Genomic DNA, 62,407 nt, shown 5'->3' on the forward strand with positions numbered 1-62,407 from the left:
AGGTATGTGGGTTTGTCACAGTCCGCATGCCATTCAGGGCCCCAAACCTCTCAAACGAGTTGTATCTGCACACTTTGGGTTCTGTCATGTGGCTGTACAGTGTTCAGTGACTCTGACAGTGTCATAGTGTCATTTCAGTGCCATGACAGCGTCTTATCGAATCATTCTGTTGCTCAGAAACATTTTCCTTTGTTCACATGATCAACCCTGTTGTCTCTTTTATTCTCCCAGAAACTGCAGATGTTTGCACTCTCTCCAGAGTGGTCGCTGCTTCCCATATGTGATGTAACTTTAACCACACTATGTATTCTGTCCCATTTCATAAAGGTCCTGCCTATTTGCTGGCATCTGAGTTTGGTTCCATGTTTCATTGATTAGATATAAACCTGGAGTAAATATCTGTGAACAGATTTCTGCTCACGTTCAGTTTTTAGTAATTAACTGAAACTGGTATAAACATTCACGTGCAGGTTTTTTCTGCGGACAAAATTTTGGGGATTTTTTAAATACTTTTGCATTTCTAAGTGAGCATCTATTTCTGAAAGAATCAGGAAAACTAGGCAGCAGCACCGCTTATAACCAAGTTGAGAATAATAAAGCCACAGGACTGAATTATTCTTCAAGCACCACATGGGGATTGATGAGGTCTCATAATATGTTCAGAGAGAAAATAAAATTGTTTTGATATATTTAAAATGAGAAGGAAAAAATTAGTATGATCCAGCCTAGAAATAAAATACCTCAGATGATGAAACAAGAAATTTCTGTTCACNCTGAAACTCTTTGTCAAGGAATGAGGTGCTCTGAGTGACTCTGAGGACAGAAGTGACAGGAGATCCTCACTCCCCGGTGGTGCCCCTGATGGACCCGGGCACAAGGAGTAAGCAGAGGAATAAGGAGCATCACAGGCTAAGCTGAGCAGGAACTGCTGGCATGTGTCCCCCCCTACAGATGAGTGAGTGGGTTTTTTCTTACTTCCCCTCAGGCCTGGAGGACTGTGTGAGCACTGAGATTGTCACCCACGATGCACAGTAATAATCCACCTCATCCTCAGCCTGGAGCCCAGTGATGGTCAGGGTGGCTGAGCTGCCAGACTTTGAGCCAGAAAATCGATCTGGGATCTCTGATGGTCGGTAGTTACTACTATAGATGACGGCTCTGGGGGCGGTTCCTGGGAGCTGTTGGAACCAGCTCACATAATTACCACCGATGTTGGAGCTGCTTCCAGTGAAGGAGATGGTGACCCTCTGGCCCAGGGACCCAGTCATGGAGGGTGGCTGAGTCAGCCCAGACTGGGCCCAGGAACCTGTAAGGGGGAGAAACATGGAGAGAGTGATGCTGGGGTGTGCAGAGAAGAGGAGGACACAGAACCCACATGTCCTCCCAGGGTCCCTTTACTTGTTTATGCATCCAGTCACCTGTGCAGTGAGCAAGGAGTGTGAGGAGGAGAGGGGACCAGGACATGGTGCAGGTCATTCCTGGTCCTGAATTCTGTGCCCCACAGCTGAGCAGAGCCTCCCCTCATCTCTCCCTTCCCCTCTTCATCCTCTGAGAGATGGAGGGCCTGTCTATGCAAATGAGACCCCAGATCTCTGACCCCTCCCTGGCCCTGGGTCAGGTCTCTCTGCCTGAGGATGTCAGGGGATTGGCAGGGGGGGCTGTGTGGGAGCAGGGGGTGGGTAGGTCACAGCTGTGAGCCCTGAGCAGAGGGCACAGGTTTCAGGTCCCAGCTCTGATCACCACTGACTCCTCAGAAATGGCCCCCCAGAACCCCCTAGTGGCAAGTACCAGACACAGCTTTGTGTGACATGGTGACCTGAGCCCATCAGAGATAGAGCCTACATCCTCACATCGCTGTCCACTGTTTTCTGCTTGAGAACAGTCAGCGCTCACCTTATGTGTCCTCCCATCACCTCAGTACAGACTTTATGCTCTACTCAGACTCCTCAGGTGAGTCTTTCCACAGCGATCTTGGCTGTTCAGGGGTCAGGACCGATGTGGCATCTCTACACAAACTCCTTTTAGATCAGAACCAAGTCCAGAGCAGTGATGGTTCTGCATGGACACATGGCCCTTCTGTGAAAGACACTGTGCAATTTCTTCTTATGTGACTCCCCCTTGGTTAGCAGATCTCCACTTGCTCTGAGGTTCCCACAGCTCTGAGGAGATGGGGAATGCTTCTCAGCAGGTTGTGGGTAGAAGCCCTCATGTGCCTTTCTAGAAGGAAACAAGCTGTAAATCTTGGTCATCTGTCACTCTTTCCACCTGCTTGAAACAGCAGTTCTCTGCACTCTGTGGGAAGTGATTCTATCCTAGTATCTATCCTCCCAGCGCAGACACAAGTCTGCAGGAGCCCTGGCACGTGGGGCTCTGTATGGCACTGAGCTCAGAGCACAAAGGGAATCCTGACAGACATTCGAGGAGAAAAGGAGTAACAACTGCAGATGCTCTAACCGGATCCAGTGACAGTGGTTATGTATTCGTCACCACTGAGCCCAATGTGCATTTAAAATGGATTTGTGTTATTTTATGCAAAGTCCTCCTCAATAAGGTTTATTGAAGCTAAAGGATAAAGTCCTGTGAAGATGCAGGTGGAATCACGAGTATCCTTTTCCCACATATGTAATTTCTGCAGAGGGAATAAGTGTAGTGATTGGTCTAAAAACATGGACACAACAACAATGGGGAACCGATGCTTTCTGTTCTTCGTTGAACAGAGAAGTCTGTAACTTTTTCCTAAAATCACTTTTTTTTAATCATAAATTTTGTAACCTTGGTCCGGAGCTACAGCTAGGAAGCCAGATATGCTGCCCAGTAAAACCCCATGAGGGGCTTGTTCCTCTGAAACCTCAGATCTGTCTCAGTGGTAATTCGCCCACAGCAACAGAGATTTCCTCCATGACTCCTGAGTTTCAGCCTCGTCCCAGGAGAGCACATGTTCAGGGCATGTCATGGCTCTCCTGCTGACAGGAACCTTATTACCCTCAGTATCACTAGTGGTACTTGCTGATAGGGATTCTGCCTCTTGGAGACTGTAATGCTGAGGATGGCTGGGTTAGTCCAGGTTGACCCTGACTTCAGAGGGAGAGAGAGACCTGGAAACTGTGGACTCAAGGACACTGTGATTCAGGAGAAAGGAGAGAGGGGTCACACACACACACACACACACACACACACACACACACACAGAATAAGAATATTCTCCATATACTATCACTATAGCTTTCCTTCAGAGACCAAGCAGCATGAGGGCAAGTGTCCCTCTATTCCTCTTATGTTTTTCCCACCCCTTGTGGCTTGATCTCCATGCTATCCCATCCCCAGAGCAGGCTCCCTGTAAGAACTTCCAGGGTCCTGGATCTTGGAGCTAAGGAAGGCCAGTGTCTGGAAGGTCACATCCCTCACAGGAGGAGTAATTCTACACAAGGAAGAGGAATTTGGTGGATGGACTCTGGTAACACATCCTCAGAGTGATATGGTTTGGTCTTGTGGAATGGAAGACATCTGTCCATTTCCCCCCTCGGACACAAATCTCACAGCTATGTGGTTTTCAGGTCATAGGAATCACAGGACAGGAGGTGAAAATGCAGCCTCCTTTTCCTGCCCCCTCACATGACATCCATTCCTCACTAGGCTCTGTGCTCCGCTGGTGTCACCTTAGGGCGCCCAGTGGAGAATATCTTGGAAAGGGCGAATGAATGGGACTTCATTGATGGAGGAAAAGTGTGTGGCTGAGTTAGTATCCTGACAATTTTAGAAACACATATTCTCAGCCACAAGAAAAACAGTTGGCATATGTTAAAGTATGAAGCCACTCTCTCCTTTGTCAACTACATCAACACTGACCTTCCGTGGGGCCTCAGTCGTCTGAGGATGAAAAATTATATATGCAAAGAGCTTCTATGTGCTAATCCTCAAAGAATGAATGAACATTCATACTTTGGAAATACAAAAATATTATTGACATATTACAGAGATCAACCTAGGCTGGTGGGAAGTGGGAATTACACTCTGGGTATGAGATCAGGAAGGAGATGATGAAGGAATTTCATGCAGGTGCAATTTCTGCTACTTGTCCTCCCTAGAGGAAGACCCTGGAGACTGGACTTGACAGCAAGAACATTGTGACTTTTCTCTGAAATCCCAATGTGGAGATTGTTCAGACCTGAAGAGCCAGAGAGAGACTGAAGACCTGGGGGTGGTGGGAATAGAGAACAGGGTGATTGTGGAGGGAAGATGATGTCAGTGTGTCTGAAGAAGTGGTTACCATTTGTAGCTGGTTCAGAGAAAGAGAAGATTGTGTCTGTGACCAGGGTGCCTGTTAACATATGGACTCTAAACATACAATTTAAGAACAGGACTGTGATAAGCAAAACATTCTCTGTGAGTAGTTAAGGAGACACAACAGGAGAGTCTGAGGGTATAATTTTCAAAGTGTTTATTCATTTTCATTATCCCAGAGCCTGGCACGTTTGCAGTTGTGTTCTATCCCCTCACCCAGGTGAGCTCCTGGGACACCTGTGCTGGCTCAGGCAACAGCATAGTCTGTGTGTCACTCCTCCCCCCCAAGGACAGGTCTCCCCACAGGGGACTCTCCCCTACAGGAGCCTGCACAGAAACTTCTCAATACAAGAGTCTCAGGCACAAGGTCTCTGGTTCCAGGACTTATTCCTTGTGATCTGAGACCCTGTGATGAACGGTAGCTGCTCCCACCGCCATGAGCTGTAGCACAGAAATAGTCAGCCTTGTCCTCAGCCTGCAGTCTGGAGATGAGCAGATGCCCTGCTTTGCCTGATGCATCTTTGGAACCACAGAAGCGCCTGGGGACCCCGGAGAACTGGTGCTGATCTGAGACTGAGTAGAAACTCTGCAGGAACTGGGGAGGGCTCCCTGGCTGCTGCTGGAACCAGTATATATCATAGCTGCCAACACAGAAACCAACGCTCAGGGTGCAAGTGAGTCTGGGGTATGATCCCAGAGATGCAGAGAGGGAGGTCGGCTGGGTCAGCATGGGCTGCGACACGGATCTGCAAACACAGACCCTCATGGGTGATGGACAGGAGCCAGAGTAACACTTTTCAATATCTGAGCCTGAGGGACTGATGGCGCCTGAGAACGGGAACCCACTACCCAAGTCCTGACCCTACACGGACCTTGATAGAGGAGAATAAGGGCAGGAGTCCTGGCCTCTTGACCCAGCCCCTGTTCCTCACAAATGGCTGGGTTGCCCCAGGCCTCCTTTTCTCCTCCACCCTCTGCCACTGGAGGGAATGTCCATGCAAATGGGCTCCCTCCAGTGACCTCCCAGCCCTTCCCTGAGTCCTGGTGCTGGACCTCAACTCACACCACACACAGAGGAGAATAGCAGTTGGCTTCAGCCCTGGGGGGAGCAGTGGAAGGAAGCACCTGCTGGGACCACACAGGACCCTGCTCAGGGGACTCTGCCAGGGCTGAGAGGACACAGCTGCTGAGTCCCCATCAGGGAGCACAGGGCCCAGCACACAGGCCCAGACTCTCTTGAGTGATGGCTCCTCACTGAGCAGCTGTGTAGGGACCAAAGGGCAGTCCCACAGCGCCCCCTGCTGGTCACAAAGCACCAATCTCAACATGGACCAAAGCCCTGAGAGCCCAGTGGCTTTCAGCAGCTCACCAGGTCCTTGTCTATTCTCACTAACATGTCTTATCTCTAGATACCATGGTTCGTATACACTATGTGACTACTCCAGATTCTCACTCTCTGAAGGGACCCCTCTCTATGGAAAGGGCAAAAATGTACACAAATAATTAGTGCTCACCCTCCTCAGAGAAGTTAGTGCAAACACTGACTGTGTCCTGTCAAACATCACTGATCAGAGGACCGTGGATTTGGTTTGAGGGTCTTGTGGGGGATCTTCACAGAATGGTAGAGACTTGACAATTTCCAGGAAGTCAGCTCAGTGACATATTCCCAAGACATCAATTCAGCATACATTTCAAAGGTCATGTGGTGCTGTTACAATTTGTTCGGGATCAGATATGACAGAGTGATTTCTGAAAAGCTATCAGCTTTGTCTAGCTGAACATTTACTGGTTAATATTAGACAGATTTCTTTATGTTTCGAGGTGAGATATATCTCCTAAATTCATTGGTTTCTGAGTATTTCTGCTTTCAAATTCTTGTCAGGATTCTGTCTTTGTTGCCTCACAAAATGTTTATATGGTAGCTAAATTTATTTTCTACCTGTAGTTTCATACCCATTGCTTTTCTTCTCTAAGAAGGTGAATGTGATGTTTTATTCTTGTTTCCACAGACGTAGGAAAGATGGAGCAGAAATCATGTTTTCATGGGGTCCCAAAACCAAATCAGCTCTATGTGCAAGTGGTCACCAAATCTCTAGACTCATGGGGACCTTAAGTAAAAGGTCTATGACAAGATCACCCACTTCCCTCAGAATCCCTTCTCCTCAAGGCACTCAGAGGGATCCTTCTGCTTCAGCTCAGGCAGGTCCCCCCATTGCTCCAACCCCTTCAGTGACACCTCCCTGCTGTTTGCTGAGCACCCAAGCCCCTCCCACCCCTAAGGGTCCTCCCTGCTCTGGCCTTCACCCTCCCCCACCCCCCTTGCAGCTCTGCCCCTTGTCCCTTGCCCCAGCCTCATCCCTCTTACTTGGACTCCGTGAACTCATTCCTTCCCGTGTTCTCCACACCAGGTTCTCTCAGAAGGAGATGGGTTTCCCCTGGAGATCATGGTAGATGCCCACATTTTGGCCACATTGAGCATCTGTGAAAGCAGGATAGACACAAAGTATAACACATTGTGATCTATAGTTCTCTATTGGTCTTCTCCTGATGTTGAATACTGTAGCTTTATAATAGGTCTTCAAGTTCAAGTGTCAGTCTTCTAACTTTGTCCTTCCCCTGCAATATTATATTGCTAATTTCAATCTTTCCCTCTCTGCAGAAATTTTGCAATCAGTTCCTCAGTATTTACAAAATATCTAGCTGGGATTTATGGGGTGCATTGAATTTGCATCCAATTGGGAAGAACTAGCACTGATATATATATATATATAATATATATATATATATATAATATATATATATTAATGTTATGTTATGTTAGTCACCATACATTACATCCTTAGTTTTTGATGTACTGTTCCATGATTCTTTGTTTGTGCATAACACCCAGTGCTCCCTGCAATATGTGCCGTCCTTAATACCTTTTACTGGGCTAACATCTTGAAAGTAATGACCTTTCTCACCAATGAACATAGAATATCTCCCAATTTATTTATTTTTCCTTTCATTTCATTCATCAGAATTGTGTTATTTTCCTTATATAGATCTTGCACATACTACGTTTGATTTATACCTAAGAATGTCCCCTTTTTCGGTGCTACAATAAATTGTGTACACTTCACACTCCACTCGCTCAGTGCTAGTTAATTTGTAAGCACGTGATTTTTTCTGTTTTAAGTGTGCATTCTGAAACTATGTTGTAATATGCTTATTAGATTTGATATTTTTCTTTTCATGTCAATTCTTTTATTTTCTACATAAATGATCATATCACCTTAGAATAATACAGTTTATTTCCTCTTCTTGATCTGTATGCCTCTAGAAGAATGGTTTCGGATGAATATAGGTTCATTTATTCTGATGATAATATCTTTAATTTCCCCTTTATGGTGAATTGCAATGACTGACTTTCAAATGTTTCAAAAACATTAAGCATCTATAATGACCACCTTTGATACAACAGACATTTTTAAAAGATTTATTTATTTATTTTGAGAGAGAGAGAGAGGGAAGAGGACAGAGGGAGAGAATCCTCAACCAGAATGTAGTGTGAAGCCCAACATGGGGCAGAATCTCATGATCCATGAGATCATGACTTGAGCCAAAACCAAGAATCAGACACTCATCCTACTGAGCCACCCAGATGCCCCTTTGATACTGTGTTAGATTGAATTTGCAAGTATTTTGTTATATTTGGTCTCTATGTCTATGACACGTATTGATTCTTACCTTTATTTTGAAAATTTTATCTAGTTCTAATAGAGAAAAAAATAGATGTATAACATATATTCAAGTTTCTTCTTACCTCCTCAGTATCTCTGTTGTATTTTCATCATTTCCTCCTGAAATGCTTGATAGAATTATCTAGTGAAGCCCTCTGGGCCTGAAGTTTTCTTTGTGGGAATGTGTCAACTAAAGTGATGAACAATTTCAATGTAAGTGCTGGAAAGCATGAGTTAAACAAAGTGCTGCCTCATTCCTTGAACAAAATCTACTGAGCATAAATTATGCTTGAGGCTGTGTTTTACTTGGCTGTGAATTTCCTATAAGATTAATATCATTGTGGATATAAAATAAACTGGTAATTTAATATTCAGAATAGTTTAGTAATTTTTAAAGCAGGTGGTCTATTTTGAAACAAAAATAGTAGAAACCACCCAAGAATAACGTCAAGAATTGCACAACCTCATTTAGTGGCAGCGGGACCAAACAGAATACATACTGTTATGCTATCCTGTGTCTCTCAATATTTCCCTGGGAACCCATTGTACCCAGGGACCGTAATGCTCAGATCATACAGTTTCAAGGCCAAATTACAAATCTACGTCCACTGGTCACATATTGTCCCTCACTCTGTCTCCCAGCATGCATTGGGCCACAGCGGGATGTTGTGACCACCAGTGGATTGAGATTTTGAATCTGTTTCTTAGCGTTCTTTGGTCTTCAGTGGGATTTGGGAAATGACTGAGTCAGAATATGTTATTCTCATGGCACTCTAAAGATATATTTTTAGAAATAATTTCATAATAATAACAGAGGAGATGCTCCTCAAACATCAGCATTCATACAAACCTCCTGGGGGAGTTGTTAAATGTAGATTTATGAAAACCAACACAGGTTACAGATTTAGAAGGTCTAGGATGGAGCATCGTATTTTTATCAAGCTTCCAACTAAAAAAAATATTAATTTGCCTCTCATTATCAAATTGATGAATACAGTTATAACCGCCAATGTTCTCTGGACAATAGTCCTTCTTGGTAGCAGCAGATTGAATCTCAGTATTAATCTATATATAATGGAACTAAGCCCAAAACTCAACACTTTAGGCAGGTGGAAGGGGAAGCACAGTCAGGGGGGTCACACTGGAGAGACGGACACACCCTGGCATACTCAAGATGGGGGACACTTGGCCATGAACCTAGAAAGAGGAACATGGGGCCAGGGGGCTTCCCTTCCGATGGTGCTGGTGACCATAACCCCCCTCCTTTCTCTCCCGCCTCTGAGGCTGAGCCATTCTGAGCACTTGAGGAGGTTCTGGCTGCACTTCCTCATGGATTTAAATCACTGTGTAAAGACCACCACCCACAGACAGCAAACAGCAATAGTCGGCCTCATCCTCACACTGGACCATCGTGATAGTGAAGATGGCTTTGTTCCCAGAGATGGATCCAGAGAAGTACTCAAGACACCAGAGGGGTGGCAGCTTGTGCTGTAGATGTGCATGCAGGGGGCCTGGCCTGGGGTCTGCTGGAAACAGCGACAGGTGTTACTTGTAGAGACTGAGAAAGATCTGAGGCCACAAGTGAGTGTGACTGTCCCTCCTGGAGACACTGACAGGGATGGCTCCTGGATCTCCACAGCCTGAGAATCTGCTCCTATAGCCAACAGGAGAGAAAGGTGTTGTAATGGGAGACAAGAAGCACTTGGGACCCTGCTTTTATGTGCCTCCCACAGACAGAGTCCTGACCTGAGTCATATGCAAGGAGCCCAAGAAGAAGCACCAACTAGGCCATGTTGGGGACCCTCACAGTATGTGGCCCTCACAGGATCTTGGCCTGGAGTCGGGTGTCCCCGGACCTTTTCATGTCTCTAGACCTATTAAGAGGAGAAGGCATTTCATGCAAATCAGCTTCTTCTCTCTCTCTGCCCCAGGGTTCCCCATAGGACCCCTGGGAGATCTTGAAAGGAACAGATGCTGTGACCTCACACACTCCAATGACTGCAGGGTGACATGGGACACTAAGTGTCAGGGGGACATCTTTCACCAAATCACATCCCCAATGACCTTGGTGACCTCTGTCCCAAGGTTCATTGTTGGGAAGCCTGAAAGCTGAATGAGGACATGGGTCTGTGCTCCACCTCCTGACCCTGCTTCTAGGTTAACACAAATCTAACCCTGGAACATTCTATTCTCTTCCCAGGGCTACTCCTTCTTGTCTCCTGGGAAGATCTTGGCAGTCAGTCCTCCAGAAATGAGGATACAGGGAACCTCAAAACCCATGGCTGAGGAATGATGGGATGGTGGTCTCCTCTGACTCGGTCATGGACCCTCTCTGCAGTTGCTAAGCGAGAGTCGAACAGGGATGGGGGCATCACACTGATCAGCACCGCTGGGCTGGGGAAAACATCCTCCTTTGTTCTAAGAAGCCATCAATTTTAAGAAGTAGCTTCAATGTACCTGCAAGTTTTCTGGGTAAAAGACAGAGGGTCAAAATGAAATTGTGAGACAGTTTGCCCCATCAGGTATAATAACATATGGACATGTATGTCTTTATAAGAAATGAAAAAGACACTGGAAGAACAAGTGGGTGTGACCGTCATGGAGGTTTTTGAACTCCAGTTCCGTTTGTGTTCTGCTGAGGATCAGAGGGACTGAGATGGCTGGGGAAGGGACTGGGTGGAAGGAGGAGTGGCAGGGGGGTAAAGTGTCTCCAGAAATAGGGAAGATGTGGCTGAGAGCTGATGGTCTTTTGAGATATAGAACTGATTGGTATTCAGTTTGGAATCACTACTAAATTGTTGGTTTGTTAAAACCTACATGATTATTTTCCCTTTCTCTTCGTGTGTTTGAGAGCGCCAACTCAAGTCAGAGAAAAAAAATTGTTCCTACTAAATGATGTTCCTATTACACTAATGCATCCGTGACACTTTAGAATACAATAGGTAATTTCATATCTATCAAATATTGATGTGAGGAGCAGTATTCACACTCAAAGTTGTTTGGAATAAATGAAAAAGATCAGAATGAAATAAAAACTGTGAAATGATGGCAGATGAAGGGCTCAGGCACCTATGACATATTTATTTCATCACGAGCACATGGAAGTCATAACTAGCAGCAAGGGTCCCTGAGGGTGCCCCCTGGACACATTTTCCCAGGCATTCCCCAGACACCAGGGTCCTATTCACTTTCCAATGGGGCAGGTCCAGGTGGGATCTGCAGCCAGAGCAGAATGGTGTGGTTGATAGGCTGGACATGGGAGAAACACCAGTATCCCAGGAGCCCCTCACATGCAGGAAGTAGATAGAGCAGCACCCCATCTGGGTCCTGTGTGGTCCTGCATGAGTCAGGGAGGAGCTTCCTCTGGGCAGGTTTCATATCTCTGATGGGATGCTGATGCAGGCTGACCAGGGCACTCTAGAGATGTGTGTGTCCCCTGCAGTGTGTCTAGTGACTCCACTGCTAGGTCAATTTTTCCTAAGATAAAATGGATTCTTTTTTTAAGATTTTATGTATTTGACAGAGAGAGAGAGCAAGAGCGCACAAGTGGTGGAGGGAGGTTCAGAGAGAGAGGGAGAAGTAAGTTCCCCACTGAGCAGCGATCCCCACCCTGATGCTCAAGGTCAATTTTTCCTAAGATAAAATGGATTCTTTTTTTAAGATTTTATGTATTTGACAGAGAGAGAGAGCAAGAGCGCACAAGTGGTGGAGGGAGGTTCAGAGAGAGAGGGAGAAGTAAGTTCCCCACTGAGCAGCGATCCCCATGCGGAGCTTGATCCCAGAACCCCAAGATCATGACTTGAGCCAAAGGCAGACACGTAATCGCCACCCAGGCTCCCCGATAACATGGATTCTAATAGCTCTTATTTTGAGTCATTTGTGCAACTATTAGCTATGTTCATAAATGATATCTTCCTCTAATTTTCACATCGGATGCTCTTCTTTTGGGTTGTGTTCCCTCCATTGATTTGCTAGAATGCAACCCACCCTCTATTTTAATATATAAATTATAAATCATGTTTTTTTCTACAAAGACTTAAACACTGTGGGGGGCAGAATGAGCCCCATCTGACCTAGCACCCTGCAACTCAGATCAGAAGGTTGCAGAAAAAATCGAAGACAAAGACCTGTACTCAGATGTCAGGAGCAAAAATCAGAACCAATGCCTTCGTTCCCCCTACCTGTTCGCTTTTTCCTGATCTAGGGATTAAGATTTCTCAAAAGAAGCCCGCATGTCTTCCAGGAGAATGGTATTAGAGAGCAGTATTTGGGACAATGCACCTCATGGTTACAGGGCATCTCTGCTTGTTCTCCCACTCAGCTGACAGACCGAGGACTTCTATATAACTCAACTAACCAGAGAACGTGCACATAGAGGTGACTGTTTCCACAGGCGATTGTCTGTCTCCATCAAATGACACACGATTCCAAGCTGCCAGCTCCAGCTCTAACCCGTGACCACACGCTTCACTCAAGCCTCCTTCCTTGGTTATGTCTGTGAACTTCCATTCCTAACGTGAGAAATCTGGCTCCACCACCGCCAATCCACTGACTTGATGTTTGATTCCAGGATGCAGTGCAGCCCCGTGAACATAATCTGCCTTTTCCCCAGAGGACACGAGCGGTTCTGTCGTGGCACAGAGCTTACGTGGAGTCTCTTGTGACTTTACACTGATGGACTCCACTCATTTTCACCATCACTCAGCTCAGCAGTATCCCCCGAACCCTGCGCTGAGCTGACCCTGCACTGAGCTGACCTCACATGTGTGTGCTGTAGGTACGTGGCTTTGTCACACTCCGCGTGCCATCCCGGGGCCCAAATCTCCCAAATGAGTTGTACCTGCACACTTCGGGTTCTGTCGTGTGGCTGTACAGTGTTCAGTGACTCTGACAGTTTCATAGTGTCATTTCAGTACCGTGACAGGGTCGTATAGAATTATTCTGTTGCTCAGAGACATTTTCCTTTGTTCACATGATCAACTCTGTTGTCTCTTTTATCCTCCCAGAAATTGCAGATGTTTGCACTCTCTCCAGAGTGTTCGCCGCTTCCCATATGTGATGTAAGTTTAAACATACTATGTATTCTTTCCTTTTTTATAAATCTGCTGCCTATTTGCTGGCATCTCCGATCAGTTCCATGATTGGGTGACTAGATATAAACCTGGGGTAAATCTCTGTGGACAGAATTCTGTTTGCTTTCATTTTTTAGTGATGAGCAATGAAACTGGTATAAACATTCACATGCACATTTTTTCTACTGAAAAAGTTTGGGGATTTTTTATACTTTTACAATTCTAAGTGAGCATCCGTTTCTCAAAGAATCAGAAAATAAGACAAAACTAGGCAGCAACACCATTTATAACCAAGTAGATAATAATTTCCGAAGCTACAGGACTGAGATATTCTTCAAACACCACATGGGGAGTGCTGAGGTCCCATGATATGTTCAGAGACAAAATAAAATGTTTTATATATTTGAAGAGCAGTAGGGAAAAAAATAATATTGTTCAGCCTAGAATAAAATACCCCAGCTGAGGAAACAAGAAATTTCTGTTCACATGGAGACTCTTCATTGAGGAATGGGCTGCCCTGAGTGACTCTGAGGACAGGAGAGACAGGAGAGCCTCACTCCCTGGTGGTGCACCTGATGGCCATGGGCCCAGGGCATCAGCAAAGGAATAAGGAGCATCACAGGCTAAGCTGAGCAGGAACTGCTGGCATGTTCCCCCCTCTACAGATGAGTGAGTGGGTTTTTGTCTCACTTCCCCTCATGACTGGAGCACTGTGTGAGCACTGAGACTACTGTCCCATAATGCACAGTAATAATCCGCCTCATCCTGACCTGGAGCCCAGTGATGGTCAGGGTGCCTGAGCAGCCAGACTTTGAGCTAGGGAATCGATCCGGAATCCCCAAAGGTCGTTTGCTATTATTATAGATGATGGTTCTTGGCGCAGTTCCTGGGAGCTGTTGGTGCCAGCTCACATAATATCCACCCCCAATGCTGGAGCTGCTTCCAGTGCAGGAGATGGTGAACTTCTGGCCCAGGGTCCCAGACAGGGAGGATGGCTGAGTCAGCACAGACTGGGCCCAGGACCCTGCAAGGGGGAGAGACACAGACAGAGTGATGCTGGGGTCTGAAAACAGGAGGAGGACCCGAGACCCACATGTCTTCCCAGGGACCCTTTACTTGTTCCCACATCCAGTCACCTGTGCAGTGAGCAAGGAGGGTGAGGAGGAGAGGGGACCAGGACATGGAGCAAGTCATCCCTGGTCTTGACTTCTGTGCCCCACAGCTGAGCAGAGCCTCCCCTCATCTCCCCCTTTCCCTCTTCATCCCCTGAGAGAAGGAGGGCCTGTTCATGCAAATGAGAGCCTAGCTGTCTGACCCCTCCCTGGCCCTGGGTCAGGTACCTCTGCCTGAGGATGTCAGGGAGATGGGCAGGGGAGGGGCTGTGTGGAGCAGGGGGTGGGGAAGTCAGAGCTGCAAGCCCTGAGCAGAGGACACAGGAGTCAGGTCCCAGCTCTGATCACCACTGACTCCTCAGAAATGGCCCCAGCAACCCCTGGTGGCCAGTACCAGACACATCTTTTTGTCACAAGGTAATGAGAGCCCATCAGAGACAGCGGTTACATCCTCACATCACTGTCCACTGTTCCCTGCATTAGGAACAGAGAGCTCTCCCCTAACATGTCCTCTCATCAACTCAGTGCAGAATTTATGCTCTACTCAAACTCCTCAGGTGAGTCTGTCCATGGAGATCTTGGTGGGTGAGGGGTCATGACTGAGGTGGCGTCTCTACACAAACTCCTTTTAGATCAGAACCAAGTCCAGAGAACTGATGGCTCCGCATGGACACATGCCCCTTCTGTGAAGGACACTGTGTAATTTCTTCTTATGTGACTCCCCCCTGGTTTACAGATCTGCCTTTGCTCTCAGGTTCCCACAGCTCTGAGGAGACAGGGAATGCTTCTCTGCAGGTTGTGGGTAGAAGCCCTTGTGGGCTTTCCCTAGAGGGAAACATGCTGTAAATCTTGGTCATCTGTCACTTTTTCCACCTGCTTGAAACCACAGTTCTCTGCACCCTGTGGGCAGAGATTCTCTCCGAGGAACTGTCCTCCCAGCACAGACGCATGTCTGCAGGAGCCCTGGCAGGTAAAGTTTGTGTGGCACTGACCTCAGAACACAAAGGGCAATATTCACAGAAATTCTAGGAGAAAAGGAATAACAACTGCAGATGCTCTGACTGGATCCAGTGACAGTGGTTATGTATTTGTCACCACTGAGCCCAATGTGCATTTAAAATGGATTTGTGTTATTTTATGCAAAGTCCTCCTCAATAAGATTTATTTAAGCTAAAAGATAAAGTCCTGTGAAAATGCAGGTGCAATCACGACTATCCTTTTCCAAATATGTACTTATTGCAGAGAGAATATGGGTAGTGATTTGCCCAAAACCATGGATGCAACAACAAGGGGGAAGGGATGATTTCTGTTCTTTGTTGAAAAGAGAATTCTGTAAATTTAAAAAAAAACACTATTTATCATAAATTTTGTGTCCTGGGTCTGGAGCTACAGCTAGGAAGCCAGATATGCTACACAGTGAAACGCCATAAGGAGCTTGTTCCTATGAACCACAGCCATCTCAGTGATGGAATCCCCACACACATTCAGAGCTTCCAGGACAGAGCGGTTTGACGTCAGACCACCCTCTGTTGTGTGCACAGCTCTTGACCCTGTACCTCGTGTCCAGCATATCCAGATAGAGCAAGTGATCCTTCCACCACCCATGAGCAGAGCAAGGATTTGTTATTCCCCAAGGCCACCTGGATCCAGAGGATTCTGTTAAAGGTCCCACAGGAGACTGCTGGAGACATGGAGATAAAGGGGCTTGTGTCCCTGATATCACATTCCTGTGGCCCTGGCCTGGGACAGACTTTCCAGCAGAAGTCCAGCCAACTGGAGGTGTCAGCAGGGTGACTGAGGGAGTGTCATCCAGGATCGAGAGCCTGGGAGGATGTGTCTCCTGTCGCCAAAACCAAGGCTAATTCCCCAGAATCAATGTACTGACCAGGCTCAGGCACACACTAGAGCCCAGAGACAGTCCAGAGCTGAGCTGCCCACAGCGACAGAGATTCCCTCCATTACTCCTGAGCACCAGCCTCCTCCCAGGAGAGCAGGTGTCCAGGACATGTCATGGCTCTCCTGCTCACAGGAGCCCTGTTACCGTCAGTATCTCTGGTGGTACTTGCTGATAGGGATTCTGCCTTTGGGGAATGTAATGCTGAGGGTGGCTGGGTGAGCCCAGGTTGACTCTGACTTCTGGAGGGAGAGAGGGGCCTGGAAACTGTGGACTCAAGGACACTGTGATTCAGGAGAAAGGAGAGAGGGGTCACACACACACACACACACACACACACACACAGAATGAGAATATTCTCCATGTACTATCACTATAGCTTTCCTTCAGAGACCAAGCAGCATGAAGGCAAGTGTCCCTCTTTCCAACTTATGTTTTCCCACCCCTGCGGTTTGATCACCATGCAAACCCATCCCCAGAGCAGGCTCCCTGAAAGAACTTCCAGGGTCCTGGACCTTGGAGCTAAAGAAGGCCAGGGTCTGTTTGGTCACATCCCTTGCACGAAGACAGATTCTACACAAGGAAGAGGAATTTGGTGAGATAGACTCTGGTAATACATCCTCAGAGTGAGAAGGTTGGGTTTGTGGAATGGAAGATATCTGTCCATTTCCAAACCTGAGGACACGATTCTCACACCTGTGCAGTCTCCAGATCATAGAAATCACAGGACAGGAGGTGACCATGCAGCCCAATTTTCCTGCCCCCTCACATGACACCCATTCCTCACTGTGCCCTGTGTTCTGCTGCTGTCTCCTTAGCGCACCTAGTGGAGCGCATCTTGGAAAAGGGGCTAATGAATGGGACTTCTTTGATGGAGGAAAAGTGTGTGACTGAGATAGTATCCTATCAATTTTAGAAGCACATATTATCAGCCACAAGAAAAACAGTTGGCATATGTTAAAGTATGAAGCCACTCTCTCCTTTGTCAACTAAGTCAACACTGACCTTCTGTGGGACCTCAGTCATTCTGAGGATGAAAAATTATATACGCCAGTAGCTTCTATATGCCAACCGTCAAAGACTGAATGAACATTCATATTTTGGAAATACAATAATATTATTGATATATTACAGAGATCGACCGAGCCTGGTGGGAAGTGAGAATTACACTCCGGGTATGAGAGCAGGAAGCAGATGATGAAAGAATTTCATGCTGGTGCAATTTCTGCTACTTGTCCTCCCTAGAAGAAGACCCTGGACACTAGAAGTGACAACAAGAACATTGTAATTTTCTTTGAAATCCCAATGTGGAGACTGTTCAGACCTGAAGAGCCAGAGAAAGACTGAAGACCTGGGGGAGGTGGAAACAGAGAAGAACAGGGTGATTGTGGAGGGCGGATGATGTCAGTGTGTGTGTAGATGTTGTGACTATTTGTAGCTGGTTCAGAGAAAGAGAAAATTGTGTCTGTGACCAGGGAGGTGTTAACATATGGACTCTAAACATACAATTTTAGACCAGGACTGTGATAAGCAGAACACTCTCTGTGAGTATAAAGGTGACATAATGGAAGGGAGAGACTGAGGTTAATCGCTTTCAAAGCATTTATTCTTTTTCATTTATCCCAGAGCCTAGGGCATGTGCAGTTGGGCTCTATCTCCTCACTTGGGTGAGTTCTTGGGAAACCTGTGCTGGCTCAGGCAACAGCATAGTCTGTGTGTCACTGCTCCCTCCTCAAGGACAGGTCTCCCTACAGGGGAGTCTCCCCTACAGTAGCCTGCACAGAAGCTTCTCAATACAAGAGGCTCAGAGACAAGGTCTCTGGTTCCAGGTCTCACTTCCCTGTGATCTGAGACATTGTGAGGAATGGTAGCTGCTCCCAACGTCATGAGCTGTAGCTCAGAAAAAGTCAGCCTCATCCTCAGCCTGCAGCACGGAGATGAGCAGAAGCCCTGCACTGGCCGAGGCATCTTTGGAGCCACAGAAGTGGCTGGGGACCCTGGAGCCCTGGTGCTTATCTGAGTCTGAGTAGAACCTCATCAGGCACTGGTGAGGGCTCCCTGCTGCTGCTGAAACCAGTATATGTAGTCGCTGCCCACATGGAAGCCACCGCTCAGGGTGCAGGTGAGTCTGGGGGATGATCCGAGAGTTTCAGAGAGGGAGGGCGGCTGGGTCAGCTCAGGCTGTGACAAGGACCTGCAAATACAGACCCTCATGGGTGATGGACAGGTGTCAGAGTAACACTTTTCAATATCTGAGCCTGAGGGACTGATGGAGCCTGAGAACGGGGACCCACTACCCAAGTCCTGACCCTATGTGTACCTTGATAGAGGAGCATAAGGACAGGAGTCCTGGCCTCTTGACCCAGCCCCTGCTCCTCACAAATGGCCTAGCTGCCCCAGTCCTCCTTTTCTCCTCCATCTGCCACTGGAGGGACAGTCCCTGCAATTGGGCTCCATCCAGTGACCTCCCAGTCTGTCCCTGAGCCCTGGTGCTGGAGCTCAGCTCACACCATGCACTGAGGAGGATGGGGGTTCGCTTCAGCCCTGGGGAAAGCCCTGGGAGGAAGCACCTGCTGAGACCACACAGGACCCTGCTCAGGGGACTCTGCCAGGGTTGAGAGGACACAGATGCTGAGTCCCACTCAGGGAGCACAGACTCCGGCAGACAGGCCCAGACTCTCTTGAGTAAGGGTCCTTTGAGCAGCCATGTATGGAGCACAGGGCAGTCCTAGAGTGCCCCCTTCTTTTCACAATGCACCAATCTCCACATGGATGAAAGCCCTGAGAGCTGAGTGGCTTTCAGCAGCTCACCAGTCCTTGTCTATTCTCACTAACTTGTCTTGTCTCTAGATACCATGGTTCCTGTACACTGTACGTGATTACTCTAGTTTCTCACTCTATGAGGGGACACCACTCTATAAGGGGACACCTCTTTATGGAAAATGTACACAAATAATCAATTAGTGTTCACCATCCTCAGAGAAATTCTCTGCAAAATTGACTGTATCCTGTCAAATATCACTGATCAGAGGATAGTGGAGATGCCTTGAGGGAACTGGGGGCCATGGAGGGCTCAGTGCAGGGGGGACACTGGCCTGACTGTGGGTGGCTCTGGGGTTTCTCTGCAGGTGGTGGAATGTAAATTTGATCTTGATGGTGGTTCCTCAACTCAGTAAATACCCTACAGACCACTGAATTGTACACCTGAAATCAGTGCATGACATGCAAATTATCTTAGTACATTTGTTTTGGTTCTATAAAAAAGCAGCAGGAGAGGAAGCTACTGTCACTAATCCTGTAATGTTGTTCTGTGCTCACACAGTCAGACCTTCAGACCCTCCAGGGCCCCCAGGGTACCCTGTGTGTTTTTCACACACAGTCATGGGAGTGGCCCTGGGGATTAGGGGCAGGTTGTGTCTCCGGTCCCCATGGGCCTGTAGCATGGTTTCTTTGTTGATGCTGTCATCCCATTTTGAAAGACAATACTCAGACTTGTCCTCAGGCTGAAGGACTGAGATGGTCAGAGAGGCCACATTCCCAGCGTCAGAGACAGAGACCCGAGCTGGTGCCCCTGAGGGCCTAGTGCTTCTGAGCATCAGCGTGTTGGGGGCATCATGAGGCATCTGTGGTTACCAGCCCACGTAACATGCTCCAGCATCATTGCTGTTTTCAGGGCAGGGGGGTGACCTTCTGCTTCCTGTTTCCAACAGACTGGGCCCAGGACCCAGTGCCAGAGCAGTGCAGACACTCACGGTTTAGTCTCTGGTGATTGTCCACAAGGAGTTCTCAAAAAGAGGCAAGAAATAGCCTGGGGCCACTGTGATCAGTCCCTCTCCTTCCCAGAGCCAGTCACCTGAGCAGAGAGTGAGGAGGGTGAGCAGGGGAGGGGTCCAGGCCATGGTGGAGATGCCCCAGGCTCTGATTTTGAGCCCACAGTTGAGAGGCCTGTACAAAGCCTCTCTTACCCTCTCCCCTCCTGGGAGAGCAGAGAGGAAGACTTCATGCAAATCACTCCCCACCCTGGGGTCTCTGGGCCTGAATCTGGGGAAAGTGGAGTGTGTGGGTGGGATGCTGGGGAGCCTCTCCTGGGCCCCAGTGAGCACAGAGCAGAGCATACAAGGCAGGGCTCCAGGCCTGGATGCCCAGCTGAGACCACTCCCCCCAACAGACCCACAGGGACAGGCCCACTGCGCCCCCTGCTGTCTCAGAGTCCAGACTCACTGCTGCCTGGGAGGGACATCCTGGAGCAGAGCAGAGAGAGAGACACTCTGGACTTCAGCCTGCCTGGCTCACCACCCAACCCCACACAGGGCAGGGGTTTCTCATTCCCCAGGGGTCCCAGCCTGTGCTGCAGGTGCCACACCTCAGTCATTACTTCAGAGAAATGGCCTCCTCAGCATGAATCACCCTGTGCTCCTCCCACCACTTACCTAGTTGTGTTGTTGGGGCCAAAGGTGAGTGACCCCTCAGGAAGGATGTATCCAGTATTCAGTGAGCAGAAGTGCAGAGGGCATGCTGCTCCTTCACAGGCTCTATGGGGGAGGCTGCAGGGGACAGCCCATCTCCCTCTCATGTCAGGACATTACCCACCACAGCAGACCAGTCCCCATAACCCACTGCTCTGCTCCTGATGTGACAGAGTTCATTAATGACAATGTGCAGGTAATTCTTCAAGGAGAGACCAGAAGTATAAAGAAGTGAAATGTGGTTCTTTTGTGTCTCCTCCCTGGGAAAAACCACAGGAGACTGTCAACAAAACAGCCTTCCCAGGATGGAGCCAGGAACCCCCAGCCCTGAGGGGAGACACATGCAGTGAACGGGTCTCCTGCAACAAACCAGGACTCAGCCAGATGGCTCTGTACATTTGGGGACATGCAGAGGGTGGTAGTTTCAAGGACATCACACCGTCTCATGATCCAGAAATTCCTGCTGCCCTACATACTCTGTGCTCAGTCTGAGATGTATTCTAATCCATCAACAGATCCCTCTCTAGCCCTTCCATATGCCGGACATGGTTGTACTTAGGCTGTAAAACTTAACACAATGATTTTCTCTAGTGATTTTATCTAATCCATTCCTGCACTGATTATGGATATATATATATATGTGTATGTCTATCCAACAAATCTCACTCAACATAGAATTATATGTCCTATTCCTACAAATGCTTAATGGTTCCCTTTGAATACTTCACATAAAATATTGATCACATGTCTTTCACAGTGAGTCAGATGAATACCCAGCATGTGTCCATGATCTACACAATTTTGTTTGCTCCTTGCAGCGCTAAGGACCTGGAGCTTGCTGAATATTAGCTGGTGCTCAGTAAATGCTTTTTAATTAAAACAAATAAATCAGCAAAGGAAAAAAATACAAATATCCACCTCTTTAAGGCATGGCTAAAATATGCATCTCCAGCTTCATTCGGACCATCGCCATCAACTCAAATTCTTAACCAAAGACATGGTGTCATCTTAGACTCATCCTTATACCTCACACACAATCCCCAAGTAATTCCTAAATCCAGTGTTTTCCACAAGAAAAATGACATTAAAATGTCCCTACACCCATAGCAATCTATACATTCAATGCATTTCCTATGAACATTCCAAGGACATTATTCTCAGAAAAAGAAAAAAAAAAACTCATGAATTTTGAATAGATCCAAAAAAGAACAACAAAACTGGAGACACCATCCTCCCTGCTTTCCAATTATATTACAACGCTATATTAATGAAAACAGTATCATATTGGCCTAGAGACAAAAAGGTCGATTCTGCAGAATAAATGTCCAGAAATACATACGAGTTCCACTTAACCAGCAGGGAGGAACTTGGCTGAAAAGAGGGCCTTTGAGAGGTAACTGGGGAACAGCTGACAAGGATTTTATAAGGGATTCAGATAGGAATATGCATGAATCATAGAGCAGATGCCCCAAATGAGATCCTTATATTCTCACTGATGCTTCCCAGCACACTTTGGGAGACAAAGCAGGGATTACTGGACACCCTGCAGTGGGCACATGGTCACCCTTGCCACGGTGGGCACAGTGCATCCACGTGGTCAATCTGGGGTAAGAAGCACAGTCTAGTGAATGCTCCTTCCTGGGTGAGGCCACACCAGCCAAGAGCCCCCCTGGATGCTGCCCTCTGCTGTCTGCTGCTTCCTGCACTGGCTTGGGCTCCTGGTGGCCTTGCTCTGCTGTCAAATCAGGTTACCCATCCCCCTACTGGGTGCACAGTTACTGCTGGGGATGATGAACAAGTTCTAGAAATAGATATTTGTGATGGATCCACCACACTGTGAGACTACTCAATATCTGAATTGCACATTAAAGAGTGATTGAAAGAGTACATTTTCTGTTCTGTGTATCATAATAATTATAAATTATTAGTTGAAAATCAAATTATATTTAAGAAGCTGTACTCATACAAACATTCTTACATCCTTATGTGTGTTACCCTATTTTAAATCATCCTCATAATTAAAATGTGCAGCAATTTTTAAACTTTTTCTTTCCTGCAGCCTCCACATATAAATGAGATAAAATAGCATTTGTATTTCCCTGTAGGCCTTATTTCACGTAGGGACATGTCCTGCATTTTCACCCGTGCTGTCACAAATGGCACGACATCGTCCTGAATAGACTCATTCGGTGGACCTCCTCTGTGCACAGGTGGGGGAGACCTTGTTCATGGTGCCCTATAGTCCCCCTGACTGTGCGGACCACTAAAAAGCCCCACTGTGTCAGGAAAGGAGAGGAGGACACAGTCCGTGTCTGAGGGCTCAGGAAATCTGCCATGGGGTGCCCGTTGCCCTGACGGCGTCAGCTTTGTGTCCCTCACATCCATGGATCTACTCACCCACCATCCCTACAGCAGGCTCAGTGTCTTACAGCAATGCTCTAGCCTCCTCCTGACGTGCACAGGCTCCACGGAGATCTTCGCTAAGTGACACTCAACGTTCACTTATATTGGGATGGGATGAATAAGTTTTGTACCTTGACTGTGTCGATGAGATCACAGGTGTCCCATATGCCCACACTCATCAAGACGTGTATGGTCAAGATGCACATGTTCAATGGGCAGCACGTGTGCATGCATTATGCTCCAACACAGCAAAAATTAAAACCAGTCAGAGAAAAGTCATCAATCTTCTATGTTTCTACTTTTTTCCCACATTTTTAATTCATGTTTTTACTTAAAAGTTTCATATTTTCTTCAATGTTCTTGCTGTCCTTCTTTAGGAAAACTTCTATTTGGACATAGTCATTGAAATTCCTACAAAAGTATTTTTCTATTTACGTAAAATATTTTCCCATTTAAATTGATGTCTTCAGATAGCATAATATGATTCATATATTAGTCAATCAGGGACTCACAATATGCAGATGTAATATTTAGTTCTTGAATTCCAGTCGTATAGTCATTTGAACCAATCTGGGCCTCGGATTCCCTATGCCGAGCACACTGTGAGGAAAATAAAACATTTTTTTGAGTTGACCACCAAGAATGATATATAAAAAATAAACATAACATGACACAAAGCATTACATCCAAACACTATAGTGGTGTCTAAGCAGAGTTTATATTTATTTTTCTTGCTAATTCCATGCAGCGACCTTTACAGATAACTCTTGTAAACACTTCATATAGGTATCATTTCAGGCTTGCCCTCATTATTAAATAACACATTCTTCATCAAATTCAGGGCATCTTTCCACAAAAGTGATTAAATGATATTATAATATTATTGTTCTACATTTACCAAGAAAACAGCAAGGGCATCTTTCGAAATCTGTAATAGACCTACCTCATTCATTTGAATAGATGCTCAGTATTGCAATTAATTTCAGACAACGAAATATATAGTAAGCACCCACCCAATGGAACCCGCCATGCTGCTTCCTCCCCTCAGTCCCCAGATGACTATAGCTGCAGGCGCACATGGCCATACCAACTGTTCCCCTGTGAATGTGCGAGACCCCCTTTAAGATGGCCCTAGTTCAGACACTCTGTGGACGTTCATCTCTCAGATCCCTTTCTGTAATCCTTTGTTATCACTCCCCTGTCTGCAGTACATAGTCAGACTTTTCTCAATTTCCTTGATGTTAGAAAGTATCTTCTTATCCAGACTCCACACTGGTAAACAGAATTTAGAAGATAAGTTACATGAGATAGCCTACTAGTTGTTGACATGTTTATAGTTTGTTTCCTTATTCAAGACAAAAATAAGATGTTCACTGTTTTTTTTTTCAATTGTGCTGCATATTCCTCAGGGAATTTTATAATTTCATCAATGTATATATTGTACACATCTGAGGATGTTTCCTCTTAGTGTAACATCACTCCCAGTGGTTTTAAGGGTGAACTTGTTTCAAGCTTATGCACTCCTTGTTTGCTGAGCTAAGTCCCTTGGTCTGTAGCAGAACTAACCTACTTTCCTTGGGCTTTGCAATCACTGGCCTTGAGGAGTGAAGGACTAGACTTTCCTGGAGGAGAAGGGCTGACCACATTTGAAATAGCTACCAATGATGCCAGCGAGTCTGTTCATGGTCATGCCCACAGAGGACCAGCTGCCTGTTCACTTGCCTTTTCTGCTCAGAGTCCCCACCATTTCCTGCACCTTCCTTTGTAAAATTCGAGGGCTACTCCTGAATGGGGAAGATGGTCTTTGAGACAGTAGTCCCCCATCTTCCCAGGTTGCTGGCTTCCTGAGTAAAGCAATCATTCCTTACCCACCCTCCCTTGTCTCAAGTGTTGACTATTTGGGGGAAAACAGCAGAACCTGAGCTCAGAAACCAGTTCTCTGTCCCATAACATCACCACTTTTACTTTGTTGGTAATATCATAAGAATCATTTTCAGTATTTTTAGCATGTGAAATTGTACCATTATTATTAAATTATTTTTGAAATAATTAACAGAAACTATATATTTCTGATGACATAACCAAATTATCCTATCAGTGTAATATTTTTCAATTAAATACCTGAGCCCCCTGCAAGCAGAAAGTTAGGGGAACCCAGGGGGAAAACAACAACAAAAAGATAAAGAGACCACTTTCCTCACCCTACAGCATTAATTTTAGGACCCCAGATATTTTTGTGGTCTCTGCCCTGAAGTTTCCACTTGCCCAGCACAGGTCTTGTGGAGTTTCCTAGGTGGGAAAGAACAAAGAAAAGCAGCAACCAAAGTAGTGAAGGATTTTAACAGAACAAAGGGAATGCAAAACCTAGGTGTCCCTACCTGGCCAGGACACAGTCTAACCACTTCAGAGACAGTAACTCAGTGGGAAAACTCTGAGAGCTTTAAGAAAAGCAAACATTCTCCTCAAGCAGGGCTGGGTCACCAGAGGCTAGGACAGGGAAACTGCAAACTGGAACAATATGGTTAATGGGACAAAGAACAGGGAGAAATTTCTGAAGCTTCTGACTTCAGGAAGAGTGTTTCGAGGGCTGCCCAGTTTCCCTGAAGCCTGTCCTTACCTGTGCACTGGGAGAGAAACATGAGGACAGGAGTCCAGGCCATGGTGACATAGACACTGGACCCCACTTGGACTGGGCTGACCCAGGCCTCCTTTTCCCCCCCCACCCTATGCCCCAGGCGGGGCTGTCCATGCAAATGAGTCCCATCAAGTGACTGCACAGCATCTCCTTGAACCCTGGTGCTGGAGCTCCGCTCACACCACACACTGAGGAGAATGGAGTTGGTTTCACCCTCTGGGGAGAGCCCTGGGAGGAAGCTCCCGCTGAGACCACACAGCTCCCTGCTCACGGGACCCTGTCAGGCCAGAGAGGACACAGCTGCTGAGTCCCCATCAAGGAGCACAGTGCCCAGTCCCCAGGTCATTTCACTTGACTGAATGTTCCTCCTGGAGTAGCCATGTAGTGACCACAGGGCAGTCTCACCACGCCCCCTGCTGGTCACAGGGCGCAGCAGTCACTATGTCCCAAGGCCCTGGGAGCCCAGCTGATTTCTGCAGCTCACCACATCCCTGGCTAGACAAACATCCGTCGTCCAATTCTTAGTACTTTCCCCTGCTCTCTGAAGGTACATCATCCCTAAGAGTCTTTAGTAAGCCACAATGGCATAAGGCAAAGAAGAAAACATTAATTTACATGCACAATTTTGTGCATGTTTCCCAACTCGAATAGTAAACCTTCCTAGGCTTCTCGAATACAGGACACATTTTGCTGTGAGACGTACAAAATAAATGGAGAGAAAGCACGTATGATAACATACACTGTTCACAGCTCTGGTGGACTGTTGCTGAGCGGCTGTGTGTAGTTCTCAGTGAAGGCGCTGGATGGCGCCCCACATGCTTTCTATGCTGTGCACTGTCTCTGTAGAGACTCCCTGGAAAATGAATGTTGCATGCTATTTTGGCTTTTTTGTTTCTTTTTAATAAAACTGAAAATCTCTTCATATTTCTTTTAACTGTAAAAGCAGGTAGCAATATAATTGTTTCATAAAAGCTAAGTCGCATCAAGACAACTTTCCAAAATTGTAGATACCTGTACTGTGATTCTAATGCTTGTGCTTGCTTCCTGTAAGTTCTCACTCCAGGAGTGGCCGCGCTCAGTGGGTGTGTAAATATGTGCATATACATTTAGTTAGAGGACTTTCTAGATAAAGCTGAATGACCCAGGTGTGCATCAGATCAGGTGTCACAGACCAGGATGGGGGTGGGGGACACCTGAGCTACTTTGAAGAAACTCTATTGGCTGTTTCTAGGAAAGACACAGACAGGGAATTTTGTAGGAATACACTCACTCAGTGTCATATTCCAAAGAGGATAATGCAGTATTCACTTCAAAACATTGCATTGAGAGAGTTGGTGGAGATTACATTTGACTTAATGATGGGTAAAAAAAAAAAATACAAGTAAGAGCTTTGGTCAGCTTCACATTTACCTATCCATATATAAATAATTACATATATGTCTATAAATTATAGGAATTGAGTTCATATTCCCACGTTTCTAGGTTCTACTTACCTGTGTCATACGTATTGGCAGGAGTTTGTCTGAGGTGTCATAAAGTTTCTTTATATTAAAAAAATCCCTAAGTATACTTTTTTACATGCTGTCTTAGTTTAGTAGAAGTTACGTGTGAGATGTCAGTGTTTCCCAGATGTGTTCAATGTCGGAGCAGTTGCTTCCATAAACGTTCCCTTCCTCAGTGCACCAAGAATCCATCTTGGCTTTCACTGTGCAAATGTTCTCCAAACATCTAGGTTCAAGGGCTTTTAGTATCCCTGAGATGAGGCTCAGCAGCTTCCCTCAGACACTCTGCTCTGAAGATTCACAGGGACCTTCCGCACTGAGCTCAGGCAGGCCCCCTTTAGAAACCTCCCCATGGCTCTTGGCAAAAACCCAAACTCCTCCCTCCCCAAAGTGGTCTCAGGCTCTGGCTCCACTCACCATGCAGCCCACCCCTTCCTTTCTGACCCCCAACTTCCCTCCTTTCCTGTGACTTCAAAACCCTGAATTTCATAGTCTTTGAGGAGATGGGTGTCAACTTATAATCATGGAGAAAACACATAGTTTGGTGACTCTGAGTGGCAACCAGTGACTCTTCATTACGGATATACTCACATCACCACAGATGGCAAAAGAGAACATATATAAATATAAATATATAAATATAAATATACTAATTCAAGAGAGAATAAACAAATATAAATATAAATACATATGTAGATATGTATTTTATATATTTGTTTATATTATTTATATGTATTTATTTATTTATATGTATTTATATGTATCCAAGTTAAACTATAGACAATAGTGCAAAGAACAGCTTGCACCTATATCCAATACAAGGTCACTGGTATAACTCATCTTGTTGACTATCCCACCCCTCTTTGTCCCTTGTCCCGCTCCTTTCCGGACAGGAAACAAATCCAAACACTCCATCCTCCATGTATGCTATATGACTCTCAGGAGATTTAGCCTGTTACCCACATGTTCAATGTTTCAAAAGTCTTGTGCAAAAAAACAGTGGGTTCCATCTATTCTCACATAAATGTATTTGTGTTGTCATTTCCCAAATCTCAGGAGAAAGAGAGAAACTGAGTATTTCTAAGGTTTCAGATCTCATGAAATTCTCAGTAAGCCCAGGATGGCAACAGGGGGCATGGAGGAGGTTGGGCAGAGGGCCAACTGGTTCTCCTGGGCCACACATCCTGACCCACAGCACTTCTCATTGTCATCCAGCAATTACGGGGGCCATTTTGCTTCTGGAAACAAAGTAATTCTACTGCATTGAGAGACCAATACGTATAAAAGCATATATTTTTTATTGAGCTCACAAACATCCACAAAATCTAGAGCATGAAGTCTTCTGATCTCAGAAGGACATGTAACAGTCGGAATCATATTCTGAGCTGTGTTTGATCCCAGACAGGAACATGGGAGTGATGAATAAGACTGGAACAGGGCTAGAGAGTATGTATTACATTTGCCCACGGACCGGGAGCTCTGTGTGACATTTGGTGGTATTCAGCGCTGTAACAATGATAATCAGCCTCCCATCAGAATGATGCCAAGTGATAGTAAAAGAGTTCCTGATGACAGTTGGATCTGGGAATGAGGCTGGAAAGGAGGATGGTCCTTTATGCGGCCACAAATACAAGTGTAGAGCTCAGTCTGAGCCTTGGTAACAATACCATGGGAACCCACAGTGCTTCATCTGTCCTGTGCAAGTGATGGTGGCCTCAAATCTGGAGTCATTGAGAGCTTCAGAGGGACAGTGACCCGTGCACATATGGGGAATTCATGCTTTGGACGTTTGCAGCCCGACCTCACAGAAGCCCTAATAAGATATGGGGGGTGAGGAGGAACAGACCGTGACTGTGGGCTCAGGAAAACCAATTTTGGTGAGTCCCCATGTGCCCTGAGTGCTGTCAGCTCCAGCAGAGCCTTATCCATGGACCCTGACACCCCAAATTCTCTGGAACATGCCCTCCCTTTTCCAGCAATGATCCAGCATCTCCCATACTCACCTGGTTTATAAGAGGGTTCCTGGCCTCATGCCCCAAGTTTTCCTTCTCCATGACTTCACAGCTGAGAGCTCAGACGCCTAGCAAGTATTCCAAGCCAACTCCTCCCAGGCTCATGTCCTCACTAAGCATCTCACATCCTAGAACCTCATCCATGGAGCAGAGGGAGACATGGCCTGTCCTGAGCACAGGAGCCTGGGAGGGCAGAGAGTGTCTCTGCTCTGACACCTGGAAGGGCAGAGTCCATGCAGTGAAAGACTGTCCAACTGCTGGGACGGTCCCTGGGCTCTGTGGAGGATAAAGGCAAAAAAAAAGGTTAGTTTTCCTTATTTCAAGAGAAAAAAGGAAAGGGCAGCTGCACAGAATCTGGTTTTATGCCAGTGAAATTATCAGGAAACACCGGTGTCATCATGACATTGAAATGTTTGCTGATATGGGTGGTAGGGCAATGAAGTTGGGAGTTTCTTGGTCCAGGGGTTGATATTGTCTGGGAGCTCACCCAAAGTCTGACTTGTCCCTACCTGAGCACAAAGGGAGGAAGAAATTGCAGAGAAAGGCCCAGGCCTGGGCTATGCTGACACAGCCCCTATTCTCCACAGTTGGGTTGGGTTGTTGTAGCCTCATCTTTTCCTCATACATTCCCCAGGGAAAGTAATTTGTTTATACAAATTTTCACCCCCTTCCAAAATCTCTCAGACACTGCGTGATCACTGATTCAAGACCTGAGGACAGAAGAAGCTGAGGACTTTTCCTGTTGTGAGTGGGACCCTGGAGTGGGTGGAGGGAGCAGCTGTGGGAGCACCCACAGAAACTTACCCAGGAGTCTCTGCCAGGCTCTGAGGGACCAGGCTGCTGGGTCTCATCAGGGAGCACAGGGGGCAGCTCAGTCCTGGTCCATCCCTGAGCCCAGGGGGCTCCCCCAGCTGTGAGGGTACCCCTGCAAGGCCAAATAGATGCACAGTGTCCCCTGCTGGTGACATGCCCACCTGCAGTGCCCTCAGGGTCCTGAGGTTAATATCCACACCTGTGTCACCAGCATTCAGCGGTGACCTGAATGACTGTGTGATGCACCGTGTTGCATCTGATTTATAGCACATGGATACATGTCTGTGATTTGAGAGGCTTATGACATGGAGGAAATGGTCATCTAGAAATAAACACTCCTGTGAGTCCAGGAATCTGTACAAACCATGAATCATATAAAATAATGAGATTATCCCACCCCTGGGACATGCAGGGATCACCTCACAGGAGGGCCTCACAATATGTCTCTGGAGAGGACTGACTGTGTTCTCCACATGGTCTCATAGAAGAAAAAATCAAAACAGGGTGTGGAGATGCTCAAACCATGAAGGGACATGGCAATTTCACACAGTGGGGGAAAGCACCTGGTGACAGCGTGCACAGGGGAACAGAAGGGTGGACACAACAGGACAAGACTGAAGAACCTATGTGGTTGGGGAGGAACAACTGAGGCAGGAAAATAGGAGGCAGGGATGCAGGTGGCTGTGCTTATAGGAGACGCTCCAGATTATGGAGCAGAAGGAGCTCAGGGTGTGAAGGAAGAAGAGGATACTGCAAACTCGGGGATTCTGCTTTGACTGACCCATCAGACGGTGCTCTGTTTACTGCTGTGGAGCATTACATAATGAGATGGTTCTCTGTTCATAAAACTGTTGAAGATCGAAGAAACAAGTAGAAACACTGAATTCCAAGCCCAGAAATCATGGACCCTGACTTTGAGTGGCAACAAGCAGTGACCAGGTCCTGTGGCTGATGTCCAGGCGTGGTGAGCAGTCCCTAGTGCGTGTGTGGTCATGTAGGAGGGACTGGATTCTGGGACGCAACCCTAGGCACCATCCCTGTGTCCAGAATGGGTGTGGCAGGTCCTGGAAGCAGAGGCCCTCAGTCCAAGCCAGCTCCCGTGTTCAGTCCCTTCATCATTCCTGCCGCGTGTGTGTTACTGACGTCCTATCTGCTGCTCAGGACACTGAGCGGTGAGCTGGGTGTCAGGTTAGGTGAGACTAGCCCCTCTGTGCCTTTCCCGTGTAAATGTTCCAGGGAGGGCTGAGCACAGTGAAGATGTGTTTGGCGGTGATGTTTGCAGACCTCCGCACCCAGGGGGAGCTCAGCAGGGGTCACGAGGATACATGAGTATGGAGCATCCGAGGTCAGGCCGAAGGGACTGGGACAGTGCACATCAGGAAGAAAGGGGGGACGGAGAGGACCCCAAATTTCTAGCCCCACCTGCACATGCCCAGCACCTCCAGCACAGGGAGGTGAGGCCACAGGCTCTGTCTCATCCCCTCAGCCTCTGGGAAGGGAGTACTGCATTCTGTCCCTGCTCTGCACCTCCATTTCCTCTATTTGGTATCTGTCATGGGGAGGGGGCGAGGAGGGCCCGCCTGAGCACTGAGGTCCCGGATACAAACTCAGATACTGTGCCCAGCTTCAGGCGGGGGCTTCTTTCCCAGCTGCCCTGACATCGTGGACCCCAGGGATGGGCTCACAGTGCCCCTCCACTCCAGTCCCATTCCCCCCTGACTGAGATGAAGGCGCTGGAGCCCAGAGCAGAGCAACCCCAGCTCCNCAGCACCCCCAGCTCCAGAGCTGAGGATCCCTTTGCCATGATCCATGGAGGACAGTCCATGCCCGGGCATTCCTTAGGCCTCCGACTCCTTGCCACACTCACTCAGAACCCCATGCTGTGGCTCTTCACTGAGGTCTGTGTCCAACGTCTCCACTGCACCAGGGCTGTCTCCACTCCTGGGGTGAGGAAGGGTGTCCGCAATATCCCCAGTGCAGGGAGCAAAAGGACCATGCCACACTGCGCCTGTCCAACATGGGACCTGATCTCATGACCCCAAAATCATGACACGAGCCGAGATTGAGTTGGACCCTCAATCAACCGAGCCCCCCTGGCTTCCCTTGATTGTTTTGTTCTGTTTTTAGAATGTTATATCCTTGGAGCCATACAGAGAACAGCAATGTCAGGTGGCTTCCTTCACCGAGAAATATGCATCTAAATGACCTCCATGTCTTTTCATGGCTTGACGGCTCAGATCTTCTTAGCGCTGATCAATATTCCATTGTTCAGAGGCACCTCCGTTTCTTCATCCATCACCTCCAGAAAGTCATCTCAGTGGGCTGCTGCCAGGTTGGCGCAGTTATGAAAACAGCTGCTGTCAACATCCTTGTGCAGGCTTTTTTGTTCACGTTGCTTTGAGCCCCTTTAGGTAAATACCAAGGGGTATGGTCAGTGCATCCTTCAGGTGAGACAACTTTTACTTGTAAAGAAATGGCCAAGCCCTTTTCCAAAGTGACTGTACTAACCTGCATTCCCAGCAGCAACGAAAGAGTTCCTGTTGTTCCATGTCCTGGCGAGCCATTGGAGTGATCTGTGTTTTGGATGTTGGCCATTCTCATGGTTATGGAAAACTGTCTCATTGCTGTGTTATTTTACAAATCTCTACTGAAGTATGATGTTGAACATCTTTTCTCAAGTGTGTTTGCCATATTTGACTGTTCAGATCATTTACATTTTTAATTAGATTTTTCTTTATTTTTGAGAATTTACTTATTTATTTATTGTTATTTTTGTTTTTTATAATAATATTTTTATTATATTCTTTTAGTCACCATAGAGTACATCCCTAGTTTTAGATATAAAGTGATATGATTCATTAATTGCGTATAAAACCTAGTGCACCATGCAATACCTGCCCTCCTTAATACCCATCACCAGACTCTCCCATTCTCCCCCCACGAAGCCCTCAGTTTTTTTCCCAGAGTCCATAGCCTCTCGTGGATTATTCCCCCTTCTGTTTACCCCCCCGGCTTCTTCCCTTTCTTCTCTTACCAATCTTCCTATTTCTTATGTTCCACAAATGAGTGAAATCATATGATAATTGTCTTTCTCTGCTTGACTTATTTCACTTAGCATTATCTCCTCCAGTCCGGTCCATGTTGCAGAAAATGTTGACAAATCATTCTTTTTGATGGCGGAGTAATATTCCAATGTATATATGGACTACATCTTCTTAATCCAGTCATCTGTTGAAGGGCATCTTGGCTTCTTTCACAATTTAGCTATTGTGGACAATGCTACTATGAACATTGGGGGGAATAAGGCCCTTCTCTTCACTACGTCTTTATCTCTGTGGTAAATACCCAGTATTGCAATGGCTAGATCATAGGGTAGCTCATTTTTTAAATTTAAAGGGATTTCCACACACTTTTCCAGAGTGTCTGTACCAACTTGCATTCCCACCAAAAACGTAAGAGGGATCCACTTTCTCTATATCCTCTCCAACATTTGCCATTTCCTGCCATGTCCATTTTTGCCATTCTAACTGTCATAAGGTGGTATCTCAGTGTGGTTTTGATTTTGAATTTCCCTGATGGCTAATGATTTTGAACATTTTTTCATGTGTCTGTTAGCCAATTTTATGTCTTCATTGGAAGTGTCTGTTCATATCTTCTGCCCATTTTATGATTTATTTGTTTCTTGTGTATTGAGATTGAGAATTCTTTATAAATCTTGGAAACCAGTCTTTTATCTGTAGTGTCATTTCGAAATATCTTCTCCTTTTCCGTGGTCTGCCTCTTAATTTTTTTGACTGTTTCATTGGCTGTGCAGAAGAATTTTATCTTGATGAAGTCCCACAAGTTCATTTTATCTTTTGTTTCTCTTGCCTTTGGAGATGTGTCATGAAAAAAGTTGATTTGGCCAATGTCATAGAGATTGCTGCCTATGTTCTCCTCTATGATATTGATGGATTCCTGTCTCACATCAAGATCTTTCATCCATTTGGAGTTTATCTTTGTGTATGGTGTGAGAGAGTGGTCAAGTTTTATTCCTTTGCATGGAGCCGTCCAATTTTCCAAGCCCCATTTATTGAAGAGACTGTCTTTTGGCAATTGATGTTTTTTCCTGCTTTAACAAAGATTAGTTGCCCAAAGAGCCGAGAGTCCATTTCTGGATTCTCTATTCTGTTCCATTGGTCTATGTGTCTGNCTTATTTTATATATTGCTCACAACTTTACCGAATTATCCTATCAGTGTAATATTTTTCAAATAAATACCCTGAGCCCCCTGCAAGCAGAAAGTTATGGGACCCCAGGGGAGAAAACAAAAATTAAAATAAAAAAGATGAAGTGACAGTTTTCCTGACCCTACAGCAGTAACTGTAGGCCCCCAGATATTTTCTGTGATCTCTGCCCTGAAGGTCCCACTTGCCCAGCACAGGTCTTGTGGAATTTCCTAGGTGGGAAAGAACAAAGAAAGGCAACAACCTCAGTAGTTAAGGATTTTAACAGAACAAGGGGAATGCAAAACCTAGGTGTCCCTACAAGGCCAGGACACAGTCTAACCACTTCTGAGACAGTAACTCAGTGGGAAAACTCTGAGAGCTTTAACAAAAGCAAACATTCTCCTTAAGCAGGGCTGGGTCACCAGAGGCTGGGACAGGGAACCTGGAAACCAGAACAATGTGGTTATTGGAGCAAAGAACAGGGAGAAATTTCTGAAGGTTCTGACTTCAGGAAGAGTGTTTCTGAGGGCTGCCCAGGTTCCCTGAGTTCTGTCCTTACCTGTGCACTGGGAGAAAAGCATGAGGACAGGAGTCCAGGCCATGGTGACAGACACTGGACCCCACATGGGCTGGGCTGACCCAGGCCTCATTTTCCCCTCCACCCTCTGCCCCAAGAGGGGCTGTCCAGGCAAATGGCCTCCACCCAGTGACTGTGCAGACCCTCCCTGAGCCCTGGTGCTGGAGCTCAGCTCACACCACACACTGAGGAGGATGGAGTTGGTTTCACCCCCTGGGGTGAGCCCAGGGAGGAAGCACACACTGGGACCACACAGCTCCCTGCTCAGGGGACCCTGTCAGGCCAGAGAGGACACAGCTGCTGAGTCCCCATCAAGGAGCACAGTACCCAGTCCCCAGGTCATTTCCCTTGACTGAATGTTCCTCCCTGAGTAGCCATGTAGTGACCACAGGGCAGTCTCACCACGCCCCCTGCTGGTCACAGGGCGCAGCAGTCACTATGTCCCAAGGCCCTGGGAGCCCAGCTGATTTCTGCAGCTCACCACATCCCTGGCTAGACAAACATCCGTCGTCCAATTCTTAGTACTTTCCCCTGCTCTCTGAAGGTACATCATCCCTAAGAGTCTTTAGTAAGCCACAATGGCATAAGGCAAAGAAGAAAACATTAATTTACATGCACAATTTTGTGCATGTTTCCCAACTCGAATAGTAAACCTTCCTAGGCTTCTCGAATACAGGACACATTTTGCTGTGAGACGTACAAAATAAATGGAGAGAAAGCACGTATGATAACATACACTGTTCACAGCTCTGGTGGACTCTTGCTGAGCGGCTGTGTGTAGTTCTCAGTGAAGGCACTGGATGGTGCCCCACATGCTTTCTGTGCTGTGCACTGTCTCTGTAGAGACTCCCTGGAAAATGAATGTTGCATGCTATTTTGGCTTTTTTGTTTCTTTTTAATAAAACTGAAAATATCTTCATATTTCTTTTAACTGTAAAAGCAGGTAGCAATATAATTGTTTCATAAAAGCTAAGTAGCATCAAGAAGACTTTCCAAAATTGTGGATACCTGTACTTTGATTCTGATGCTTGTGCTTGCTTCCTGTAAGTTCTCACTCCAGGAGCGGCCACGGTCCGTGGGTGTGTAAATATGTGCATATACATTTAATTAGAGGACTTTCTAGATAAAGCTGAATGACCCCGGTATCCATCAGATCAGGTGTCACAGAGCAGGATGGGGGTGGGGGACACCTGAGCTGCTTTGAAGAAACTCTATGGGCTGTTTCTAGGAAAGGCACAGACAGGGAATTTTGTAGGAATACACTAGCTCAGTGTCATATTCCAAAGAGGACAATGCAGTATTCACTTCAAAACATTGCACTGAAAGAGTTGGTGGAGATTACATTTGATTTAATGAAGGGTAAAAAAATAAATACCAGTAAGAGCTTTGGTCGGCTTCACATTTACCTATCCAAATATATATAGTTACACATATGTCTATAAATTATAGGAATTGAGTTCAAATTCCCACATTTATAGTTTCTACTTACCTGTGTCATATATGAATTGGCAGGAGTTTGTCTGAGGTGTCATAAAATTTCTTTATATTAAAAAAACCCCTACGTATACTTTTTTACACACTGTCTTAGTTCAGTAGAAGTTATGTGTGAGATGTCAGTGTTTCCCAGATGTGTTCAAAGTCTGAGCAGGTGCTTCCATAAACGTTCCCTTCCTCAGTGCACCAAGAATCCAGCTTGGCTTTCACTGTGCAAATGTTCTCCAAACATCTAGGTTCAAGGGCTTTTAGTAACTCCCTGAGATGAGGCTCAGCAGCTTCCCTCAGACACTCTGCTCTGAAGATTCACAGGGACCTTCTGCACTGAGCTCAGGCAGGCCCCCCTTTAGCAACCTCCCCATGGCTCTTGGCAAAAAGCACAAACTCCTCCCTCCCCAAAGTGGCCTTCAGGCTCTGGCCCCACCCACCATGCAGCCCCACCCCTTGCTTTCTGACCCCCAACTTCCCTCCTTTCCTGTTACTTCAAAACCCTGAATTTCATACTCTTTGACGAGATGGGTGTCAACTTGTAATCATGGAGAAAACACATAGTTTGGTGACTCTGAGTGACAGCCAGTGACTCTTCATTACTTGATATACTCACATCACCACAGATGGCAAAAGAGTACGTATATAAATATAAATATATAAATATCAATATACTAATTCAAGAAAGAATAAACAAATATAAATATAAATACATATGTAAATATGTATTTTATATATTTATCTATATTATTTATATGTATTTATTTATATATATTTCTATATATCCAAGTTAAACTATAGACAATAGTGCAAAGAACAGCTTGCACCTATATCCAATACAAGGTCATGGATATGACTCATCTTGTTGACTATCCCACCCCTCTTTGCCCCTTGTCCCGCTACTTTCCTGAACAGGAAACAAATCCAAACACTCCATCCTCCATGTATGCTATATGACTCTCAGAAGATTTAGCCTGTTACCTACATGTTCAATGTTTCACAAGTCTTGTGCAAAAAAACAGTGGATTCCAACTATTCTCACATAAATGTATTTGTGTTGTCATTTCCCAAATCTCAGGAGAAAGAGAGAAACTGAGTATTTCTAAGGTTTCAGATCTCATGAAATTCTCAGCAAAGCCCAGGATGGCACCGGGGGCATGGTGGGGGTTGGGCAGAGGGCCAACTGCTTCTCCTGGGCCACACATCCTGACCCACAGCACTTCTTCTCATTGTCATCCAGCAATTTTGGGGGCCATTTTGCTTCTGGAAACAAAGTAATTATACTGCACTGGGAGACCAATATGTATAAAAGCATATATTTTTATTGAGCTCACAAACATCCACAAATCTAGAGCATGAAGTCTTCTGATCTCAGAAGGACATGTNAAGGCAAAGAAGCAAACATTAATTTATATGCACAATTTTGTGCATGTTTCCAGACTCAAATAGTAAACCTTCCTAGGCTTCTCGAATACAGAGGGACACATTTTGCTGTTAGACGAACAAAATAAATGGAGAGAAACACGTATGATAACATACACTGTTCACAGCTCTGGTGGCCTGTTGCTGAGCGGCTGTGTGTAGTTCTCAGTGAAGGCACTGGATGGTGCCCCACATGCTTTCTGTGCTGTGCACTGTCTCTGTAGAGACTCCCTGGAAAATGAATGTTGCATGCTATTTTGGCTTTTTTGTTTCTTTTTAATAAAACTGAAAATATCTTCATATTTCTTTTAACTGTAAAAGCAGGTAGCAATATAATTGTTTCATAAAAGCTAAGTAGCATCAAGAAGACTTTCCAAAATTGTGGATACCTGTACTTTGATTCTGATGCTTGTGCTTGCTTCCTGTAAGTTCTCACTCCAGGAGCGGCCACGGTCCGTGGGTGTGTAAATATGTGCATATACATTTAATTAGAGGACTTTCTAGATAAAGCTGAATGACCCCGGTATCCATCAGATCAGGTNTAGTAAAAGAGATCCTGATGACACAGTTGGATCTGGGGAATGAGGCTGGAAAGGAGGACGGTCCTTTATGCGGCCCCAAATACAAGTGTAGGGGCTCAGTCTGAGCCTTGGTACCAATACCATGGGAACCCACAGTGTTTCTTNTATTCCAAAGAGGACAATGCAGTATTCACTTCAAAACATTGCACTGAAAGAGTTGGTGGAGATTACATTTGATTTAATGAAGGGTAAAAAAATAAATACCAGTAAGAGCTTTGGTCGGCTTCACATTTACCTATCCAAATATATATAGTTACACATATGTCTATAAATTATAGGAATTGAGTTCAAATTCCCACATTTATAGTTTCTACTTACCTGTGTCATATATGAATTGGCAGGAGTTTGTCTGAGGTGTCATAAAATTTCTTTATATTAAAAAAACCCCTACGTATACTTTTTTACACACTGTCTTAGTTTAGTAGAAGTTACGTGTGAGATGTCAGTGTTTCCCAGATGTGTTCAAAGTCTGAGCAGGTGCTTCCATAAACGTTCCCTTCCTCAGTGCACCAAGAATCCAGCTTGGCTTTCACTGTGCAAATGTTCTCCAAACATCTAGGTTCAAGGGCTTTTAGTAACTCCCTGAGATGAGGCTCAGCAGCTTCCCTCAGACACTCTGCTCTGAAGATTCACAGGGACCTTCTGCACTGAGCTCAGGCAGGCCCCCCTTTAGCAACCTCCCCATGGCTCTTGGCAAAAAGCACAAACTCCTCCCTCCCCAAAGTGGCCTTCAGGCTCTGGCCCCACCCACCATGCAGCCCCACCCCTTGCTTTCTGACCCCCAACTTCCCTCCTTTCCTGTTACTTCAAAACCATGAATTTCATACTCTTTGAGGAGATGGGTGTCAACTTGTAATCATGGAGAAAACACATGGTTTGGCGACTCTGAGTGGCAGCCAGTGACTCTTTATTACTTGATATACTCACATCACCACAGATGGCAAAAGAGAACGTATATAAATATCAATATACTAATTCAAGAGAGAATAAACAAATGTAAATATAAATACATATGTAAATATGTATTTTATATATTTATTCACCTATATTATTTATATGTATTTATTTATATATATTTCTATATATCCAAGTTAAACTATAGACAATAGTGCAAAGAACAGCTTGCACCTATATCCAATACAAGGTCATGGATATGACTCATCTTGTTGACTATCCCACCCCTCTTTGCCCCTTGTCCCGCTACTTTCCTGAACAGGAAACAAATCCAAACACTCCATCCTCCATGTATGCTATATGACTCTCAGAAGATTTAGCCTGTTACCTACATGTTCAATGTTTCACAAGTCTTGTGCAAAAAAACAGTGGATTCCAACTATTCTCACATAAATGTATTTGTGTTGTCATTTCCCAAATCTCAGGAGAAAGAGAGAAACTGAGTATTTCTAAGGTTTCAGATCTCATGAAATTCTCAGCAAAGCCCAGGATGGCACCGGGGGCATGGTGGGGGTTGGGCAGAGGGCCAACTGCTTCTCCTGGGCCACACATCCTGACCCACAGCACTTCTTCTCATTGTCATCCAGCAATTTTGGGGGCCATTTTGCTTCTGGAAACAAAGTAATTATACTGCACTGGGAGACCAATACGTATAAAAGCATATATTTTTATTGAGCTCACAAACATCCACAAATCTAGAGCATGAAGTCTTCTGATCTCAGAAGGACATGTAACAGTTGGAGTCATAATCTGAGCTGTGTTTGATCCCAGACAGGAACATGGGAGTGATGAATAAGACTGGAACAGGGCTAGAGAGTACGTTATTACATTTGCCCATGGACCGGGAGCTCTGTGTGATATTTGGTTGTATTCAGTGCTGTAACAATGATAATCAGCCTCCCTTCAGAATGAAGCCAAGAGATAGTAAAAGAGATCCTGATGACACAGTTGGATCTGGGGAATGAGGCTGGAAAGGAGGACGGTCCTTTATGCGGCCCCAAATACAAGTGTAGGGGCTCAGTCTGAGCCTTGGTACCAATACCATGGGAACCCACAGTGTTTCTTCTGTCCTGTGCAAGTGATGGTGTCCTCAAATCTGGAGTCATTGAGAGCTTCACAGGGACAGTGACACGTGCACATGTGGGGAATTCATGCTTTGGACTTTTGCAGCCCGACCTCACAGAAGCTCTAATAAGATATGGGGGTGAAGAGGACACAGACTCTGACTGTGGGCTTAGGAAAACCCATTTCAGGGAGTCCCCATGGGCCCTGAGTGCTGTCAGCTATAGCAGAGCCTCATCCATGGACCCTGACACCCCAAATTCTCTGGAACATGCTCTCCCTTTTCCCGCGATGATCCAGCATCTCCCATACTCACCTGGCTCATAAGAGGGTTCCTGGCCTCATGCCCCAAGTTTTCCTTCTCCATGAATTCACAGCTGAGAGATCAGATGCCCAGCAACTATTCCAAGACAACTCCTCCCAGGCTCGTGTCCTCACACAGCATCTCACATCCTAGAATCTCATCCATGGAGCAGAGGGAGACTTGGCCTATCCTGAGCACAGGAGCCTGGGAAGGCAGAGAGTGTCTCTGCTCTGACACCTGGAAGGGCAGAGTCCTTGCAATGAAAGACTGTCCACTTTCTGGGACGGTCCCTGGGCTCTGTGGAGGATAAAGGCAAAAAAAAAAAAAAAAGGTTAGTTTTCCTTATTTCAAGAGAAAAAAGGAAAGGACAGCTGCACAGAATCTGGTTTTATGCCAGTGAAATAACCAGGAAACACCGGTGTCATCATGACATTGAAATGTTTGCTGATATGGGTGGTAGGGCAATGAAGTTGGGAGTTCCTTGGTCCAGGGGTTTATAATGTCTGGGAGCTCACCCAAAGTCTGACTTGTCCCTACCTGAGTACAAAGGGAGGAAGAAATGGAGGAGAAAGGCCCAGGCCTGGGACATGCTGACACAGCCACTAGTCTCCACATTTGGGCTGGGTTGTCGCAGCCCGGTCTTTTCCTCATACATTCCCCAGGGAAAGTAATCTCTTTATACAAATTTGCACCCCCTTCCAAACTCTCTCAGACACTGTGTGATCACTGATTCAAGACCTGAGGAGAGAAGAAGGTGAGGGATTTTCCTGTTGTGAATGGGACCCTGGAGTGGGTGGAGGGAGCAGCTGTGGGAGCACCCACAGAAACCTGCCCAGTTGTCTCTGCCAGGCCCTGAGGGACCAGGCTGCTGGGTCTCGTCAGGGAGCACAGGGGGCAGCTCAGTCCTGGTCCAGCCCTGAAACCAGGGGCTCCCCCAGCTGTGAGTGTCCCCCTGCAGGGCCAAAGAGATGCACAGTGCCCCCTGCTGGTGACATGCCTACCTGCAGTGTCCTCAGGGTCCCAAGGTTAATGTCCACACCTGTGTCACCAGCATTCAGTGGTGACCTGAATTACTGTGTGAAGCACCGTGTTGCATCTGATTTATAGCACATGGATACATGTCTGTGATTTGAGAGGCTTACGACAGGGAGGAAATGGTCGTCTTGAAATAAACACTTCTGTGAGTCCAAGAATCTGTAAAAACCATGAATCATATAAAATAATGAGATTATCCCACCCCTGGGCATGTAGAGATCTCCTCACAGGAGGGCCTCACAATATGTCTCTGGAGAGTAATGACTGTGCTCTCCACATGGTCTCATAGAAGAAAAAATCAAAACAGGGTGTGGAGATGCTCAAACCATGAAGGGACATGGCAATTTCACACAGTGGGGGAAAGCACCTGATGACAGCGTGCACAGGGGAACAGAAGGGTGGACACAACAGTACAAGACTGAAGAACCTATGTGGTTGGGGAGGAACAACTGAGGCAGGAAAGCAGGAGGCAGGGATGCAGGTGGCTGTGCTCACAGGAGACACTGAACTGTGGAGCAGAAGGAGCTCAGGGAGTGAAGGACGAAGAGGATACTGCAAACTGGGGGATTCTGCTTTGACTGACCCATCAGACGGTGCTGTTTACTGCTGTGCAGCATTACATAATGAGATGCTTCTCTGTTCATAAAAGTGTTGAAGATCAGAGAAACAAGTAGAAACACTGAATTCCAAGCACAGAAATCGTGGACCCTGACTTTGAGTGGGAGCAAGCAGTGACCACATCCCGCGGCTGGTGTCCAGGCATGGTGAGCAGTCCCTAGTGCGTGTGTGGACATGTAGGAGGGACAGGATCCTGGGACGCAACCCTGGGCACCATCCCCATGTCCAGAATGGGTGAGAGGAATCCTGGAAGCAGAGGCCCTCAGTCCAGGCCGGCTCCCATGTTCAGTCCCTTCATCATTCCTGCCGCGTGTGTGTTTGTGACGTCCTACCTGCTGCTCAGGACACTGAGTGGTGAGCTGGGTGTCAGGTTAGGTGAGACCAGCCCCTCTTTGTCTTTCTCGTGTAAATGTTCCAGGGAGGCTGAGCACAGTGAAGATGTGCTTAGTGGTGATTTTGCAGACCTCCACACCCCAGGGGGAGCTCAGCAGGGGTCACGAGGATACATGAGTATGGAGCATCCAAGGTCAGGCTGAAGGGACGGGAACAGTGCACATCAGGAAGAAGGGGAGACAGAGAGGACCCCAAACTTCTCTCCCCATCTGCACAGGCCCAGCACCTTCAGCACAGGGATGTGGGCTCTGTCTCATCCTCTCAGCCTCTGAGGAAGGAGCACTGCATTCTGTCCCTGCTCCTCACCTCCATTTCCTCTACTTGGTATCTGTCATGGTGAGGGGGTGAGGAGGGCCCATCTGAGCTCTGAGGTCCTAGAAACAAAGTCAGATAATGGGCCCAGCTTCAGGCGGGGGCAGCTTTCCCAGCTACCCTCACCCCTTGGACCCCAGGGATGGGCTCACAGTGCCCCTCAGCTCCAGTCCTATTGCCCCCTGACTGAGAGAAGGGTGCTGGATCCCAGAGCAGAGCAGCCCCAGCTCCACGGCTGTGGATCCCCTGGCCATGATCCATGGAGGACAGTGCATGCCCGGGCCTTCCTTAGGAATCCAACTCCTTTCCAGACACAACTCAGAACACACTGGTGCAGCTATTCACTGAGGTCTGTGTCCAATGTCTCCACTGCTCTAGGGCTGTCTCCACTCCTGGGGTGAGGAAGGGTGTCCACAGAATCCCCAGTGCAGGGAGCATAAGGACCATGCCACACTGCCCCTGCCCAACACGGGACCTGATCCCATGACCCCAAAATCATGACCCGAGACGAGATTGAGTTGGACCCTCAACCAATCGAGCCCCCCAGGCTTCCCTAGATTGTTTTGTTCTGTTTTTAAAATGTTATATCCTTGGAGCCATGCAGAGAACAGCAATGTCAGGTTGGCTTCCTTCACCAAGAAATATGCATCTAAATGTCCTCCATGTCTTTTAATGGCTTGATGGCTCAGATCTTTTTAGCGCTGATCAATATTCCATTATTTGGAGGCACCTCCGTTTATTCATCCATCACCTCCGGAAAGTCATCTCAGTGGGCTGCTGCCAGGTTGGCGCAGTTATGAAAACAGCTGCTGTCAACATCCTTGTGCAGGCTTTTTTGTTCACGTTGTTTTGGATTCTTTTAGGTAAATACCAAGGAGTATGGTCAGTGGATCCTTCAGGTGAGACAACTTTTACTTGGAAAGAAATGGCCAAGCCCTTTTCCAAAGTGACTGTACCAACCTGCATTCCCAGCAGCAATGAAAGAGTTCCTGTTGTTCCAGGTCCTGGCCAGCCTTTGGAGTCATCTCTGTTTTGGATGTTGGCCATTCTCATGGTTATGGAAAACTATCTTATGCATTGTTATGTACAATTCTCTACTGAAGTATGATGTTGAACATCTTTTCCAAGTGTGTTTGCCATCTTTGACTGTTCAGATCATTTACATTTTTAATTAGATTTTACTTTCATTATTTTTGAGATTTACTTATTTATTTTTACTTTTTATAATAATATTTTTAGTATATTATGTAAGTCACCATACAGTACACCACTAGTTTTTGATGTAAATTTATATGATTCATTACTTGCCTATAAAACCTACTGCACCATTCAATGCGTGCCCTCCTTAATACGCATCACCAACATATCCCATTCTCCCCCCATCCCGAAGCCCTCAGTTTGTTTCCAAGAGTCTATAGTCTCTCGTGGATCATTCCCCCTTCTGTTTACCCCGCCTTTCTTTTTCCTTTCTTCTCCTACTGATCTTACTATTTCTTATGTTCCATAAATTAGTGAAACCATATGATAACTGTCTTTCTCTGCTTGACATATTTCACTTAGCATTATCTCCTCCAGTGCAGTCCATGTTGCTGGAAATGTTGGGTAATTGTTCTTTCTGATAGCTGAGTAATATTCCATTGTATATATGGACCACATCTTCTTAATCCAGTCATCTGTTGAAGGGCATCTTGTCTCCTTCCACGACTTAGCTATTGTGGACAATGCTACTATGAACATTTGGGTGCATAAGCCCCTTCTCTTCACTATGTCTGTATCTCTGGGGTAAATACCCAGTAGTGCAATGGCTGGATCATAGGTAGCTCAATTTTTAACTTCTTAAGGGAATTCCACACTGTTTTCCAGAGTGGCTGCACCAAATTGCATTCCCACCAACAATGTAGGAGGGATCCACTTTCTCCACAACCTCTCCAACATTTGTTACTTCATGCCTTGTCTCTTTTTGCCATTCTAACTGGCATAAGGTGGTATCTCAACGTGGTTTTGATTCGAATTTCCCTGATGGCTAATGATTTTGAACATTTTTCATGTGTCTGTTAGCCATTTGTATGTCTTCATTGGAAAAGTGTCTGTTCATATCTTCTGCCCATTTTATGATTTGTGTATTTGTTTCTTGTGTATTGAGTTTGAGAAATTCTTTGTAGATCTTGGATACCAGTCTTTTATCTGTAGTGTCATTTTGCAATATCTTCTCCCATTCCGTAGCCTGCCTCTTGGTTTTTTTCACTGTTCCATTGGCTGTGCAGAAGCTTTTAATCATGATGAAGTCCCAGAAGTTCATTTTATCTTTTGTTTCTCTTGCCTTTAGAGATGTGCCATGGAAAAAGTTGCTGTGGCCGATGTCATAGAGGTTCCTCCTTATGCTCTCCTCTAGGATTTTGATGGAGTCCTGTCTCACATCAAGGACTTTCATCCATTTGGCCTTGATCTTTGTGTATGGTGTGACTGAGTAGTTAAGTTTCGTTCTTTTGCATGTAACCATCCAATTTTCCCAGAACCATTCACAGAAGAGACTGTCTTTTTTTCCACTGGATGTTTTTTGCTGCTTTATCGAGGATTAGTTGCCCAAAGAGCTGAGGCTCCACTGCTGGGTTCTCTATTCTGTTCCATTGGTCTATGTGTCTGTTTTTGTGCCAGTACCATGCTGTCTTTGTGATCACAGCTTTGTAGTATAGCTTGAAATCCGGGAATGAGATGCCCCCAGGTTTGTTTTTCCTTTTCAACAATTCCTTGCGATTTGGGCCCTTTTCTGGTTGCACACAAATAGAAGGGTTGTTTGTTCCAGTTCTTTGAAAAATGTCATTATGATTTTTGGTGCTCTTGTGAATGGAATGGATTCCCTAATTTCCTTTTCTTCAGTCTCATTGTACGTGTATAGAAATGCAACTGATTTCTGAGCATTGATATTGTATCCCACCACATTCCTGAATTGCTCTATAACTTCTAGTAGTTTGGGGGTGGATTCTTTTGGGCTTTCCATATAGAGTATCATGTCATCTGCGAAGAGAGACAGTTTGATGAGAAGACTTATTTTTTAATTTAAAAATAGGTATTTACTTAAATCACGTTCAATTTGCAGTACGAATAGGCATAAAGAAGCCCTTGTCTCACATCTCCTCATTGTTGCAATCCTTTATTACATGCTGATATGTGTCACAGGTATGTTGTGATTTTCCTGAAACAAGGAGAGACGTATCCAAACTGAACGTTTAGTCCCCACAGCTACAGGGATGGTGAACACCACTCTCCCCTCCTGTAAGTTCTCTTGTAACAACCTAACCAGAGCTTCATGGTTCATGGAGGAGCCATCTCCAGCTCACATTCCTGTAAGTGTCAGATGTTCCTTGTCCCCATCATTTTCCCAGCAACAGACACTGAAATGGAGATTTTCCAAAGATACCTTCAAGGTCACCAGCTGTTGAGGGGTGAGGAATGTATTTGCACCAAGCTCAGCCCCTTCTGTGTTGAGTCTGGAGCTGCGAAGGCTTTTTAGAGTCCTGAGGGGAAAATCCATGGACTAAGTCATGGAAGCAGGCAGCAGTCAGTCATTGCATGCAGGCTGCCTTTGGGAAAATTAGTGACCTTGAGCGATCCCTTACCCAGGGACAAGACCCATAAAGGGGCTTTGACCACTCTCTCACACCATACACAAAAATAAACTCCAAATGGATGAAAGACATCAATGTGAGACAGGAATCCATCAAAATTCTAGAGAAGAACATAGGCAACAACTTCTATGACATGGGCCAGAGCAATCTTTTTCATGACACATCACCAAAGGCAAGAGAAACAAAAGATAAAATGAACTTATGGGACTTTATCAGGTTAAAAAGTNACTTATGGGACTTTATCAGGATAAAGAGCTTCTGCACAGCCAAGGAAACAGTCAAAAAAACTAAGAGACAGCCCACGGAATGGGAGAATATATTTGCAAAGGACACCACAGATAAAGGACTGGTATCCAAGATCTACAAAGAACTTCTCAAACTCAATACACGAGAAACAAATAAACAAATCATAAAATGGGCAGAAGATATGAACAGACACTTTTCCAATGGAAGACATACAAATGGCTAACAGACACATGAAAAATGTTCAAAATCATTAGCCATCAGGGAAATTCGAATCTAAACCACATTGAGATACCACCTTACGCCAGTTAGAATGTAAAAAATAGAGAAGGCAAGAAACAACAATTGTTGGAGAGGATGTGGAGAAAGGGGATTCCTCCTACATTGTTGGTGAGAATGCAAGTTGGTACAGCCACTCTGGAAAACAGTGTGGAGGTCCCTTAAAAAGTTAAAAATTGAACTACCCTATGACCCAGCCATTGCACTACTGGGTGTTTACCCCAAAGATACAGACGTAGTAAAGAGAAGGGCCATATGCACCCCAATGTTCATAGCTAGCATTGTCCACAATAGCTAAATCGTGGAAGGAGCCGAGATGCCCTTTAACAGATGACTGGATTAAGAAGTGTGGTCCATATATACAATGGAATATTACTCAGCTCTCAGAAAGTNAATGTTCATAGCTGCATTGTCCACAATAGCCAAATCATGGAAGGAGCCGAGATGCCCTTCAACAGATGACTGGATTAAGAAGCTGTGGTCCATATATACAATGGAATATTACTCAGCTATCAGAAAGAACGAATTCTCAACATTTGCTGCAACATGGACGGCACTGGAGGAGATAATGCTAAGTGAAATAAGTCAAGCAGAGAAAGACAATTATCATATGATTTCTCTCATCTATGGAACATAAGAGCTAGGATGATTGGTAGAGGAAGAAAGGGATAAAGAAAGGGGGGTTATCAGAAGGGGGAATGAAACACGAGAGTCTATGTACTATGAGAAGCAAACAAGATTTCAGAGGGGAGGGGGCGGGGGAATGGGTTAAACTGGTGATGGGAAGTAAGGAGGGCATACATTGCATGGTGCACTGGGTGTTATTAGCAACTAATGAAGCTTCGAACTTTGCATCTGAACTCGTGGATGTACTGTATGGTGATTAACATAATATAATAATAATAATAATAATAATAATAATAATAATAAAACCTGAACGTTTAGTCCCCACAGCTACAGGGATGGCGAACATCCCTCTCCCCACCCCTAAGTTCTCTTGTAACAACTTAACCAGAGCTTCATGGCTCATGGAGGAGCCATCTCCAGCCCACATTCCTGGGAGTGTCAGAAGTTCCTTCTCCCCAACATTTTCCCAGCAACAGACACTGAAATAGAGATTTTCCATAAATACCTTCAAGGTCACCAGCTGCTCATGGGTGAGGAATGTATTTGCACCAAGCTAAGCCCCTTCTGTTTTGAGTCTCGAGCTATGATGGCCTTTTAGAGTCCTGAGGGGGGAAATCCATGGACTAAGTCATGCAAGCAGGCAGCAGTCAGTCATTGCATGCAGGCTGCCTTTGGGAGAATTAGTGACCTTGAGCAATCCCTTACCCAGGGACAAGACCCATAATGGGGCTCAGCTGAGACACGTTGGTGAATGACACAGCCACTAAGAGGACAGCACTTTATGATGACAGCACAGCCCTTGCATTGCTCAGGTCCCCAAGCTTCATAACGTGAGTCTTAAGAACAGCTTCTCCTGGATGCTATTCAATCACTTTCACTGTAGGAAACTTGCAAGTCATCACTCAGTGGTGTGAAAGACAGGCCCTGCTGCTAGCATCAATCTGAAGGATTGAGACAATGGAAATAGGTCTTCTTCTCCACTACCCATTCAAGATTCACATCCACTTCAGTGAAGAGCTGGACTGGTCCAGGGGGCACATCTGTAGGCTTCTTCAACAACATTCCTGACAAGACTGAGCCCACTCACCGTGGCTTCTTAGAGCTGTGTGGTTGGATCCCATGGAGATCAACCACAACATTCCATTGACCTCATAAAGCCTGACCTAGGTAACAGCAGCAGGCCTCCTGGTATTAGCAGCACAAGTGACAGAGAAGCTAAGCATGAGAAGGTGTAGGTCATGGACAGGGACAGGCAAGGGATGGATCTTAGGGGGAGGGGAGGACAGATTAGTCTAGCATGTCTCAATTGAAAAGAAGCAAAAGAAGCTCAGAAGGTTGTATTCAGCTGTGGAGTTTTTTGTGAGAATAACTTTTACATATAGTTTGAACTTTGTACTAGTAATTTTCTATTTATGGTGAAATACGCATAAATGTAAATTTCAAAACTTTAATCACTTTAACTATACAGTTCAGTGGCAGTATGCACACCCACGATGCTGTGTACCAACAGCACTCTCCATTTCCAGACCCTTCTCATAATTCCAAACGGGAACTGTGTACCCATTAAACAATCCCCCTTTCCCCTTATCCAGAAGTGAATAGTAGAATCTGCAAACCAGGTATTACAGAAAAGTCCAAGGATCCAGGAGCCCATGACAATGCAGAAGGAGCAGAGAGCAGTTCCCCTGGTGGCCCTTGGAAGATGTGGCTTGGCCCAAGTAAGAGGTATGCCTGATCTGTGCTTTGTATCAAAGAATGACCACAGTGTATGCTGCCCACCACAGGCTGGAACAGAATTGTGTCTTTTGTCAGTGTGTCCAATATCCCCATCGACCTCTCCCAAAGTGTTTAAAGAATCGACACTGAGAGCCTGAGACTCTTACTGGGACACTGGGCACATGACTCATTACCTCTTGCTGTCTGCAGCCCCCTCCATAATTCCTGTAAGCTCACCTCCAGAGACCACAGAAAGGCTGCTTTCAGCCCGTTCTTCCCTGGAGGTCAAGGGGAATTGTACCAATCGATGTTGGATTCTTCAAGCTAATACGCTCAATGACGCCTGTCTATATTAACACATGGATCTGTCCTAGGATTTTCGTATCTACTACTGTTCATGTTGGTTGGGTGCCATGGATTTTCTGAGATTAGAAATGTGTTTGGGCCACATGCTGTCTATTTAAACGTTCTTGGAAATTGTCTTGCATATGTTTTAACATTCTCTCATGATGCCTTCTGCTTTGCTTTTTGTTTGAGTGAAGATATTTTATTACTTATTATATGCTACACATTATATGTTATATAGACAAATTATATAAATGTGTAAGTATTTTAACATATACAATTATAAATATTATATATGCTCCTTCATATGTATATGCATGCACGCAAAGTTATATTTTTATTTTTTACACAGATACCCAAACTCTGTAAATGGTGGGGCCAGCATAGTCTGACATGGACCCTGGAAGTAGGGAGAAAAGGTGGTAGAATGAATGGCATGCTTGAACACTTGTGATGAATTCCAGGAGAAAAGGCCGCAAAAATGTGCCCCTCACATCCTGTCATTTGCCCCAAAGGACCTCCCCAGGCCAGAGATTGAAGATGGTGAAGGGGAGAGACATCCAGGGCTGGGGAGATGCCTCCAGAACTCAGCTGCTGAGGCCTCACTTTGAGCCTTGAAACCCCACTTCCCCAGTTTTTACCTCTTCTCTTCCCTGAGGGTCTCCCTGATCCAGACTCTTCATGCAAATGTGTTTGTTCTGTGTGATGGTCCCTCTGTCTCTGCCTGGCCTCAGGTGTGGAGAAGGAGGAAAGATCATGACCTCAGCTGAAGGCAAGCACTTAAGCTACTGAGCCACCCAGGTGATCCTGGGAATGAAATGTGTCTCCATAGAAGCCTGCATCTCTTCCCAGGAGAGTGGTATTAAAAAGCAAAATATGGGGCAATGTATCTCATGGCTATGAGGTGTCACTGCTTCCAGTCCTGCTCAGCGGACAGACAAAGGGCATATAGATGAGTCGGCTAACCCAGGAACATGCACCTAGTGGTGACTGTTTCCACATGCAGTTATCAGACTCCATCAAACGAAACATGATTCCAAACTGCCAGCTCCAGCTCTAATCCATGACCAAGTACAGGCTTCCCTCAAGCCTCCTCCCTTGGTTGTGTCTGAATTCCCTTTCCCAAAGTGAGAAATCGGTATCCACCTCCATCCATCCTTTTACTTATCTATTCAATTCCTGTACACATCACAGCCCCATCAACATAATCCGCCTGTTCCCCACAGGACACAAGCTTACCTACTAGAACACAGAGCTCACGTGAAGTCTCTTATGACTTTGTACGGACGGGCTCTGCTCCTTTTCACCATCATTCAGCTCAGCAGCTTCCCCAAGCCCTGCGCTAAGTGGGGATCACAGGTCTGTGCTGCAGGTACGTGGAGTTGTCACAGTCCATTCCCCATTCCAGGCTCCAAACCTCCCAAATGAGTTCTACCTGCACCCTTCGGGTTCTGTCGTGTGGCTGTACAGTGTTCAGTGAACTCTGACAGTGTCATCGTGTCATTTCAGTGCTATGACAGCATCGTATAGATCATTCTGTTGCTCAGAAACATTTTCCTTTGTTCACATGATCAACTCTGTTGTCTCTTTTATTCTCCCAGAAACTGCAAATGTTTGCACTCTCTCCAGAGTGTTCACTGCTTCCCATATGTGATGTAACTTCTACCACACTATGTATTCTGTCGCTTTTTATAAATGTGCTGCCTATTTGCTGGCATCTCCAATCGATTTCATGTTTGGGTGATTATATATAAACCTGGGGTAAATCTCTGTGGACAGATTTCTGGTTGCTTTCAGTTTTTAGTGATTAGCAATGAAACTGGTATAAACATCCACATGCAGGTTTTTTCCACTGACAAAAGGTAGGGATTTTTTTTTATACTTTTACAATTCTAAGTGAGCATCTATTTCTCCAAGAATTGGGAAATAAGGCAAAACTAGGCAGCAGCACCATTTATAACCAAGTAGATAATAATTTCTGACACCACAGGACTGAGTTATTCTTCAAGCACCACATGGGCAGGGCTGAGGTCCCATGATATGTTCAGAGACAAAATAAAATGTTTGCTTTATTCAAAAATCAGAAGGGAAAATACTAATATGGTTCAGCCTAGAAGAAAAATACCCCAGCTGATGAAAGAAGAAATTTCTGTTCACATGGAGACTCTTTGTTGAGGCTGCTCTGAGTGACTCTGAGGACAGGAGTGACAGGAAAGCATCACTCTCCAGTGGTGCCCCTGATGGACCTGGTCCCAGAGAGTCAGCAAAGGAATACGGAGCATCACAGGTTAAGCTGAACAGGAACTGCTGGCGTGTGTCCCCCTCTAGAGATGAGCACGTGGGTTTTTGTCTCACTTCCCCATAGGCCTGGAGCACTGTGTGAGCATTGATACTGCTGTCCCATGATGTGCAGTAATAATAGGCCTCGTCCTCAGCCTGGAGCCCAGTGATGGTCAGGGTGGCTGAGCTGTGAGACTTGGAGCCAGAGAATCGATCCGGGATCCCCGATGGTCGGTTGTTATTACCATAGATGACCATTCTGGGGGCGGTTCCTGGGAGCTGTTGGTGCCAGCTCACATAATTACCACCCCCGATATTGGAGCTGCTTCCAGTGCAGGAGATGGTGACCTTCTGGCCCAGGGCCCCAGACACGGAGGTCGGCTGAGTCAGCACAGACTGGGCCCAGGACCCTGCAAGGAGGAGACACACAGAGGGTGATGCTGCGGAGTGCAGAGAAGAGAAGGACGCAGAGCCCACATGTCCTCCCAGGGTCCCTTTACTTGTTCCTGCATCCAGTCACCTGTGCAGTGAGCGAGGAGGGTTAGGAGGAGAGGGGACCAGGACATGGTGCAGGTCATCAATGGTCCTGACTTCTGAGCCCCACAGCTGAGCAGAGCCTCCCCTAATCTCCCCCTTTCCCTCTTCATCCCCTGAGAGAGGGAGGGCCCATCCATGCAAATGAGGGGCTGTTGTGGAGCAGGGGGGGAGGTCAGAGCTGCAAGCTCTGAGCAGAGGGCACAGGTGCCAGGTCCCAGCTCTGATCACCACTGAGTCCTCAGAAATGGCCCCCAGCACCCCCTTTTGGCCAGTACGAGACACACCTTTGTGTGACATGGTGACCAGAGCCCATCAGAGACAGTGGCTACATCCTTGCAGCACTGTCCACTGTTTCCTGCATTAGGAACAGGCAGTTCTCCCCTTACATGTCCTCGCATCACCTCAGTGCAGACTTTATGCTCTACTCAGATGCCTCAGGTGAGTCTTTCCGTGGCAAACTTGGCTGTTCAGGGGTCAGGACTGAGGTGGTGTCTCTACGCAAACTCTTTTTAGATCAGAACCAAGTCCAGAGCAGTGATGGTTCCACATGGACACACGGCCCTTCTGTGAAGGACACTGTGTACTTTCTTCTTATGTGACTCCCCCTAGTTTCCAAATCTGCCCTTGCTTTTGAGGTTCCCACAACTCTGAGGAGATGGGGAATTCTTCTCTGAAGGTTTTGGGTAGAAGCCCTCATGTGCCTTTCTAGAGGGAAACATGCTGTAAACCTTGGTCATCTGTCACTGTTTCCACCTGCTTGAAACAACAGTTTTCTGCACCCTGTGGGCAGTGATTCCCTCCGAGGATCTGTCCTCCCAGCACAGAAACAAGTCTGCAGGGGCCCTGGCACGTGGGGCTCTGTATGGCACTGACCTCAGAACACAAAGGGAAATCCTGACAGAAATTCTAGGAGAAAAGGAGTAACAACTGCAGATGCTCTGACCAGATCCAGTGACAGTGGTTATGTATTCATCACCACTGAGCCCAATGTGTATTTAAAATGGATTTGTGTTATTTTATGTAAAGTTCTCCTCAATCAGATTGATTTAAGCTAAAGGATAAAGTCCTGTGAAGATGCAGGTGCAATCACGAGTATCCTTTTCCAAATGTGTACTTATTGCAGAGAGAATATGGGTAGTGATTTACCCAAAACCATGGATGCAACAACACTGGTGTAGGGATGCTTTCTGTTCTTCGTTGAACAGAGAAAACTGTAAACTTTATAAAAATCACTATTTTTTATCATTAATTTTGTGTCGTGGATCTGGAGCTATAGCTAGGAAGCCAGATATGCTGTCCTGTGAAACCCTGTGAGGGCCTGTTTCTCTGAACCTCAGAGCCGTCTCAGTGATGGAATTCCCACACCCAGTCAGAGCTTCCAGGACACAGGGGTTTGAGGTCAGATGACCCTCTGTTGTGGGCATAGCTCTTTTCCCCGTACCTCACATCCAGCATGTCCAGATAGAGCAAGTGCTCCTTCCACCACCCATGAGAAGAGCAAGGAATTGCTCTAACCCAAGGCCACCTGGACCAGAGGATTCTGTTAAAGTTCCCACAGGTGAGTGGTGGAGATGTGGAGATAAAAGGGATTGTTTCCTGATATCACAGGCCCTGTGGCCCTTGCCTGGGTCAGACTTTTCAGCAGAAGTCCAGCCAACTGGAGGTGTCACCTGGGTGACTGAGGGAGTGTCATCCAGGATCAAGAGCCTGGGAGGGTGTGTCTCCTTTCGCCATCACCAGGCTTTTCCCCAGAATCAACGTATTGACCAGCCTCAGACACACACTTGAGCCAAGAGACAGTCCAGAGCTAAGCTCCCCACAGTGACAGAGATTCCCTCCATGACTCCAGAGCATCAGCCTCGTCCCAGGAGAGCAGGTGTACAGGGCATGTCATGGTTCTCCTGCTGACAGGAACCTTGTTGCCCTCAGTATCACTGGAGGTACTTGCTGATAGGGATTCTGCCTCTTGGAGAATGTAATGCTGAGGATGGCTGGGTGAGCCCAGGTTGACTCTGACTTCTGGAGGGAGAGAGAGGACTGGAAACTGTGGACTCAAGGACACTGTGACACAGTAGAAAGGAGAGAGGGGTCACACACACACACACACACACACACACACACACACACACACACAATGAGAATATTCTCCATTTACTATCATTATAGCTTTCCTTCAGAGACCAAACAGCATGAAGGCAAGTGTCCCTCTGTCCCTCTTATGTGTTCCCACCCCTGTGGTTTGATCACCATGCAAACCCATCCCCAGAGCAGGCTCCCTGAAAGAACTTCCAGGGTCCTGGACCTTGGAGCTAAAGAAGGCCAGGGTCCTGGAAGGTCACATCCCTTGCACGAAGATGGATTCTACACAAGGAAGAGGAATTTGGTGAGATAGACTCTGGTAACACATCCTCAGAGTCAGAAGGTTGGGTTTGTGGAATGGAAGATATCTGTCCATTTTCAACCCTGAGGACACAAATCTCACACCTATGCAGTCTCCAGATCATAGAAATCACAGGAGAGGAGGTGACCATGCAGCCCCCTTTTCCTGCCCCCTCACATGACAGCCACTCCTCACTGTGCCCTGTGTTCCACTGCTGTCTCCTTAGGGCACCTACTGGAGCGCATCTTGGAAAAGGGGCTAATGAATGGGACTTCTTTGATGGAGGAAAAGTGTGTGGCTGAGTTAGTATCCTGACAATTTTAGAAACACATATTCTCAGCCACAAGAAAAACAGTTGGTATATGTTAAAGTGTGAAGCCACTCTCTCCTTTGTCAACTAAGTCAACGCTGACCTTCTGTGGGGCCTCAGTCATTCTGAGGATGAAAAATTATATATGCTAGTAGCTTCTATGTGCCAACCGTCAAAGACTGAACGGACATTCATATTTTGGAAGTACAATAATATTATTGACATATTACAGAGATCGACCGAGCCTGGTGGGAAGTGAGAATTACACTCCGGGTATGAGAGCAGGAAGCAGATGATGAAAGAATTTCATGCTGGTGCAATTTCTGCTACTTGTCCTCCCTAGAGGAAGACCCTGGACACTAGAAGTGACAACAAGAACACTGTAATTTTCTTTGAAATCCCAATGTGGAGACTGTTCAGACCTGAAGAGCCAGAGAAAGACTGAAGACCTGGGGGAGGTGGGAACAGAGAAGAACAGGGTGATTGTGGAGGGCGGATGATGTCAGTGTGTGTGAAGAAGTTGTGACTATTTGTAGCTGGTTCAGAGAAAGAGAAAATTGTGTCTGTGACCAGGGAGGTGTTAACATATGGACTCTAAACATACAATTTTAGACCAGGACTGTGACAGCAGAACACTCTCTGTGAGTATCAAGGTGACATAACAGAAGGGAGAGACTGAGGTTAATTGCTTTCAAAGTGTTTATTCCTTTTCATTTATCCCAGAGCCTAGGGCATGTGCAGTTGGGCTCTATCTCCTCACTTGGATGAGTTCGTGGACACCTGTGCTGGCTCAGGCAACAGCATTGTCTTTGTGTCACTCCTCCCTCCTCAAGGACAGGTCTCCCTACAGGGGACTATCTCCCCTACAGGAGCCTGCACAGAAGCTTCTCAATACAAGAGGCTCAGAGACAAGGTCTCTGGTTCCAGGTCTCACTTCCCTGTGATCTGAGACATTGTGAGGAATGGTAGCTGCTCCCAATGCCATGACCTGTAGCTCAGAAATAGTCAGCCTTGTCCTCAGCCTGCAACTGCCAGTTGAGCAGAAGCCCTGCATTGGCCGAGGCATCTTTGGAGCCACAGGAGCAGCTGGAGACCCCGGAGCCCTGGTGCATATCTGAGTCTGAGTAGAACCTCAGCAGACACAGGGGAGATACAGCGGATACCCTGGCTGCTGCTGGAACCAGTATGTTTGGTAGCTGCCCACACTGAACCCAGTGCTGAAGGTGCAGGTGAGTCTGGCAGATGATCCCAGAGATGCAGAGAGGGAGGGCGGTTGGGACAGCACAGGCTGGGACACGGACCTGGAAACACAGACCCTCATGGGTGATGGACAGGTGTCTGAGTAACACTTTCAATATCTGAGCCCAAGGGACTGATGGAGCCTGAGAACGGGGACCCACTACCCAAGTCCTGACCCTACATTTACCTTGATAGAGGAGCATAAGGACAGGAGTCCTGGCCTCTTGACCCAGTCCCTGCTCCACACAAATGGCTGGGCTGCCCCAGGCCTGCTTTTCTCTTTACACCCTCTGCCACTAGAGGGACTGTCTCTGCAACTGGGCTCCACCCAGTGACTTCCCAGCCTCTCCCTGAGCCAAGGAGCTGGAGCTCAGCTCACACCACACATTGAGGAAGATGGCAGTTGGCTTCAGCCCTGGGGATAGCCCTGGGATGAAGCACCTGCTGAGGCCACACAGGACCCTGCTCAGCGGACTCTGCCAGGGCTGAGAGGACACAGCTGCTGAGTCCCACTCAGGGAGCACAGACCCCGGCAGACAGGCCCAGACTCTCTTGAGTAAGGGTCCTTTGAGCAGCCATCTATGGACCACAGGGCAGTCCTACAGCACACAATTCTGTTCACAATGCACCAATCTCCACATGATCAAAGCCCTGAGAGCCCAGTGGCTTTCAGCAGCTCACCAAACCTTGTCTATTCTCACTAACTTGTCTTGTCTCTAGATACCATGGTTCATGTACACTGTACATGATTACTTCTGTTTCTCACTCTATAAGGAGACACCTCTTTATGGAAAATGTACACAAATAATCAATTAGTGTTCACCATCCTCAGAGAATTTACTGCAAAAGGTGACTGTATCCTGTCAAATATCACTGATCAGAGGACAGTGGAGATGCCTTGAGGGAACTGGGGGCCATAGAGTGCTCAGTGCTGGGGGACACTGGCCTGACTGTGGGTGGCTCTGGGGTTTCTCTGCTGGTGATGGAAATGTAAATTTGATCTTGATGGTGGTTCCTCAACTCAGTAAATACCCTACAGACCACTGAATTGTACACCTGAAATCAGTGCATGACATGCAAATTATCTTAATACATTTCTTTTGGTTCTAGAAAAAAGCAGCAGGAGAGGAAGCTACTGTCACTGATCCTGTAATATTGTTCTGTGCTCACACAGTCAGACCTTCAGACCCTCCACAGTCTCCAGGGTCTCCCTGTGTGTTTGTCACAGGCATTCATGGGAGTGGCCCTGGGGAACAGGGGCAGGTTGTGTCTCAGGTCCCCTTGGGCCTGTAGCACAATGTCATTGTTGATACTGTCATCCTAGGTTGACTGGTAACACTCAGCCTCGTCCTCAGGCTGCAGGCCCAAGAAGGTCAGAGAGGCCATGTTCCCAGCGTCAGAGCCAGAGACCCGAGCTGGGGCCCCTGAGGGCCTAGTGCTTCTGAGCATCAGCGTGTAGGGGGCATCATGAGGCATCTGTGGTTACCAGCCCACGTAACATGCTCCAGCATTCTTGCTGTTTCCAGGGCAGGGGCGGGGGGTGACCTTCTGCTTCCTGTTTCCATGCAGACTAGTCCCAGGACCCAGCGCCAGAGCAGTGCAGACAATCACGGGTTAGTCTCCAGTGATTGTCCCCAAGGAGTTCTCAAAAAGAGGCAAGAAATAGCACGGGGCCAACCTGATCAGTCCCCCTCCTTCCCAGAGCCAGTCAACTGAGCAGAGAGTGAGGAGGGTGAGCAGGGGAGGGGTCCAGGAAATGGTGGTGATGCCCAGGTTCTGATTTTGAGCCCACAGGTGAGAGACCTGTACAAAGCCTCTCTTACCCTCTCCCCTCATGGGAGAGCAGATAGGAACCCTTCATGCAAATCACTCCCTCCCCTGGGTCTCTGGTCCTGAATCTGGGGTAAGTGGGTGTGTGGGGGGGTGGGGAGCCTCTCCTGGGCCCCAGTGAGCACAGAGAAGAGGGCACAAGGCAGGGCTCCAGGCCTGAGTGCCCAGCTGAGACCACCCCCCAACAACAGACCCACAGGGACAGGCCCACAGCGCCCCCTGCTGTCTCACTGTCCAGATTCACTGCTGACTGGGAGGGATATCTTGGAGCTGAGCTCAGAGAGAGACACTCTGACTTCAGCCTGCCTGGCTCACCACCCATCCCCACAAAGGACAGGGGTTTCTCATTCCCCAGGGGTCCCAGCCTGTGCTGCAGGTTCAACCACACCTCAGTCATTACTTCAGAGACATGGCCTCCTCAGCATGAATCACCCTGTGCTCCTCCCACCACTTACCTAGTTGTGTTGTTGGGGCCACAGCTGACTGACCCCTCAGGAAGGATGTATCCTGCACCCAGTGAGCAGAAGTTCAGAGGGCATGCTGCTCCTTCAGAGGCTCTATGGGGGAGGCTGGAGGGGACAGCCCATCTCCCTCTCATGTCAGGACACTCCCCACCACAGCTGACCAGTCCCCATAACCCACTGCTCTGCCTCTGATGTGACAGAGTTCATTAATGACAATGTGCAGGGAATTCTTCAAGGAGAGACCAGAAGTAAAAAGAATTGAAATGTGGTTCTTCTCTGTCTCCTCTCTGGAGCACCCACAGGAGACGGTTAACAATACATCCTTCCCAGGACGCAGCCAGGAAGCCCCAGCCTTGAGGGGAGACACCAGGAGTGAACCGGTCTCCTGCACCAAACCCAGGACTCAGCCAGATGGATCTGTACATTTGGGGACATGCAGAGGGTGGTAGTTTCAAGGACATCACTCCGTCTCATGATCCAGAAATTCCTGGTGCCCTACATTCTCTGGTCTCAGTCTGAGATGTATTTTAACCAGTCACCAGATCCCTCTCTAGCCCTTCAATGTGCCAGACATGGTTGTACTTAGGCTGTAAATATTAACACAATGGTTTTCTCTAGTGATTTTATCTAATCGATTCGTGCACTGATTATGGATGTATATATGTGTATGTCTATCCAACAACTCTCACTTAACATAGAATTATATGTCCTATTCCTACAAATGCTTAATGGTTCCCTCTGAATACTTCACATAAAACATTGATCACTGTCTTTCACAGTGACTCAGATGAATACAGCATGTGTCCGTGATCTACACAATTTTGTTTGCTCCTTGCAGCGCTAAGGACCTGGAGCTTGCTGATTATTAGCTGGTGCTCAGCAAATGGTTTTTAATTAAAATAAATCAGCAAAGGTAAAAAATACAAATATCCACCTCCTTAAAGTATGGCTAAACTATGCAGCTCCAGCTTCATTCCGACCATCGTCATCAACTCAAATTCTTATCCACAGACATGGTGTCATCTTAGACATACCCTTATACCTCACACACAATCCCCAAGATATTCCTAAATCCTGTGTTCTCCACAAGAAAAATGGCATTAAAATGTCCCTACACCAATAGCAATCTATACATTCAATGCATTTCCTATGAACATTCCAAGGACATTATTCTCAGAAAAAGAAAAAAAAAACTCATGAAATTTGAATAGATCCAAAAAAGAACAACAAAACTGGAGACACCATCCTCCCTGCTTTCCAATTATATTACAACGCTATATTAATGAAAACAGTATCATATTGGCCTAGAGACACAAAAGTCGATTCTGCAGAATAAATGTACAGAAATACGTACGAGTTCCACTTAACCAGCAGGGTGACCTAGGATGAAAAGAGGACTTTTGAGAGGTCACTGGAGAAGAGCTGACATGGATTTTATAGGGGATTCAGATAGGAATATGCATGAATCAAATGGCAGATGCCCCAAATGAGATCCTTATGTTCTCATTGATGTTTCCCGGCACACTTTGGGAGACAAAGCAGGAATTACTAGATACCCTGCAGTGGGCACATGGTCACCCTTGCCACAGTGGACACAGTACATACACATGGTCAATCTGGGGTAAGAAGCACAGTCCAGTGCATGCTCCTTGCTGGGTGAGGCCACATCAGCCAAGAGCCCCCATAGATGCTGCCCTCTGCTGTCTGCTGCTTCCAGCACTGGCCTGGGCTCCTGGAGGCCTGGTTCTGCTGTCAATCAGGTTACCCATCCCCCTACGGGGTGCACAGTTACTGCTGGGGATTATGAACAAGTTCTAGAAATGGATAGTTGTGATGGGTTCACCACACTTGGAGACTACTCAATATCTGAATTGTACATTAAAGAGTGATTGAAAGAGTATATTTTCTGTTCTGTATATCATAATAATTATAAATTATTAGTTAAAAATCAAATTATATTTAAGAAGATGTACTCATACAAATATTCTTACATCCTTATGTGTGTTACCCTATTTTAAATCTTCCTTATAGCTAAAAATGTGCAGTAATTTTTAAACTTTTTCTTTCCTGCAGCCTCCACATATAAATGAGATAAAACAGCATTTGTCTTTCGCTGTAGGTCTTATTTCACATAGGGACATGTCTTGCAGTTTCACCTGTGCTGTCACAAATGGCACGAGATCTTCCTGGAGAGACTCATGTGGTGGACTTCCTCTGTGCACAGGTGGGGGAGACCTTGTTCATGGTGCCCTGTAGTCCCCCCGACTGTGCGGATCACTGAGAAGCCCCACTGCACAGTCCGTGTCTGGAGGCTCAAGAAATCTGCCTCAGGGTGCCCGTTGCCCTGACGGCATCAGCTGTGTGTCCCTCACATCCATGGATCTACTCACCCACCATCCCTACAGCAGGCTCAGCGTCTTACAGCAATGCCCTAGCCTCCTCCTTACATGCACAGGCTCCACGGAGAGCTTCGCTAAGTGACACTCAACGTTCACTTATATTGGGAGGGGATGAATAAGTTTCGTACCTTGACTGTGTCGATGAGATCACAGGTGTCCCATATGCCCACACTCATCAAGACGTGTATGGTCAAGATGCACATGTTCAATGGGCAGCACGTGTGCATGCATTATGCTCCAACACAGCAAAAATTAAAACCAGTCAGAGAAAAGTCATCAATCTTCTATGTTTCTACTTTTTTCCCACATTTTTAATTCATGTTTTTACTTAAAAGTTTCATATTTTCTTCAATGTTCTTGCTGTCCTTCTTTAGGAAAACTTCTATTTGGACATAGTCATTGAAATTCCTACAAAAGTATTTTTCTCTTTACGTAAAATATTTTCTCATTTAAATTGATGTCTTCTGATAGCATAATATGATTTACATATTAGTCAATCAGGGACTCACAATATGCAGATGTAATATTTAGTTCTTGAATTCCAGTCCTATAGTCATTTGAACCAATCTTGGCCTCGGATTCCCTCTGCCGAGCGCACTGTGAGGAAAATAAATCATTTTTTTGAGTTGACCACCAAGAATGGTACATAAAAAATAAACATAACACGACGCAAAGCAGTACATCCAAACACTATAGTGGTGTCTAAGCAGAGTTTAAATTTATTTGTCTTGCTAATTCCATGCAGCAACCTTTACAGATAACTCTTGTAAACAACTTCATATAGGTATCATTTCAGGCTTGCCCCTCATTCTTAAAGAAAACATTCTTCATCAAAACCAGGGCATCTTTCCACAACTGTGATTAAATGATATAATAACGTTATGGTCTACATTAACCAAGAAAACAGCAAGGGCATCTTTCGAAATCTGTAATACACCTACCTCATTCATTTGAATAGATGCTCAGTATTGCAATTAATTTCAGACAACGAATTATATAGTAAGCACCCACCCAATGGAACCCGCCATGCTGCTTCCTCCCCTCAGTCCCAAGATGACTATAGCTGTAGGCGCACATGGCCATACCTACTGCTCCCCTGTGAATGTGCGAGACCCCCTTTAAGATGGCCCTAGTTCAGACACTCTGTGGTCCTTCATCTCTCAGATCCCTTTCTGTAATCCTTTGTTATCGCTCCCCTGTTTGCAGTACATAGTCAGAATTTTCTCAATTTCCTTGATGTTAGAAAGTATCTTCTTATCCAGACTCCACACT

At 46.3% G+C, this 62,407-nt stretch overlaps 2 gene segments (V, D, J or C); both read right to left on the reverse strand.

The window, feature by feature from the left end:
* Positions 1–971: 971 nt before the first annotated feature.
* Positions 972–1,514, reverse strand: LOC105235235. The segment is given in 2 exon segments: positions 972–1,306; positions 1,419–1,514. Coding segments are annotated over 2 exon segments (393 nt in total).
* Positions 1,515–31,750: 30,236 nt separating this feature from the next.
* On the reverse strand, positions 31,751–52,641 carry LOC117798015. The segment is given in 3 exon segments: positions 31,751–31,853; positions 51,972–52,386; positions 52,497–52,641. Coding segments are annotated over 3 exon segments (645 nt in total).
* Between the last annotated feature and the right edge of the window lie 9,766 nt (positions 52,642–62,407).

The sequence above is a fragment of the Ailuropoda melanoleuca genome, unplaced genomic scaffold (genome assembly GCF_002007445.2).
Source record: "Ailuropoda melanoleuca isolate Jingjing unplaced genomic scaffold, ASM200744v2 unplaced-scaffold2228, whole genome shotgun sequence".
Classification (NCBI taxonomy): domain Eukaryota; kingdom Metazoa; phylum Chordata; class Mammalia; order Carnivora; family Ursidae; genus Ailuropoda; species Ailuropoda melanoleuca.